The sequence below is a fragment of the Barbus barbus genome, assembly GCF_936440315.1.
Source record: "Barbus barbus genome assembly, chromosome: 32".
Classification (NCBI taxonomy): Eukaryota; Metazoa; Chordata; class Actinopteri; order Cypriniformes; family Cyprinidae; genus Barbus; species Barbus barbus.
In genome coordinates, this window is record NC_136760.1 from 16,958,299 (window position 1) to 17,030,387 (window position 72,089).

General features: G+C 38.0%; 1 protein-coding gene across 2 annotated transcripts; it reads left to right on the forward strand.

Annotated features, from left to right (window-relative positions):
• Nucleotides 1-7,470: 7,470 nt before the first annotated feature.
• LOC306851938 (protein phosphatase 1B-like) lies at nt 7,471-37,715 on the forward strand. 2 transcript variants are annotated; one of them, XM_079388462.1, is made up of 6 exons: nt 7,471-7,850; nt 25,396-26,241; nt 30,250-30,367; nt 30,872-30,983; nt 31,949-32,006; nt 35,626-37,715. In XM_079388462.1, exons 2-6 carry the CDS (start codon nt 25,411-25,413, stop codon nt 35,653-35,655), a joined length of 1,149 nt encoding a protein of 382 aa, XP_079244588.1. In that variant the 5' UTR covers nt 7,471-7,850; nt 25,396-25,410; the 3' UTR covers nt 35,656-37,715. The 2 variants fall into 2 exon arrangements, with proteins under 2 accessions (XP_079244588.1, XP_079244587.1); XM_079388461.1 differs by lacking the exon at nt 35,626-37,715 and adding an exon at nt 32,653-34,927 and having other exon boundaries at nt 7,481-7,850.
• Nucleotides 37,716-72,089: the final 34,374 nt, after the last annotated feature.

The following is a 72,089-nucleotide window of genomic DNA, read 5'->3' on the forward strand; positions in this document are numbered from 1 at the left end:
AAAAATAAATAAATAAAAACACTTAGTATTTTTGTCTTATTTACCAGTACAAATGCTGAAACACTTTTAAATCATGATACAGTTACTTGAGAATCAAAATGACAAAAGATCACAAGTTGTGTTTCTGATGAATATATCAAAATGAAGTGACCTTACGCTTACAGTTTTTAAAAATTGCTTAGACTCTAAAAGTGATACTTGAGGCCCACTTAGTGGAACCATTCACTCATATACCTAATCTTTAGACCAAGTCTGCAAAACTGTAAGCACATTACATGCTCAGTTTGATATTGTAAAACAAACTTTTGCAAAGCTCTAAACACAGTTCTCTACATTACACACATCATTCGACACTAACAGCTCTTTTGTTTAATTTAGGAAACACTGCCATTTTAATGCCGCACTCATTTACTAATGACCCACACAGTGATTATGTGTGAAAACTCTTGCATTTCTTCACTTAGTAATCAATTTTTTTTTTAGAAATAAATTATTTTTACCCATTAAAGTACTGTTTACATTGTATCTATATTGTACAAAGTGCTTTATAGATAAATCTGACTTGGCTTATATGCACGCAAGCACGCACGCACGCACGCACACATCTATCTATCTATCTATCTATCTATCTATCTATCTATCTATCTATCTATCTATCTATCTATCTATCTATCTATCTATCTATCTATCTATCTATCTATCTATCTATCTATCTATCTATCTATCTATCTATCTATCTATCTATCTATCTATCCTGAACATGCATACAAGCCAAATCAGAAAGTCAACTTCATTTCTAATGTGCTTTATACAATATAGATTTTTTCACAGCAGCTTCACAATAGTATCAAATTCATATTCTGCTGTAAAGCAGCTCTAACAAGTCAATAATGTCATTCTACAGCTCAGGTCAGTTCAGTATTGATTCAGTTCAGTTGTGTAACTGTAAAATGTATCAGTCATACATATACAATGTACATGTGTATGTTCAGTATGTGACAAACTCCTGTTCTTCTCTGCACTCTGAACAAGCAAAGGACGCACGAGAGTAGTGCTTTACATTTTTCACATCTGTGTGTAGTTTGGCATGTATGTGGCTAATTATTTTATGTTTGTGTGTAGAGTTACTATACAAAAATAAATTTTTTAGAAAAGTTCAAACAGTTTTCAAAGAAGTGTTTGCTTTTGCAAGATGTGTGTGACATTTTGTATGTTGTGTGTGTGTTTTGTTGTTTTGTGTGTAGAGTTTTGAGAAATGGAGCCATTGTTTAAAAAAGTTATAAGCATTTTGAAAAAACTGTAAAACAAGACAAAATGTCTGCCATTGGGGTAAGTAAAAATAAACTTGATTTTGGCAGATATGTTTTTGTTTTCACTTTTCACCATAAGTCATTCAATTAAGATTTTTTCAGAAAACTATGGAGCCTTTAAGGCATATGTGTCAAAAATCTGCTCCTGGAGGGCCACTATTCACAGTGATTTGTGACTGCGTGTTTTAAATTTGAGCTCCATGAAGTTGATTCTTTATCGTTTATTTTCTATCTTAAAAACTATTTTATACACTATAATTTTTTGTTTCTATAACGTGTGAACCCAAAGCAGTTATTGTAAATGAAATGATCACAGATAATAATTTTGATGTACTCTGCCTGACTGAAACCTGGATTAAACCAAATTAATATTTTGGTCTAAATGAGTCTACTCCAGCAAGCTACTGTTATAAACATGAGCCCCGTCAGACTGGTCGTAGCGGCGGTGTGGCAACAATATATAGTGATATTCTCAATGTTACTCAGAAAACAGGATACAGGAGGTTTAACTCATTCGAAATACTTCTGCTTAAAGTTACACTGCTAGATATGCAAAATAAATCTCTCCTATCTCTTGCTCTGGCTACTGTGTATAGACCGCCAGGGCCATATACAGATTTCCTAAAAGAATTTGCAGATTTCCTCTCAGATCTATTAGTTAATGTTGATAAAGTGCTAATTGTCGGAGATTTTAACATTCACGTTGATAATACAAATGATGCGTTAGGACTTGCATTTACTGACCTAATAAACTCTTTTGGAGTCAAGCAAAACGTCACCGGGCCCACTCATCGTTTTAATCATACGCTAGATTTAATTATATCGCATGGACTTGATCTTACTGATATAGATATCGTACCTCAAAGTGACAATGTTACTGATCATTTCCTTGTATCGTGCATGCTGCGTATTACTGATATTAATTATATGGCTCCACGTTATCGTCCGGGCAGAACTATTGTTCCAGCCACCAAAGACAGATTCACAAATAACCTGCCTGATTTATCTCAACTGCTCTGTGTACCCATAAATACGCATGAACTAGACGAAATGACTAGCAACATGGGCACTATCTTCTCTAATACATTAGAAGCTGTTGCCCCCCTAAAATTGAAAAAGGTTAGAGAAAAACGTACTGCGCCATGGTACAACAGTTATACCCATTCTCTCAAGAAATAAACTCGTAATCTTGAGCGCAAATGGAAAAACAGTATGTCCAGATATAGACAGGCTCTAAAAGCTGCCAGGGCAGAGCATATCCGCAAACTCATAGATAATAACCAAAACAATCCAAGGTTCTTATTTAGCACAGTGGCTAGATTAACAAATAAACAGACGCCACCCGATCTAAATATTCCCTCACAGTTTAATAGTAATGACTTTATGAATTTCTTTACTGATAAAATAGATAACATCAGAAATACAATATCAAATTTAGATTCTACTGCGTCTAGTATTTCAGCTTCATTCATCGCACCCAAAAAAAAAAGTTGCAGTGCTTTACAACTATAGGTCAGGAAGAGCTAAATAAACTTATCAGCGCATCTAAACCAACAACATGTTTATCAGATCCTGTACCCACTAAACTACTGAAAGAGTTGTTACCTGTAGCAGAAGAACCGCTTCTCAATATTATTAACTCATCGTTATCTTTAGATCACGTCCCAAAATCACTCCAGCTGGCAGTTATTAAGCCTCTTATTAAGAAACCACAACTAGATTCAAATGAACTGGCAAATTACAGACCCATTTCAAATCTTCCGTTTATGTCTAAAATTTTCAAAAAAAGTTGTGTCTGCTCAATTGTGCTCCTTCTTGCAAAAAAGTGATCTCTATGAAGAATTTCAGTCAGGTTTCAGGCCTCACCATAGTACAGAAACTGCACTTGTTAAAATTACAAATGACTTGCTTCTTGCTTCAGACCAAGGCTGCATCTCATTGCTAGTATTACTTGATCTTAGTGCTGCGTTCGACACTATAGACCATGACATACTCATAGATCGATTACAAAACTATACTGTTATTCAAGGGCAGGCTTTAAGATGGTTTAGATCCTACCTGTCCGATCGTTACCACTTTGTTCATTTAAATGGGGAGTCATCTAAATTATCACCAGTAAAGTATGGAGTACCACAAGGATCTGTCCTAGGTCCTCTGCTATTTTCAATATACATGTTGCCTCTTGGTAATATTATTAGAAAATACAGGATTAGTTTTCATTGTTATGCTGATGATACTCAACTATATATCTCAACAAGACCAGATGAAACTTCTAAACTAAGCTAATAGATTGTGTAAAAAATTTAAAAGATCGGATGACCAATACTTTCCTCCTATTAAATTCAGATAAAACAGAGATATTACTTATTGGACCAAAAAACATTACACAGAATCTCTTGGATTACAATTTACAACTAGACGGATGCACTGTTACGTCCTCTAAAGTCAAAAATCTGGGTGTTATATTAGACAGCAACTTGTCCTTTGAAAATCATATTTCCCATGTTACAAAAACAGCATTCTTCCATCTTAGAAACATTGCCAAGCTTCGAAACATGCTACCTGTTTCTGATGCAGAAAAGCTAGTTCATGCATTCATGACCTCTAGACTGGACTATTGTAATGCACTGCTAGCTGGTTGTCCTGCATCTTCAATAAACAAGCTACAGATAGTCCAAAATGCAGCGGCTAGAGTTCTTACCAGGTCAAGAAAATATGATCATATTACCCTAATTTTACAGTCTCTGCACTGGCTACCTATTAAGTTCTGTATCATTTACAAAATATTATTACTTGCCTATAAGGCCCTAAATGGTTCAGCTCCTGCGTACCTAACTTGTCTTCTACCACGATACAATCCAACCCGCTCCCTAAGGTCGCAAAACTCTTTTGGTAGTACCTAGGATAGCAAAGTCCACTAAAGGAGGTGGAGCTTTTTCACATTTGGATCCCAAACTCTGGAATAGCCTTCCTGATAACGTTCAGGGTTCAGACACACTCTCTGTTTAAATCTAGATTAAAGACACATCTCTTTAGCCAAGCATTCACATAATGCATCTTATAATCTTGTACTGCAGTTATATCTGATCAAATGTACATTATTATTATTCTTTAGCTTGGGTTGAACAAATAATTTTTGCTTAGATGGAACAGCAGCTACGCTAATTATGTCTCTATTTGTTTCTCTGTTTCTGCCACGGGATTAACATCCCATAACTAGTGGTAACTAGGAATTACAGAAGCTTCAGTCTGGATCCAACCCTTAAATGATCTGAGATGACCGAACACCTGAGAAAAGATAATGCCAACCCCTCAGAGGACCTCAGAGGATGCCAATGCTCAGACAACATACAGAATTACCAAATTTTGCCATAAGTTAAATATATTAAGGTTCTGCAATATATAAATATATTGTGGAAACTTAATTTCCTGTAGAGCTGCTTTGCAATGATTTGTATCGTAAAAAGCGCTATACAAATAAACTTGAACTTGAACAGAGTTTAGCTCCAACCAGCTCCAAAACACCAGCCTGGAAGTTCCTAGTAATCCTAAAGACCTTCTGGTTCAGGTCTATTTAATTAGCATTGGAGCTAAACTCCAGTAAAAACCAACAACTAAGCTTGATACTACTGCCATAAGGGAACAGGTTGATAGAAAAAAATACGAGATGGGAAGAAAAATGCTTTTGCTTTATCTCACCAGCTCACAAAAACACTGAAATAGTTATTCCCTTCGCAAAGCAATTTTATTTTCATCACAAAGGTTTTGTGAGCAAATGCAAAGTTTCTCAGGAAAATGCAAAAGCACTGAAATATATTTTTTTCCTTCCATCTGATTGTACTGTATTATTTACCATCGCTATGTCCCTACAGGGCAGTGGTCTCAGACTCAATTTCTGGAGGGCCACAGCTCTGCAGAGTTTAGCTCCAACCAGCTCCAAATCACACTTGCTATATCTAAGTAACTTTTCTTATCACGTTAGTGTATCGTGTTTTAAAATATTTAGACATTTGTACTGGAAAACAACAAGATCACTGAGGAAGAAAATATTTTTTTTTGCAGCAACAAGAACGGCTGCCGGTGACCACTTGATGGTGCTGTCAAGCAGCCAATGGTGGTCTGTCCTTACAAAACTCTATAAAAGATTCATAATAGAGCATATGACACCTACTACTGTTAAAGTGCCCCTATTATGCCTTTTCGCATATTATCTTTCATGCAGTGTGTCATGTAGCAGTATGTGAACATAAACTTTCTGCAAAGTTGTGAAGCCGAAAGTGCACGATATATAAAGTTGTTGTCTATCAAAAAAAAAAAAAAAAAAAGAGTCGAGTTGCAATCGACTAAACGAGTCGTCAGGAATTCGAATCTTATTCTGTTACGGCTGTACGTTACGAAGTTACACATTTGCATAATATCCACCCATGGGCTGTCATTCGCGCTGTACGCGGTAGACCAATCACAAAGGACTGCCCCATCTGACCAATCACAGCAGCGAGTGCTCACGGAAAGGAGGGGCTTAGAGAGACTGATTCTTTGAACTGTTTTGCACGAGTCGTTTAGGAATCATTTAGAAATGAGGTAAAATGAAAGCAATTTTTTTTTAGAAAACTAAACAGTTTTTTTTTTTTTTTTTTTTTACCTTGGATGCATGTAAACCTGGGGGGTAATGAATAATGAATAATAAAGATAATGAATTTCAAACGAAAGTGACTGAACCAATCATGTTTTTATTAATATAAGTAGCCTACATATACATATAATTTTATATAATATAGAAGTAATGTTAGGCTATTTTTATACTTCAAACTGAAGTTAATGAACCAAAAAAAAAAAAAAAAACAAGATGCTGCAGCCAATGACCAGCCGGCGGGGGCTGGTTGCCAGGCTGCAGGATGACTCAACCTCGCTCCACGGACAGTTTTTTATGTTTTATCAGACAATAACTATTTAAGATTTTGCTTCAGTATAATTTTCGGGACAATTAGAGCGGGATTCGGGATTCGGGACAGCAGCTTAGATTTCGGGACTGTCCCGAATTTTTCGGGACGTCTGGTCACCCTAGTTATACCTTGGAATCATGGCTCTTTAGGATTGACATAGCAATCTGACACTTACCCCATATGGCATTAATTTAGCTCAAAAGTTGCTATTTATTGGCCAAAAATACATTTTACTTAGTTGGACCAAGAATAAACCCTCTTTGATTTGTTTGAGAAGATCTTCAAAATGCTTCCATTTCAGAGAATCTGTGTTCCACTAAAAGGGAACGTACATATATTTAGACATATTTGGTTAACTTTAGATCTCTATACACCTAGATGGTGTTACAAATCTGTGCAATGAAAAACAAATGTGCTATGTGAGGAAGATTGTTTAGTTTGATTTTATATTTCATTTAAGTCAGAGAACTTTACTTTTTACTGTTGAAAATCAACACATATTAATTAAAAATATTTATTCAAATATTCATTAAAAACACAAACACACCTGAATTTATTTGATCCAAAATACAGGAAAATCGGTATAAGAAAATATTGTGAAATATTTTTACTATTTCAAATAACTGCTTTCTATCTGAATATATTTTATGTTATGTTATTAATATGATTAAAGTTACTTGTAATGTTACTAGAGATTTCTATTTCAGATAAATGCTGTTCTTCTGATCTTTCTATTCTTTGGATCAAATAAATGCAGGCTTGGTGAGCAGAAGAGACGTCTTTAAAAAAACATTAAAAATCTTACTGTTCAAAAAAATATATATATATATACACATACATAAATATATAAATAAATTATATAATATATAATATAAAAATATATTTATATAAGCTACTAATTTAAACAAATACCATACCTCACTGTTCTTAATTAATAAATATATACACTAATGGATTACATATTACTAACCAACCGTTAAATTACTAAATAATGTTCCGTTTCCGTTTTAATGTTGGTTTATTACTGTAATTAAACTGTGATCGCCGAGATTGATGGAAACACTCAGCATGCCAAACTACTGTTCAAGCCTTATGACGGTAAAATGACAAGACGAAAGCCAATAAAATCGTGGGATTGGCCATCTGTAGTTTTAGCTGTCAGCAAAATAATCCAATTAGCAAACACGCCTCGTAGAGTTTTGGCCAATCATCGAGCCACTTGAAGAAAGTATCCCTCCCCTTCATCAAGACCCACAAGACTCTGAACCGAAGGATATCTTGGCCTCCCTACAGAAGCTGATTATTCGGATCTATGTAATGATTTATCCCACACCATGATCCCATACTGATACGAAACTTAGACAGATTTAGTCAATAAGTCGACAGATTTGTTCAGGGGCATCTGCGTTGGCGTCAAACATGCGCAAAAATTCACGCGATCAAAGCAGAGACGCACCGAAAACGGAATGATCGCTTCTCACGTGAAGTCACCCTGATTGTTTTTAAAGGAAGCGACAAGCTTACCGACTCTGAAAATACCCGCAACCGAGAGACCGAAGTGGGAACGAGCGCTGACATCCGCAGTACATCTGGAAATGTAAGTATGGGGACGTGTGGGCCTCGGGTTTGCTCGACGAGAGCTCATGCTAAGCTAACCAGCGCGTGATTTCATTGCTAAGTATGAGGCTTGTTGTGTAACGAGCGAGCTGACACACAAGCGCGGCTATAACGATATTAGACTGACATTACCGCCCACTTTCCGTTTGGATACAACAAAGAAACAATGTTGTTGTTATTGTGTGTGGGTTCCGAGTTTTATTACGTTTGTTTGTCCGGTAGCGACGACAGACAAACAAGCGCGCGTCAGAAATAACGCTAATCCCATCGGCTAGTCTTCACTGTTAGTAAGAATTCAGTGCATTGTGTAATCACCTCGGCTCCTGTCAGCTCTCCTTCTGTTTCTCTGACATGTTTGAAACTCGTCTCACTCACATTTAACGCTTCATTTGTCCTTTTAACCTACAGTGTGCTGGCTTACATTTAGCCTTGGTTTCATGCTTGCCATAGTTGGTTAATTTTGCTTTGCTGGGTGTTTGCAGGGACGGCCTGAGATGCATGCTGAAATTGTGTCGATCAGTTGAGCTCTTGTAAGGCCTCCTAATTTAAATTATTTATTTATATTATTTGCACAGCTGATTTTTGCTTTAATGCAACATAATGTGATTCATACTTCAGATAGTGTTGTAAGATGTCTGCAAAGTGATATTGGGAGTAGCAAAAACTTAAGTTTGTGAATATAAATTTGGAGTCCTTCACAATAGTTGACAGTTTGACATTATATGTCTGGCTTCAAAAGTTGAATGGTGGCCAAAAAGTTAGCCAGTAAACTACTTATGTTCTTCCATTACCTAATTTTTGATGCATATTCATGTTTAGTTCTTTATCTCTAATACATTTTGTAAAAGTAAGAGTTAAAAAGTATGATGCAGCAAATCTTCTCATGTTAAAGTATTATGGATATATACTTTAAAATGTATAGTTTAGTGGCGTCTTGCTCTCTTTTGCAAGTCATGTTTCATATCTTCTCTAGGACAGCTTTTATTTTGACTGAATTTGACTAGGGGTTAGTCATAACTTCGTTTGAGAATTTCAGATTGTATTCTCAGATGCACTTGGATTCAAAAGTTTGTGATCAGATTTATTTTTAATTAAAAAAAAATGATTTCAATAAGGAGCATGCATTAAATTGTTCAAAAGAGACAGTGAAGAACATTTTTGTTGGAGTAACTCAAACTTTGACACGGAGTTCATCTGAAGAGAGATTAGAGGTCTGATTATAACTGTAGATAAAGGTCTGATTATAACTGTAGATAAAGGGCATTGGTCATTATTTGTTAACCCGATCGGTACGACTGTAGACATGACCAAATGACGACAGCAGTGAACGCTCTTTTCTTTATCATGATTGAACACTGTGTGAAACTTTGACCCAGCCTGCTGTTCAGAGTGCGTGCTGAGTTTGCAGTTGTTCATCTGATGGTGATTGCTAAAGGATGGATTTGCATGAGTGGGTAGGTTGGAGGATTGACAGTGTAATAAAAGCAGATGAGGGGACCCCTTTGTTTCCTCAGTGGCTTCCTTAAAGTCCGTCCAGATCTGTGACAGGCACAGAAGTATTGGCGGAAACCGAAGCACAAGACTGCCATGCAGATCTCTTGTAATGGCTAGCACTGTGGGAAAATATTTGGACACTGAGGCTGCACACTTGTGGAAGTTAGTGAAAGTGAAAATTATTTAATTTACTTGCCTTTTATATCATTACAAACCTCTGTATGACTTCAAGAACTGTCCAAGTGATACAATTCAAAGGAGTCTGGTGTCATTTTGCACCCCATTGAATTTTTATTGCGTGGGCAAAAACAGTTCTTTAAAATATTGTCTTTTGTTTTCTGCAAACACAAACTAAGTCATATGAGTTTGAAATGCCATGAGGGTGAGTAAATGGTGACATAATTAATTTTTGTAGGAATCACTTTAAGTGGCTGCTGAGTGTTTGAATTAATTTTGGTTGGTGTCATCATTACATGACAGAAGACAGAAGTGTTGGAAAGATGTTTAACAGCTAAGAATTGTTGTATACACCTTTTAGGTGTTGTTCTCATGGTGGTTGGATTGAGCGTATTATGTAGATTATTGTATAAAATGGTGTTTAAATATGCATCATCATTATGACAGTCACAGGTAGCACTCTTAATTTTCTTGGCATGCTCTTAATATGTGTGTGGATCACAATCAGGTCCTGTGGATCACCCTCTTCTTGCTGTCATCACGGTGTCACCGCTGAACCAGCTCTCCAGCTCACAGGCTAATGTCAAGGGATTAATGTCAAGAGGCCTAAATAGGTGGTGCATGAGGACCACAACAGTATGAATACATGGAAGATGTTTCCTATATCTGAGAGTATTTGTATGTTTTATGGGTTTGGCAGGGTGGTGTTCAGAATGACTCAGGATTAACTCTTTCCTGACCACTTCCCTGCGTGTGAGAGGGCGTGCACGCTTGTTTGTGCTGAATGTCTGACGTGAAGCTTTAGTTAGGCCTGGCTTAAAAAATGCATGCAACGTGCACTACCATTCAGTAATAAGGCGCATGTTTTTTGATGCGATCGACCTGAGTTCGAGCCGCCTTTTATCAAACTTTTTTTTTCTGCCTTTTCAAATCTCATATCGCATCAGAAAGGCATTTATTTTCAATAAAAATGGAAATAATCAAAAAGTTGAAAATAAGTATTGGGTAGGTGTAGGGAGGGCTTTATTGTCCCAATAAGGTGGCATCCGTTTAATAATTTGAATTAAAATTATAATTAACACTCAATATGTTATTGCGTACTATTTTATAATGTACTACAATACTGAGGTGCAGATAATTGCCACTATTTGCAATAAATAGTGTAAATAGCAGAAAATCTTGCTATTTTAACAGTGTAAATGGAATATCGTTAAAAATACTGCTATTTTCACTTGGTGTAAATGGAATCCATTGCTATTTGCACTTAGTGTAGATAGTATCTATTGCTAAGAAAATGATATTTGCACTATTTGCACTTTGGGGCCATATGATGCGATTTCAAGTTTCCCTTTGTCTTTGGAGTGTTACAAGCTGTTCGTGCACATAAGATCCGTAAAGCTCCAAGGACTAAAGTCTCAAACCCAAAGAGATTTTATAAAAGTTAAGACTTGGCCACACCTTCCCAAAACGCCTCATTAAAACACACCCCCACAAATCTGTCACTGTGTTGACTTTTATTTTCGCTGTAGTATTGTTGCCACCGCCACCATGCCGTGGTGACGCTGTGTGTTTCCAAATATGGTAAAGACCCGTTCACACCTAGGATGTTAACTATAAAGATAACGATAAAGATATAATTCTAAAAATCGTTCTCAATATTAAAGAATAATATTTACCACACCACAGCTACAACGATAAAGGCACAGCGAAATTATATAATTGGAATCCCTTTCAGAACTATTTTTTACAGCTGATCAATGATACAAACATTGACACCCAATCAGAATCCATCCTGCTATAAAGAGTTTGAGAATTTAAAGCAGCAGACAAGCATGCATTTAGAATAAACGGAAGATATCATCCGCTTGTGTGAATGCTAATGTCTTTTTATAGTTATCATTCTTGGTGTGAACGGGGTTTAAGAGCTGTAACATTTGTCACACGCTTGAGGTATTCGGCCAATCACAATGCACTGGACAGCTGGCCAATCAGAGCACACCTCACTTTTCAGAACGATGAGCTTTGTAAAAATTGACTTGTTTCAGAAAGGCAGGGCAGCGAGAAGCAACAATAATGTATGGTCATGTGTTTTTGAACCTTAAACTGCGTAAACTCATTGCATTACACCAAATACACAAAATAATGTTATTTTTAGTATCGTCATATGACCCCTTTAAGCAGCACAACTGTTTTCAACATTGAGCATAAGAAATATTTATTTAGCTCCAAATCGCCACATTAGAATGGTTTGTGAATGATCATGTGACACTGAAAACTGGTGAAATTAATGCTAAAAATTCAGCTTTGCCATCACAGGAATAAATTACATTTTAAAATAGAAAAGAGTCTGGATTTTTAATCAAATAAATGTTTAGCATGAAAAAGTCTTTCAATAACATTATAAAAAAACTTAACATCCCTGAATTTTTTTTTTAATGATGTAGATTTATAATCTTTAGCTGTAGCCTGAATTTGGCTATTCATTGGTCTTAACTTCGCTTTAAATAAGACACAAGTATTTTGTCACTGTATCTTTGTTATAAGGTAAAAACTTCATCTTTGCTGGTTATATTTTACATGGCTAGTAGGTCTATTGCTTTGCATCTTAATGGAATCTGCCAGCTGTGTTTTGATAGCCAGAGATTGTGGAATATTTCGGAGTTGGCTTTATGGGTGGATCAGTAAAAGCAATAGCTCAGCATTCAGGCACCTTGTCTTTGATATGCAATGATTGTAAATTCACTAATGGATGTTAAGTATCCTAACCATATTTGAAATCAATAATCATTTCTTATGCAGTTGTTTGGTTTCATAACAATGCTACTACAGTGGATATCCCAGTTGATAGTACATTTATTGAAAGTAGCAGTTCTGCTTTGTCTTGAGTGGGTTGTATATAATGGATATTTTTGTTTAGTGCTGTAACAGCAGGCTTGCGTGTTTGACTGACTGATGCCAGCTGTATGGACAGTTTTCATTAGAGCTTGATTCAGAAGTTATGTGGGTTACTAAAGTACTGTCTCTTCACATTCACTTGGCCTCTCTTTGCATATGTATACATATTAAAGGAATTGTTCACCCAAAAATGAAAACTAATCCTTAAACATTTGCCCACCCTCATGTCATTCCAAACCTGAATAACTTTACTTTCTTTTTTGCTGTGGAACATAAAAAGGTGCATGCAAAGGTCACCTGTTTGATTGCCAACATTCTTCAAAATATCTTGCCTAAATGCCGCCCCATATGAATGCACATGATGGAGATTTGCTAATCACAGAACCGGCTTTATTGACGAGATGTGCATGATAATGGCATGTGCCTCCTACTCCTAATATAAAATTATTCAACATTATGAAAATGTAGAAAAAATGCTAGAGGTAGTAGGCTTGATTTTTCTTTCAATTAGTTTAAGCTGTCTGTCTTATCGCCAGAAAATGTACACCAAGTCTCTGTATAGCATATTTTGTGTACAAAAATGTTGTAAAATGTCAATGTTCCTTGACTAGTAATATTCATAATGTGAATATTATGATGAAGTAGTGTCTTTACACTTATGTTGATGCCGCAACATTATATGAGAGGTAGGCCTTTACACTTATGTACATGGAGCAAGTGGCAGGTCATCTGTGCTCTATAACAGAAGGGATGCACCACTAGGGCTGGGTATCGTTCAGAAATGTTCGATACCGATACCTTGAGTTCAATACCGGTTCCTGAACAGTACTTTTTCGATACCAATTTTATGAAAACCGTTTTAACAAGATTACATTATCTCAAAAAACTTTGGTTTTATTTTTTTCAGCTTGTTGACATGTATACAGACTCAAAGACTCATCTCCTGAGCCACTGCACAAAGGAACAAAATATAGCCAACACAATAAATCAGTACAAATAATTTTAATAAAGCTCAAATAGTTTTCAGTTTACACTAGTGCGTGTTCGTTTTAAAACGCATAGCTCAGACAGAATCATAATTTCTATTCATTTATTCTAGGTTGTTAAATACTTCAAGAAATTTAAAATCTTTATCCACTTTCATAAGTGGATGTTTTATTTTCTTTCACAATATGTTTTATTGTTATTAAATTATATGTTGTAGTATGTCTAATTATTTGAATGCATACAAACTACTTAGTTTATTCAAATTTATTCTTAAAACAGCCTTATGAAATGTTTTCTTTTTCCTCAGAAATTATGTGTTCTGTATCTGGTTTTCAAATGAAGGCATAAAACAATTTCATTTTTCTTTTAAATTATTAAAAATAAAACTTTATTTATTTTGGCAAACAAAATTTTACTATTAAAATTAAAACATGGAAGAAATGTTGTGTGATCATTAATTAAAAAATAAGAGTTTTAATAATTTTAATAGTAGCCTAGTAGTAGCAGTATGTACACTCTGCTGAACAATATAAATTTATTTCTGCCGCAGTCTTCCAAGTTAAACCGAACTTTTATTTTGACGGGTTTCCGGGAATACCTTTACAGTTCTGTGTGTATATGATATGACGCAAGTTTTACTCAAATCAAACGGTAAAATGCTCATGAAGTGACTCAGCGGTTCTGGAGCTGTTGTTCATGTGTTTATGTCCTCATTTAGTGAGACGGCAGACGCGTGCTTCAGTCTGTGTCAAGTAAGCGAAACTGCGCGATATAGAGAGCAGACTGCTCCGTACGCTTTCGAATTGCTCTCGCGGATGTCAAATACTGATCTATCAGCACCGCGTCACTTCTAGTCAAACACACCTAGTGCTGCAGGCTTATTGGCTCACTGACGTTAATGAGATTAACCCCTTAGGTATCGAAATTTGGTACCGAACGACAAGACATTTTTCGATACTCTGTGGTATCGAGGCAATTCGGTCGGTGCCTAAAAAGTATCGAACTCGATACCCAGCCCTATGCACCACTGGTTTTGGATGACTTTGCGATGGCATCTTACTGACTCCTTTATGAGGATCTTAAATAGTCTCATCTATCATGCAACAAAGTTTCTCTTCTTTCTGACTGCACAAAGTTGTCTGCATTTTCTGTTCACGTTGTCTTTTTTTCCCCCAGCAAACCATTTGGTTCACATAAGAACTTCTCCTTTGCGTGCCTGAGAACCATCATTGTTGCAAGAGGCAAACAAGCATATACTACTACAAGGGTGTTTGAAACATTCACAAGGTGCAGAGTTTTGAGGGAGTTAGGGGATTTAGAGGACTTATCGGCAGTATTTGTTTACGTCACAAAATCAGTTTGTATCCCAAAAGGCACTTCACTTTGCGCTGCCACTGCACCAAATTGCTTTGGCTCCCTTAGCAGTTTGTGGTCAGTATCAAAACCATTTTAGTGAAGGAAAGCTGTTTTAAAGAGGCATTGTATTGTTTAATCTATTGGACTGCTTCTAAGTTTCTGTTTCTGATCTTACTGTAGTCTAACCCTCAGGAGTCACGCCTACAGATCGTCTGATGCATATTGCAAGCAAAAATTGCAAGAACTCACTGCTACAAATCTGACTGGCTTCTGCGCAATTTCCAGGAGTGAATGTGAGCTCAGTTTATGCCAATAGTCAGGAATCTTTCTATGTGAGACTAACAGTACTGAGGTCAGTAAAAACAATAAAAATGAAAAGCACATGTAGCGAATGTGCAATTGCAAAAGAAAAAATGAACTTCTGCTTTAAGTATTGTCATTTTGGGACAAAAAATATCATGACTTCAATGGTTTTTTTTGAGTCACAGGTGCACAGTTTGCATTGAACTTTAGCTCAAATGTCTCCAACCCCTACTGGAATACATGTTGCCTTGTTGTAACATCAGCAGGTCGCAGTATTGCATATTTGCTGTACCTCTGGATACTTTTCCGTTCACATGCTGTGATCACAACTGCTGCTCCTGCGGAGATCAACGATTCCCAGATGATGATGCTCTGCTCTTGAGTCTTAGAGAAGATCTCATAAAGTCAGACTTTGCTTAGTCTCTACTTGTGCAGTACTTTGTACAAAAGAGTTTCAGTTAGCGAAATGTCATTAATTTTGAACTTTCCCTTCTTTTTTGCCCTCAGTTGTCTCTTATTCTCCTCTCGCAGACCTTTTAGACCTTTTAGCGAGCAGACTGTCAGCTCACACCCTCAGTGGTTGTGTAAGCCTGCCAGAATCCACTTCCCTCTTACACTGATACAGTGTATTATGGCTCCGTTTTTTGCAGTACAGGCCTGTGCTTCAGGTTTCGCTGTGTGAGTTTGTGGTTCCAACTGTGATAGGGTGGTGTGGGAGTTACAGTCTGTGAGGGGGTGGATAATTCATACAGTAGATGTGAGAGCTCTTCTGCACTTTACATGTGTGCATGGGGAGAGGAACCCGCCGTCGCATCTTTCATCCTGCCTCCAGAAGATCAGAGGCCACATATGGTGTGAATGATAGAAGAGGGGTTGGTTGTCATTCTCCAAACTCTGTGTTTACTCAGCTGAGGCTAGCTGGACAGATATAGCTCTCTCTCCATACAGGGCCTCGTTGCTCTTCTTTTGTTTTGGTGCCTTGGTGATGCAACACATCTTCCTTTAGCTAAGGGAGTGCCCTGAAGCGGTATGATCTGGGTGTTCTGTAGCACTTTAACCACAGGAGCACCTCTTTGTAACGGTTCTCGTGCGCTATCTGTGAACCTCTGTCAGATCCGGTCAGTGTTTTCGCTGACTTGACAAGGACGCCAGACTAACTTTGTTACTACTTAATCTGCCCAAAATACATAGTACATCACAGTCAAAATGAATTAAAATTTGAAATGTTGAACATAAAGTAGCTAGAACCTCTGTACAACACGGTACACAGAAGACTGCATTAGATGTTTTCAATCATTAATTTTAAGGGCTAAGGGTTTGCCATATCATACTGTCCACAATAACATTTTTACATGATAAAAAAGTGTCATTGCGATTACCAATTGTATAGTGACGCAATGACGGATTTACTAGGAGTGAACCGAATGCTTGGCAGCTGAAATTATTTGGCCGAAAATAGCAAAAAAAGCTCTTCGAATAAGTTCGAATAAGTCAGAATAAGCAAAAAGACCAAATAAATTGTACCGAACAATGATGTGACGTGATCAAATAGAGATAAACTAATGCAGCAAACATGATGGCAGTGGGGAAGCATTTAAAACTGTCTGAGAAAAACACACAAATCATTAAAAGCACCGATAGGGAGAGTCGTTTTAGTACTGCATCTCATGTCTCCAATGAGAAGAGGAAGGGGTGGTCGTTAAACGATTAAATACACTGTTATGTTTTCTAATACACGCATGAATCGCATGTGTTCAAACAGTGCTGCACAAGCTCACGGCGCTGTCTCCTTAGCCAGGGTCCAAACCGCGAGGGAAATCTGCGCTGAAACTGTTACTCGTCAGTTGCTTTGTAACATTAGTCAACACTGGTTACTACTACACTTCGAATTAGGTAGTCTGTCCAAATGCCCTTCACTCAACATTGTTCCATTTTTATATATATATATACACACACACACACACACACTGGGTACGGAAAGTATTCAGACCCCCTTAAATTTTTCACTCCGTTATATTGCAGCCATTTGCTAAAATCATTTAAGTTCTTTTCTTTTTTTTTTTTCCTCATTAATGTACACGGAGCACACCATATTGACAGAACAAAAAAAACACAGAATTGTTGACATTTTTGCAGATTTATTAAAAAAGAAAAACTGAAATATCACATGGTCCTAAGTATTCAGACCCTTTGCTCAGTATTTAGTAGAAGCACCCTTTTGATCTAATACAGCCATGAGTCTTTTAGGGAAAGATGCAACAAGTTTTTCACACCTGGATTTGGGGATCCTCTGCCATTCCTCCTTGCAGTTCCTTTGACCTCATGATTCTCATTTGCTCTGACATGCACTGTGAGCTGTAAGGTCTTATATAGACAGGTGTGTGGCTTTCCTAATTAAGTCCAGTCAGTATAATCAAACAAAACTGGACTCAAATGAAGGTGTAGAACCATCTCAAGGATGATCCAAAGAAATGGACAGCACCTGAGTTAAATATATGAGTGTCACAGCAAAGGGTCTGAATACATAGGACCATGTGATATTTCAGTTTTTCTTTTTTAATCAATCTTCAAAAAATGTCAACAATTCTGTGTTTTTCTGTCAATATGGGGTGCTGTGTGTACATTGAGGAAAAAAAAGAACTTAAATGATTTTAGCAAATGGCTGCAATATTACATTTACGTTACATTTATGCATTTAGCAGACGCTTTTATCCAAAGCGACTTACATTGCATTCAAGTTACAGTTTCTACATTTTTATCAGCTCTTGCTTTCCCTGGGAATCGAACCCATGATCTTGGCGTTGCTAGCGCCATGCTCTACTATTTGAGCTACAGGAAAGCCAATATAACAAAGAGTGAAAAATTCAAGGGGGTCTGAATACTTTCCGTGCCCGCTGTACACCTGAAGCAGTGGGCAGCCAATGCTGCGGCGCCCAGGGAGTAGTTGGGGATTCGGTGCCTTGCTCAAGGGTCTCACCTCAGTCATGGTATTGAGGGTGGAGAGAGTGTTGGTTATTCACTCCCCCATCTACAATCCCTGCCAGACCTGAGACTCGAACCCACGACCTTCAGGTTACAAGTCCAACTCTCTATCCATTAGGCCACGACTTTAGGCTGTTACCAAGCAGTATGAATAGTATGATTATTTACATGCAAGTGTAAAGTGAGTCTTTTTGATAACTACTTTAGCATGTGCAAGTATAATTTTGCTAACTAGCACATAATTATAAAGATCAGAATGAATGAGCTGTTTATGGAAGCAAGTTGTTTGTAAATATCATTGTGAAGAGTGGGGTGGGGTCATGGAAGAGAGGCTTGGCTCCTAACCCCCGCCCCTCTAAGCTGTACTAACTTAAAAAAAATTGAGTTTACTCAAATGTTTTGAGGCAATAAGTTTCCTCAAATGGTTTGAGTATTCTTAACTTATCAGGTTTTACAGTGTGCGACTGATTTACTCTCATTGTAGAGGGATGTATAATAAAATCTGCTAAGAGTTCTTAGAGGCCCAATCAAACCAATTATAGCAAATACAACAACTATAACTTTTTATAATCTTTCTAATTCTGTGAGAATAGAGAACAATATTTTTAATCTCTTTTAGAATAGTTTTTTTCCACAGCTGATGAATGATAAAAACAATGGACCAACCAGATCACAAGTGTAGCACGCACTTAAAAACTGAATGTTGTTGTGCATTGCTGTGGGTGCTGATATAAACATCATTGTTTTTATCTTTATAGTTATTGTAGGTGTATAGTGTTGGAAGTTATCAATCTGGCTTAAATTTCCATTGCCAGCAGTACCCTTACTTGATAGGCGTGGTGTATGCCGGAAAGTAGCAATGAGTTTGAGCGCTGCTAAACGGATTCTTAAACACTTTTGATTGGCCACAGTGTTCATGCGCTCAACAGATATGTCTGTGATTGGCTACGCTGATCATGGCTTCACGCTCTTCACTGAACGCACACACAGGAGCGTATGAGAGCCGCAACATTATATGAGGTAGGCCTATACCACTGCATGATTTAGTTAGCATTAGGGGCCATTCACACAAAATGCTTTTTTGCTTTGATGAATGAGAGTCGCAGGCAGTGTAATAAGAAGGGGGGAAAAAACGCAAGGCCTCAAGATACGTCTTTTTAAAAATTTAACTTCAGCACAGCATTTTTATAAAATGCTCGAGACACTGCAAAGGATACAAGATACGACTGCAATGGTCAAAGATGTTTGTCTGCTGCATTTGCATAAAAAAAAAAAAACAATAGAAAAGTAGTGCAGTGGAATGGAAAAATGTGTTCTGTTTATATGGCCCCTTGGTGTGACTAGTGCATTGGCACATACTATTGTCAACTTCATTTTGGTGAGAAGTTTTTTTTTTTTTTTTTTATTTAGTTATTTAATAGATGTTGTGGTCAGTTAATTCATGATGTTACCAAAAAGGTGATTAAAGCTGCTTTAAAACTGTGCTTGCAAATAATATATTTTGAGTAACATTTAAGAACATGTCTATGAAATGGTTTTCAAAACTGTCCTGCAGCATCCCAGTCTCCCTCATCTAACACACCCGATTCAACTCATCAGCTCATTAATAGAGACGTTATGAGCTGAAGTGTGTCAGAAATGGTAAAAAGAGTTGAGAGAAAATATGATGCGTGTCAGATCCGCGTAACGTTCAGCAGCGGCAGCTCTTAAAGAAATAACAGGCAAAATAACCTAATAACCAGCTGTTGTGATGTCTGTTCATCAAATGACGAAGATGATTTTTTTTTTTTTTTTTTTTTTTTTTTAACAGAGAAATCAGTATTGGTATCAGTGATACTGGCCTTCAGTCATAAAGATGCCATTAAACAAATATGTAAACATATACTGTCTTTATGTTGTTTGTACTTTTTAAATTGAATATTGAATGTGAAATTATTGCAATATAAGTATATTTAAAAACGTTAATGTTAAGTGGGATTAATCGTGATTCATTTCAGAAAAATGTGCCATTTTAGTAATTTTTTTTTAATCGATTGACAGCATATATACACACACACATACACTAACTAATCTGTGTAATGTTGAGACACCATAAGTCAGAAGTCTACTGTTCAACAAAGCATTGTTTATCATATCGAAACAGAAAGCTGAGTGGTTTACACAGAATCCTATCAGTAGCTGACTTTATACCAGAGGCTAAGCTCAAAGCCTGTTTTCTTCATGCTGAGCTAAAACGGAAGTGTGTGGAGGTCATCTCTTGTCCTGAGAAGATGCAGAGCTTGCAGCTAGGTCACTGAATGAAGCTAAGCCCCCTGTTTAAAGCACAGCGCTGGAGTTGCTTGGTGATGTCACAGTGTTTACTTTATTTTTAGAATTTTCTTTTAAAGAAAACTGGAGTAGAAGTCATAATTGTGCCTCAACAAGCTTGGGGGTTATGACATCAATTTGGACCTTTTTAAGATGTCCATGTAGTTGTTAATACACTAGGTCTAATTAGGCTAAGAGAAAAATACCATCCCTCCCAGCATCAGAATACATCACTACAACATTTTCAACATCCTAATCCTCCACAAAGTGTTGCTACAGCAGTAAATTATGTGTCTCCTGTTTGAACATGCTTCTCTTTTGAGTTCTTGGTTTACACAGTTATTATAGCAGTAGTTATCCCTATGGATCCGTATTGTGTACCACAACGTTTCCGACATAATTCTGTTTGCCTTTAATTATTTAATTCATAATTCACATATGCATTTATTTATTTAATATGCATAAGTGTGCCCTTAATTCCATGTAGTATACACAACCAGTATTTTAGTTTTTATGAATCTTTAGAAGACCGAGTAAAAGCTTATTTGAGTTGTTGGAATCAAATTTAAACCACAGATTACCCAACTCTAAAAGTACACACAACTTTATTTTAAAGTAGACATCACTAAAAGTGATATTTTGACTAAAATAAGTAAAAGTAAAGATTCCGTAACCACTCTGAATGATTTGTTGTTAATTTTGTGAAGGATACACCAGACTGGTTCAAACCATTTACTTTTGAAACATTAATTTTAAAAAAATCAGTTCAACCTCCGCAGAAGATGATCAACGCCTGCTTCTACATCAATGCCTGTTTAGCCCCGCCCTCCGATTTGAATGTAAATGACAAGAGAGACAAGCGCAGGTCTATGCAGAAACTTTATTTCTAATAAAGTGCCAGACCGCATCAGTAAAAACTTGGTCCTTTGTTCACTTCGTTTTACTGTGGATTTGTTTACAAAAAAAGGCAAAATTTTCAGAAAGATTTAAAATAAAAGATGATACTGTGTTGACTATTGGATATGATGTCGCACCACATAAGTGCAAGTAATTGTTATTACAGTGCCTGTTATTACAGATTGTTTGATCTGTATGGAGTATGCGTTTTTAACCTAAATCACAGCAGCATCCATCTATGAAGGATGTAGGCTGTCAAACACACAACTGTTAGCCAATCATAGCAGTGGGCGTTTACTTCCGAGTCAATAATCTGCCACGCCTATACATACAGAGCGTTCTGATGAGGGGGGGTTAAAAACGTAACACAGCCTATTACTTCTAAATTGTTTTTTGATGTAAAAAATCTTGATAACATTATAAGTGGACTTCAGATAACGGTAGAAAATAAAAAAAAACAAAGGCAGTTCCTGACCCCTTTGTTGCAGTGGTGTAGATTGAACTCCAATGTGAAATGTACATGTGCTGTTTTATTCCGCTTTATTTAGCCTTGGGGCTTCTATAATCTGGAGATGTTTGCATCATTGATTTTGCGTAAAGTTTTAAAGTCAGAATTTGCTCAAGCCACATGTGTACAGGTTAACGATTCAGAAACTTTTTTTTTTTTTAAGGCATTTTTGCTACACCAGTAAAAAGTTGTGTATTCATTGTGTTCCTATGAAGGGTCACCCTCAATGAATATACGTACAACCTCTTTCAAAGTGGCCTATATTGGGAAATGGATATAAATAAATCCTAAATATAAAGTGGGATTAATCCATAGCTCTTCCAGCCAGGATTAATGCATTAGTCTCTATACATAATATTTCACAGTGAACTACATTTCAGTTGAATATTATTTCTTTAAGACGTACCAGATATACATGTTTAATCTTGCCTCTTTGTGGTGAGGGGATAAAGCTAAACTCTGCTGTCCGGTTTCAATCCTCCCTTCAGGTCTACATCAAGCAACCATTCCAAACCCCCGTCATTTCCTGCTGTTGTGCCGGTTTATTAGCGTTTGATCTGATACGTTCATGCGTTTACTGCACCTGGTCTTGTGCGCTTGTTTTGAAGCTCAAGCATTAACAAAGCTTCCTCTCGAGCGTATCTGCCATGCTAATGGCAGGGTTTGATCAAAGCGAGCCCTGCATGATGGATCAGCCTATTTACTCCTGACAGAGATCATCCCTGCCTCAAGGCCTCGGAAAGAAGAGGATCTGACAAGGACGTCTGAACGTGAATGTTGGGAAGATGCCCCGCATGAATGACAGCCATAAGGATGCAGCACTTCGCCCTTGCCAACATTCAGAAGCAAGTAACCCAATCTGAGCTTGAAGGGATATAAATAGAGCCATGCTCAGAGGGGGAGGACTGGCCAAGCCGACAGCCTGGCTAGCCGAGCCATGACACTGCACAACAACCTGTGCCCTTATCCAACCACACACACTCTCCAGCTCCCGACCGCCTTTTTTGGTCACATGCCTTCCATGCCTGTCGTGTGTGGAGTAGTGAGCGAAAAAGCTGGCTGTGAGCACCACCCTTCTGGGTAACTCTAGTTTAGTCCCTGATGGGCCACAAGCTCTGGTTTGGACGAGCCCATTATCCTTTGAATGCTGGAACTTTCACTGGATCTCGGCCCTGCTGTCCACTGCCAGTTCTCATACTCGCAATGCATAAACAGACCTGTGAAGAGGGATGTGTTAAGAGAATGAGAGAAACTGTAATTTGACCTATCCCATGACCCTGCTTGTAATATTGGTTGGCAAACCTTGACTTACTGTTAGTTAGTAGCCTACTGGCTTTTTTTGGGCTTTGCTAGGTCAAGGTCCCAGGTGGTGATCGCATAGCTTACAAAGCGGCTCCCATTCCATTTGTCTAATGGCTTATTTGGGCTTGTAATACATTTCAGTGGCTATTCCTGGAGTCATGTAATGGTCTTACAGTTGAGGTTTGCCCAAAGCAGCTTAAAGCTGCTACACACTTTCTAATCCTGCATTCAGATGGGGAATCAGACTCATGAAAAATAGATTTTGCCTTCTTAGTAGTGATCAATAATACATTTTTCCTCTGGCCTTGTAAGTTCTTCTAAGCTCCTTTTTAAAGAGCATTTTGCGTGCATTCGGTGATTGTGAGGTACACTCTTGTGGTTGATGTCTGTGTGTGCTTGTCCTGAGGATGAGGTAAAGAGAGCCAAAACCAGTTTGTGTTTTTCTTTTCAAGCGTGGTTCATGGAGGAGATGATACTCGAGATGAAAGATGATGCAGGAGCTTGAGTTACCGTCCAGACACACCCCATCAGTCTGCGTAGCCTATTTGTCCAGAAGCCTTTTTTTAACATCCTTACACTTTCTTTTAGGTATTGCTCCTCCTGTAATGTTGTGAGGAGATAGATTGATAGGAAACTTTCATTTCCGCTGTATTTCTGAGCCACCCCTTCACACCCCTGAAATTCTAGTGATGCTCACAACTCATTGCTTGAGAATAAAGGTTGACCAATATTATTACAGCATTTGTTACAGAAATTATGCTGTTCTTTTGAACTTTCTGTTCATCTAGGAAACCTGAAGTTTCTCTCTGTTCACAATGATTTTTGAAAGATCATGTAACACTTAAGACTGGAGTAATGGCTTCTGAAAATTCAGCTTTGCTAAGGAATAAATTCAGTAAAATATTAAATAGAAAAGATTGTATTTTAATTAATTTCATTTTTGGTGAACATGAGACTTTCCAAAAAAATTAATGGGTTGTTTTGTGTATACTGTATTGGTATACTTGTACAACAAAATAGTAATAAGACTAAAACAGTCAATTTATATGCTTTTTTTTTTATTTTATTAATAACCACATATCATGTAATAAGTGTCATCACTTAAATTAAACGCAGTGGTCTGTGGTAAACAGTTGTCGTAAAGTTTAGACTGATGTAGAAAGGCATGAGCGTTGATCAGAAATATCTGTAAAATTGTTTACTAGTTAATTTCAAATTGGAGTTTACCCCAGCAGGTTCAAAGCACCTTTACTATTCTGCCTTTGAGGGCCCCCTGCTGCACATCCACAAATTATGCATTTTATGACAAATACTACTACTTTAGTGCCTTGCATTGTGGGTTATGATGTTATAGGTCAAGTTAAACAGTGAAGTAAATCAGTACATTCCACTTCTACAAAGAATTTCTCAATTTCCCCTGAATGTTTTCCAATGTACCCTGTTTTTTTTTTTTATTCGTTGCCTACTCCGTAATTTATAACTGATGTAGTCTTCTAATGCTCTTGTTCACTGCATTTAATCAGTCTTGATGAACATAATTGCTGAGGCTTGTCTGAAATATTGAGTTGCTTTTTGATGAGCTTTTGACAGTTTCTGTTATTATCTTCGTATCTGCTGTTACAGTAGCCTTTAGATCACGTCAAGATCTGTCAGTAACTCAGTGGACGTATGTGGCTTCCACAGCCTTCATTCTCATCTTGTACATTTGTGTACACACTGGTTTGATGAACAAAAGAGGATTGATGACTTTGTGTAATGCCAAAGAACATTGTTGTCAGTGCTACAGCTTTGCTGGTGGGCTGAAGTGTTTGTTTGCATAATGTCCTGAAATGTTGATTTTAAATGGTCAGTTACACATTCAGTTATAACAACACGCTTTTTGTTAAAGGATTAGTTCACCTAAAAATAAAAATTGTAATTTACTTCTCTGTGTTGTTCCTAACCAGGTAGCCAAAACTTAAAAGATCTTAAAAGCTTATAAGGATGTCATAAGAGATATGATCTTGGATTAAACCGCTCTATTCTTATGGTTTCATTTTATGCTGTCCCTATGACTGTTTTGGATCTTTTTAATTTTGGTCACCTGGACTTTCAATGAAGGGACCGAAACCTCAAAGGTTTCATTTTAGATTAACCAAAGCCTTACACTTTTGGAATGACATGAGGGTGAGTATATGATGAGAGAACTTTTCATTTTGGGGTGAACCTTCCCTTTAACTTCTCAAACTGCACCTTGTTATTGTTGTAAAATGTACATAAGTGTGTTATTTTGCTTTTTCTCATGTAAAGTAACTTTGCATCCCTCTTTCTTTTGCAGACGGTGTCCTAAGCCATGGGGGCCTTCTTGGACAAACCGAAGACAGAGAAACACAATGTTCACGGAGCGGGCAACGGTCTGCGCTTCGGCCTGAGCAGCATGCAGGGCTGGCGTGTAGAGATGGAGGATGCGCACACGGCTGTTGTGGGTCTACCGCATGGCCTGGATGACTGGTCCTTCTTCGCAGTGTACGATGGTCACGCTGGCTCCCGTGTAGCCAACTATTGCTCCAAACACCTGCTGGAGCACATCATAACCAGCAGCGAGGACTTCCGTTCAGGGCCCGACTCTGTGGAGGGCGTTAAAAGCGGCATTCGTTCTGGCTTCCTGAAGATCGACGAGTACATGCGCAACTTCTCAGACCTACGTAACGGTATGGACCGTAGCGGCTCCACGGCAGTCGGTGTGCTGGTGTCCCCTGAGCACCTCTATTTCATCAACTGCGGAGACTCCCGTGCCGTACTTAGCCGCGTCGGACAGGTACGGTTCTCCACACAAGACCACAAGCCTTGTAACCCGCGTGAAAAAGAGCGCATTCAAAATGCAGGAGGTTCTGTGATGATCCAAAGGGTGAATGGTTCACTTGCTGTGTCACGCGCCCTGGGGGACTATGACTACAAGTGTGTGGATGGGAAGGGCCCCACTGAGCAGCTGGTATCTCCGGAACCGGAGGTGTTTGAAATCCCACGTGTTTCAGAAGAGGATGAGTTTGTGGTGCTCGCCTGCGATGGCATCTGGGATGTGATGAGCAACGAGGAGCTGTGTGATTTTGTGCGCTCTCGGCTAGAGGTGTGGGATGACTTGGAAAAGGTCTGCAACTCTGTGGTGGACACCTGTTTACATAAGGTGAGGACATCACAGTAGAAGTCTCAAAAGCATGGTTCATCCAAAAAAAATTATATAATGTCGTCATTTACTCACCCTCATTAACATTTAGGTACCTTAAACATTTAGGAGCCAAATTACTTAAAAATCGCTTGAAGAAGCACTTATGTCACTAGTGATCTTGATTGTATTTGTGCCATAAAATATGACTCTGTTCTAGGAGAATATTTCTAGAACAACAAAATTATGACATCTTTATACATTGATTCAACCTACAGTATAGGGCTGAATAAAAAAAATATTGATTTCTCGGTTTTAATATAGCCTGTATTCATTTAATGAACTGAACATTGAAGCGCATAGCCTGAATAGCCTGAATCGCAATAAGCTTTGTGCTGTTACTTTTTTGACATGAAACAGTGTCTCATTTCAAATTGTCCCATTTTATTCGAACAATAAATGCTGTTTTGGTGCGGTTTAATTTGGAGTGACAGATTGCTGTGGTGCCTCAGTTTAAGAGAAATGTGAAGTGTGAGCTCTAGAGAGGAGCGTTTTGCTAAATACACGCAGCATATAACATTAATGATAATTTTTATTACTGTTCTTCAGTGTTTACTTTCTTTAATTTCATCAAGTTTTTATGACAGGCACCATTTAAATTTTTACATTTAAAAAAAAATGAATTGAAGTAGAAATATAATTATGTACTTGTAACTTTTATTATTATAAAAACTTAATGGTGTAATTTAAGCATTTGTATGCAAATCAGTTCATTTTAACCTTCAGTATTATAGTAATGTAGTATTAACTGACGTTCATGCATATTTTACAGCATTAGTTGAGTTTGTTTTTTTCCTTGAGAAAATGTGGCATGTACTGTACTTAATATATATACAAAATAAATCAACATTCAGGGCTCCAGACAAAAAATGGAGTAAGGAGCCATTGGCTCCTATAAAAGAAAAACTTAGGCGCCAAATTATTTTTTTAGGTGCCACAGAATAAAAGTGGTTTATTTTATTATTATCGTTTTATTTTTCCCCCCTATTTTAACATTTCAATCATTTTGTCATGTGTTTATGTCTTATCTTTTCTAGGCTTTATCAGCATTTTAATCCATCTTGTAGATGATCAGGTCGACCGGGGGACTAAGGTTCACTTAAAGTGTGAATTAAATGTCTTTTACAACTTGAAATATACAGTCACAAAGAATTGTTCGTTACACAGAATCTGTACCAATATCATAAGCATCACTTGGCAACTGAGTGCAGTGCATCCTATAAATGTCGTCACGTCTTTCACACATTCAATCTGTTTTTCTTCATTAGTAAAATGCAATTTTATAGGAGGAGTTGAATCATGTACAACAGAATAAGTAAAAAATATTAATATGCAACCGCGCATAAATATAGCAAAACGCTCCTCTTTATAGTTATTTTTCTAGCTGACTGATGAGTTTATGGACACTGAGTGGTTATTCTGAGGTAAATGTATTAATGTTTACAAGCTTTATACATTTCCTCAGTTTGAAACACTGAAACACAGCTTTTACATAAAACATTTCAGTAAGTTGTACTATAGGCTTTCTTATTGCCTACCTTTTGATCATGTTCATTTCATACTATAGTAGTAAATCGAAATATATAATGGGTTCACTTGCTGCTTTAACTGAGGTGCTAAAGAGATCGCGCCTGAGCATTAAGTGCGATACTCTCCGCTCACGCGATCCGGACGCATACACTGACCGTGTGGACGTGGGGTACTGGTGTTTATATTACCGAAAGTGTGTGCTTGTGGTCCGCATTAAAGAGCACCCAAACCGCATCATTTGAATTTCGTAGCATTTTAAAGCTGATATTTTGTTTATTAAAAAGTAAGACAGCACAAAGCTTTTTGCGATTACTGGATGGCAAGTGCGCTTCAAATAACAGGAAGTCCATGCGTTAACAGAACACAGCATATAGACTAAGATCTCGATAAGAAGAAGCCATATTAGTAATGATTATAAATGAGAATTGTTGACGATATTGCCAGTATCCACAGAGCTGACAGCTTTACCTGTTGAAGTTTGTTCAAGTTGTGCACGAAATAGACACGGCTTTTCTGCACTTGCACTTTGGGGCTGTTTACACCTGGTCACTTCAAGCATTTTTTCCTGATCGGATAGCTATCTGATCCTGAAAAGACCAGGTGTAAATGCCGTCCGAAACGCATTCGAGACGGATATAAATCCAATCGCTCGAACCACTTCAGGAGGTGGTTTGGGCGAAACCGGACAAGTGTAAATGCATCTGGTTGTTGAAACCACAAATGGTAATTTTACTCCTCCCATAATATTAAAATAATAGACGTGTGAGAGCGTTTTATAGGCTATATGGCATGTTATAGTCAGATATGACAGCGCAATGCAACAAGCATCACCGCGGATGAATAGCGGAGTATTTCTTCAGCAAGCGACGCGCAAACTGAATGAACCTGAAAGTAAGTCGCAGACGCTCAACACAATCTTCTTCATTAAAAGTAGCGAGACTAGCCTATCTTTCCAGTGCTGATGCCGCGCGCTCTCTTGTTGTGGTCTCTGATATTGAAACTAGCTGATAATTGATAAAATTATCCATTGCTTTCATTGACGTGAACTCCGTTATATTTGCATATGAAGCGGGAATTGAAGAACGGATTTATATCCGTTTTGCGAAGACACATTTATGTGGCCAAGTGTAAATGGGGAAACAAATCATATAGATATCCGATCAGAGAAAATGCATGAAGTGACCAGGTGTAAACAGGCCCTTTCAGGTCTCTCTCACTGCGTTCAGCAGACTGTGTGCGGCAGAGACGAGGACTGTTTGAAACTCTTTTCCAGTAAAACTTTGATGCGCATCGTCTTATGTAAGTTTAATACGTGAACATAACAAAAGATGTGAGCGCAAAACAATCGGGAAAAAAGTCCTTTCATGCAAATTAGCCTATATATAGTCGCCAGTGGCGACCTCAGCAAAAACTTCACTCGCAAATTAATATTTTTGGTCGCAAATGCGACCATTTTAGTCGCAGTTTGGAGCCCTGACATTGAATCGAATCGGATGCTTATGAATCAGAATCAAATAGAATCGTGAAATTTGTGTCAAAACCCAACCCTTCTGCAGTAACACAACTTCAGCTAAATAATATTTTTTAAATATAGTTAATTTTAGAACCACTGACTCATTAAAATGAAAACATTTGCCAGGGTCATATGTTTTTAAATTAGACTTGACCGCTTGTGCTGTGTTTGCTGTGTGCATTAAAACTCAAACTGAGTAAATAATTACTTATTTGGGTCAACTTTTCTTTTAAATCTTGGTTTTTGTCCCAATGGGTACCTTCCAAGTCTATTTATTCTGTTTTACATTAGTTGCATGGCTTTAAGAAGCTGAACCATTTAGTCTTTACGTAATCTTTACAGTCCTGCTAGTCTCATTAGACAGACCTGCTGTGTGTGACTCTTGATTCTATAAAAACAATTCCCACTCCTCTTTCCACGCTGCATTTAAGTGTTTCATTGATGGTCTCATGGCATTCAACAATCCAAACCCTCCAATACCCTCCAAAAAACACACAAGCCTTTTGCCTGTGTAGACACCAGCTCTCCAGATGCTCAGACAGAGCCTGGGACTTTGTGAGTGATGTCACAGCTCTTGTATCTGGCATGGATTTGCTCAAGTTGATGTCAGAGCTTTCCATTATTAGTCTGTAACCTTCTTCATGCTTTTTCATGATGTATGGCTAATATATACATTGGAAACTAAGCTTTTTTTCCCCCCTTCCACTTGAAAGATTTTTCTCTGTGAAGGCCTGCTTAGTGTCTAACTATGAATAGATGTCACACATTTCCATCCCAGGTAAATATTGGTGAAAATGGAGGCGATCTAGATTAATAGGGGTTTACAATAGAAGCATGTGGCGTTATAAACACTTGCTTGACAGGTTGGATTTTTGTCTAGTGAACTGCCTTGTTTAAACGTACCATCTTTTTTTTTTATTAACCAGGGAAGCCGTGACAACATGAGTGTTGTTCTAGTATGTTTCCCCAATGCACCGAAGGTATCAGAGGAGGCTGTTAAGAGAGAGGCAGAGTTGGACAAGTTTCTGGAGGCTCGTGTGGAAGGTAAGAGGCATCACTTGTTCATTTGTCAGCCAGTTTTCTGCATTGTACATCCAGTGTGGTGGAAATGGTCATCTTGTAATTCAAAAAGTCCTAATACCAGACCTCAGTTTCAGTCATGGGGTTTAAAATTGCTCTGTGTGAGCACTGTTTGGATTGCAGTTCTCTTCTTCTGCCTCTGGTTCTTCTCTTTCAACATTCTGGCATGTTCTAAACTGTCTGGAGGCTCGTAGGCTCTTTCCTGGATGGGGAATATATTCATTCTGAGAACAATTCTAGTATTTTTCCATTTGACATGTAGTTAGGACAGCTGTGATGAAACCTGTTTGGCGTTCTTTCTCTGGCTGGATATTATTTTTCTCACATGGTCTCGATAAGTGGGGTGGTTGATCCTGTGCCTACATCGTTCTAAGGTTTCACAGCAGCAGTCACAGTGGAGAAAATGCTCCAGGCTTCCATTAGCAGTTTGTTGCCCTACATGTGTAATATAATTGTCTCTCTCTGCAGAAATCATGGAGAAGTCAGGGGAGGAAGGCATCCCAGATCTAAGCCATATCATGCACAACCTTCGCCCTGAGAGCATCCCCAACCTGCCACCGGGTGGTGGTCTTGCTAGCAAGTAGGGGTCCAAAATTAAGTTACTTTTGTTCTTGTGGAGAGATGCATCTATGCTGATCGAAGCAAATTTCGTAATTGCCCTACTATTGTGTTAGGGCTGGTAAACCGCAGACACACAGCGGTGCAATATTATATTGATATCTGGTTCATGATAAAAAAATAAGTGATTCTTTTAGTGTTGAAGTATTTAAAACTGTAATATGTTGCTAAATTTTTATTTGAATAGAAAAATCATGCATTGGTCTTCAGAGGTGTGTAATACATTTTTCTTTATCAATATCTGATAGTATTGTTCATAGACTGATTAATTAGTTATTTAGTAGTGCATGCTAATTTTCATAATTTTTTTTCATTTTAGCACTTCAGTCTTTAATGTGGTCTTGACCAAATTTCAAAATGAATCTGCTTGTATACTGTTTTTCTTATTTGTACACTGTTAGGGATGTTGTGTTGTACACGCATTGTAATGTTGTGATCCCTAAATTCATAGCACACCATTTTATTTCTAATTTATTTAGACACAATTGTATAGAGTCAGTGTTGCCAATTTAGCAGTTTTGTAGCTAGATTTAGCGACTTCCCCACCCCTTTTGAGACTTTTCTTCAAAAGTTTAGGGACAAAAATAGCAACTTCTTTGACAAACCTTATCTAAGTTCTTGCCCACTGATCTATATTCATCTTTATATAGATCAGTGAACTGTAAAATATAGTACTAGATTATATAAATATTGTGAAAATTAACTAAAATATTGACTCTTGGTGCAAAAATATCTGTACAGCTGTATTGGAATCTAGAGCTAATAATGTTGCAATGCTTAATGTTTTTTTTTTTTTTACTATCCCCGTATGTAATGTGCAAAAACATTTTCTCAATTTTGAACATCTGTGGTTTTGCTGTAAAAACTTTTCTCACTATTCAATAGTTTTTAGACTTCTGTCTAATCTGTCTCTCTTCTCTCATCCAGACGTAGTGTAATTGAGGCCGTTTACAACAGGCTAAACCCACACAGAGAAGAAGATGGGGTGAGTGTTTCCTTGCTGTTTTGATCTCATAAGAACAGAACAAAAGGTCACTTGAGTCTTCTTGCTTAGACTTAAGTCCATCCATTTGCTCATCATTTTACAGTGCTTTTAATGTATAACACCTGGAAATATTTTTACTTAATATAGGTCTAGGTGACGCATTCATGCATACATTTACTCCCTCGATCATTTGAGAGTGATGCATTTAGCAAGTGATTAGCAAATGTCCTACTTAGGGAAGCATATCTGGTACTCTGAGATGGATTTATATATAGGGCAGATTAAACATCCAAACACCACTATCTTTAAAAGCAGTGCAAGGCTTTTTGTGCAGGCCTTGGCTTTGTTTGTCCGTCTGTGCTTGTGCCACTCTGTGATGGTTTGTATTTGTATGTCCGCATCTTGGTAATGCTTACTTCAGCGAGTTTATTGCTCTAAGACTTGTGAAAAGAGACGTGTTGACAAGCACCTGCTTCTTTAGACCCTTGCGCGCACACACAGACGAACACACATTCGCCACATTTTATCGCTCCTCAAGCCTGCTGCTTTCTAAATGAAAAGGCAGTGTAAGGTCATGGGCAGGTGGCCCGCTCTTAGCGGGGTCTCTTAACCTGCTCTGTCCACTGACACTGGCGTCTTGCACCAGGACAGCCAGGGAGGAGCAGCCGGCGGTGAGGAGGAAGGCAGCAGCTCCGCCACCGCCCATCTGCTGGAGGCGCTACGACAGTTCCGGCTCAGTCACCGAGGCGAATACCGCCAAGTGCTGGAGCAGGCGCTCTCCAATTACCGACTGTCTTGTGGAACAGGCGCCACAACACGGACCGACCCCAAGGAGGAACCTCCGTCTCCCCCTCCGTCCCCGGCCACTGAACCCCTCAGCTCTGAGGAGGGGCAGGACGAAGCCGCTACGCCACAGTCTCTGGACGAGCTCTCTGGCGCCCCCACTGCATGACCCTATTTAGTACCCACTAAATCCAGCCCTGCTATCAAACCCCTTTCCCCAGACCTGCTCTCTGGCCCAAATTGCTTGCCTTTGGCAATCTTCCTCCTTAGAGCACTTCCAGTGCAGGTTTTTGGTTGTCTTTATGGATTTGTAATAGCACTTTGGGTGGATGTTTTGTTTGTGAGCCCTGTAAACAGTAGAAGTCCTATACAGCGGAAGTTTTACAGAGAATTCTTATCACTAAAAACCTGCTCTGCAACTGCAAGTGAGGTTAACCTTGGCATATCCCAGCTCTGTCTCTTTCTCATATCTCTGCACCTAGCCTAGTGTTTTTAAAATGAGACCTGGAGGTGTAATCTAATGAAGTGTTAGAGAGTTCACCTAGACGTGAAAATTGTCATCTACTCACCCCCATGTCATTCCAGTCTTAAATGACTTTATTCTATGGAACACAAAGATATTTTGGAAGATTTTTTTTTTTTTTTAGGTTTTGTTATTTGTCTTTTGTGTTCTTAGGTTTTGTTTAGTTTGGTTTAGTTTAGCTTTTTCTTTTGTTTTGTGTGTTTGTCTTTTGTTTTGGGTTTTTAGTTTTTTATTTGTTTGTTTTTAGGTTTAGTTTTTTGTTTTTTCGTACTTCTCAGAAGACTTTGTACTTTCAAAGACTTTAATTGCGTAACACTTCATGTGTGAAAAACATTGTTCAAAATATCTTTTTTTTGTGTTCTGCAAAAGTCAGACAAAAAAGTTTAATCACATGAAAGTAAATAATTCATTTTTGGTGATCTGTCCCTTTAAGGATATTTGAATAGTGTTACACCTAAATGATTTGATCAACACCATTTCACACCCAAAGAGTTTACCCATGTAAGTAGTTAAACATTTGAAATCACAATGGTCTAAGTGAACAATCTGGGCCGTGCCAAGAATACACACAACTGTTTGCTCTCGTGCCATGCGATGCATGTGTACTCCGTATCCTGGGTTGTCTCGTGGCTGATAATAGTTATAGGATATTAACGTACTGTAGTAAACATCAGGTACAGCTTCTATTATGCTCTATATGTAGTGTGCTTGTGTATGTGAATCAAATGTTTGAAATGCGAGATTAACTGATCAAAAGCAATTCTTTCACCATTTAAAAGGGAACTAATGCTGTGTGTGTGTGTGTGTGTGTGTGTATCTTCCTCTCTTTCCATATCTCTTTCATAACGGTTTATAATTTGAGCTGACCTCTCGAATATGATTGTCCTGTGTCTGCTCTTTGAGTGTTCACAGTTAACTCTACTATCCAGGTGTCCTTGAGGAAGAAGCACAAAATGGAAATGCACTGGCTTTATAAGCATGGACCTTATGAGATTACAGAAGCTTACACAATTATTTGTTCTTGCAAAATTCTCCTTTCTCCTGTTGTGCTGATACAATCGGTCAATGACTTTACATTTGCAATCTAAAAGTCATTAATTGAAAGGGGACAATACAGACTGCTTTAACTTTAGAAGGACTTAATGCAATCTACACATTAGGCAACGCTGCTACATGATCATTCATGAATGTCTGTACACTGCAGTATTTGCACAGGGCTTCTTATCTTATTCTTATGACCCAAGTTTTTGGAAAGCAAGCTGAATTCTGTCCATGTGGATTGTCATATCGCAAAATATCTCATGTTCCAAATTACTTTTGTTTTGTGTTTTCTTTGGCTGATTTATCAAGCCATTTGAAGCTGATTACTTTGTTGATTTGGAAGTTAATGCATAACACAAACTGTATAATCCTCTTAACAGTTAGCATAAGTGCATGCATTATGCTGCCATTGTTATATTAAACTAATATACAGGCTCAGCAGAATCAGAGAGCTTAATTGTCCATAGAGCAGTATTTGCTGCTTTGGTTTTTTTTTTTTTATTCTTTCCTGGGCAAAGGTTTGTATTCATTTTGTGTCACGCTGAAGTTCAAAATAAATCAAATTCAACTATTGATATGTCTTTGCTCCCATTCATTATTAAATTTGAGATGACACCACACAGAATACTCATGGTCTCATGAGCGCTTTTATAGCTCTTGTAAGAACTTGTTCACTCTTAACTATCCTTCATAATCAGATATGGTTATGTTCTTACTCATGAGCCTTGTTAGTGGAAGTTTGAGGCTCAAGGTAAGTACACACAGATTACTGTAACCTCTGCTATTTTGGTCTTATGCTGTTTTAATGTTATTGGATAGTTTTTGGCCCACTGTCTACATTTGAGTCACCTGTAGGTTTGGTTTAGAAGTTTGGGGTCTGTGTTTGGTTTTTGTAAAACATTGTTGAGAATGAGAAGTCTCTCATGTTCACCAAGACTGCATTTATTTGATCAAAAATACAATAATATTGTGAAATATTGCATCCTTGTTTAATATAAGTATTCTATTTTTAAAATAAGTCATAATGCTAATCTTACTGACCACAAATTTTTCCCCCTATCAGAACTATGTAAAACCACGTCCATGCTTCATTTTCTGTTACATGGAATTGGAAAATTAGGAAATCTTCCTTTTTGTCTCCTTTTCTTGTCTTTTACACCCTCACAAGTTTCATTGTTTCTTTTATGTCCCCAGTTTTCTCTAGTGAGTGTTTTACCCATTTAAATTTTTCTGTTTGCTCATTTCTTTCCCTTTGTTTTCTCCCTGTCGCAGAGCGGAGGTGACCTGGACGACCACTGGTAGCCCGAGCAGCCAACGGCTTCTGAACCACACGAGAATGTCCTCAGTTCACACAAGAAAACCCTTGCGCTCACACTTTTTTTGGTTTCAATTCGGAGAGCGTCATAGGAAATGTTAAACGACAAGTCTGGGAATACATACGCTTGTTTTTTAAAGATGAGAAAACTACAGAAATGTTATTATTGTTTTTGTTTTTTTTTAGAACTGCATTGTATGGTAGAGAGATTTATTTTTACTCCCCCACCCCCCCTTCCTCCTGAAATCTGTGTCCATTACACAGAAGTTGCTGGATGCTAATTTGGAGGCATGAACTCTGAACTCAGCTGGAGGAGGGCAGGGCCAGCGAGCTCTGAGAGGGACAGGGACCCTCGTTCAGACGCGGCTCTTTTTGAACCCCTTCACACCACGCATGTGCAGCTTTTTGGAGGCATGATCTCAGTTCTTGTTCACCGTTTCTGCCACCCTCTTCTTTAACCCTGTGACTCTTTAACAGGCTCTATCCCACCAGCTGGACAGCAGCCACACAAATGTAATGTCTCTGTTGTGGATTTTTCTTTTTCTCTTTTGGGCATAGGCAACTTTCTTCTATTGTCATTCATTTTGGTGCTTGCTGTTAAACATGAAAATTAAAAAAGAAAAAAAATCCTAGAACACTCTTGAGACTCAAATCTTGACAGCAGGAGATTATTGCAAACCCGCTATGAATTTGGAGGAGCTTGTCACGGTGACTTCCTCACAGTCGCCTCAGAGACAGTACATAAAAACTGAACTCCTCCTCTTTTTCGCAGCACTCTTCGTTTCCTGCTCTCCCCATCAGCTTGCCTTCTGGTTTGTGGTTTTCTCTAACAAAATAGTCAAATTTCAATTAGTTTCCCCCTCTATCATTTTGACTTGGCGTTTTTAACTATTTTTTTTATTACTACAGATTATATGGCGTAATTGGTATTGTTTGATTGCACTCACATTTGATTACGAAAACAACAAAAATACTAAAAAACTATATGAAAGAAACTATGAGAAGGTAGAGTATTTCTAAAGTGAAACTGCAGAAATATGTATGTGTATATAGCTATATTTTCTTTTTCTCCTTTAACAGCGGAGTGAAAGAGTGGGAGGGGACGCTCTCTCCTCAGACTGGCTGATAGGTACTTGAATATTCATTATGAGTGGTTCTGATTTTTATTTTATTTTTTGGTAATCCTTAATGTAGGATTATTTTTGAACCGTGCCTGTAAAAGGTGAACCATGCTATAAGGGTGTACTTGCAGGACAGTTAGTTATGAATGAATGTACCCCTTATTCACACTGATACACAATACATATACCTTCACGCACCCATTTGTACATGCTCATGCGTAACACTTAATGTGTGCATTTATTGTTTGATTAGCTTCATCGTATACATTCACCTTCTTACTCCATGTACTTCACATGTGAGTTTTTTTCTGCGCTGTGCGATCGTCGGACACAGATGTGCTCTGGAGGCCTTCTTTTCTTCCTCCTTTTTTTGTTTTTGGTTTATTCATCTACTTCACCTGCTCTGGTGTGTAGCTTTAAAATGAGTGTTTAATTGAATTTTATGAGATGATTGTTTATGTATGTATATATATTTTTGCAGTTTTCCCCTCTTCTGGTACACATAACTTGTAGCCATATGCTGGAAAGCTTCATTTTAGGATGAATAGATTGAGTCCGTTTCCAGTCGAGATGGTAAAGAGATATATTTTGTGCGGTGAGTGCTCAAGGACATTCATTTGCGTTGTGTATATCAACAATTACTGATGAATAGAATAATCGAGGCAAAGTATTTTATTTATTCCAAGCGTGTTGGCTTAAGAAGAGAGGGTTTCGCCGGAGGGGGAAACTACTGACCCGTGTGTTTTGGAGAGTGTGATCGAATTCTCTTGCTCTCATGTCCTTCCTCTCTTTCTCTGATTCTCTCTAACCACCCGACGAGCCCATGTAATGAACGTCCCCAGTATGATGTTGTGATGTTTCAGTAGCAAACAGTGAATATGATCTGTTCTCCTCAATAAAGGATTGCTAAAGTTTGATGTTAACACAATGACTTGCTTGTGTTTGAAATGTTATCTCACAATGCTCCAGGGGGGGAATGAAGGGCTCACATCTTGAATCATTCTGAAATTTGTTTTTGTTTTGAGGAGACTTCTGTCCACCTTATGTTTTAACACAAGCTCTTTTCTGTGAAAGTGTGAGACTTCCAATTCATCTGCAGCTGTAGAATACAACAGTGCCCTCCTGGTTCCAGAAGTACTTTTCCTATCTATTTATTTATTTGTGGCATACTTGTAACCATTCTCTGATTGGAGGTGATTTCTTTGCAGAATCATGGGTAATGTAGTTCTTTCACCAGGATTTCCACTGCCAAACATCAAGTTAAAATAAAGCCAGCTGATGGCTTCACCATAGCATATGCCATCAATTAACCTCTATACAGTGTCTTTCCACTTTCTCAGAAGCTTTCAGAGTATTTTTTCCCTGGGGTTTTTTTTTTTTTTTTTTTTTTTAAAGAAGTCTTTAAGAGTTAAAAGCCATGAAATCAGTCAAACCAACCAGCTGAGATGAATCACAACATTACAAACTTTGATTTAAAGCAAAAGTATTTGACAAAAAGATAAAGGGATTTAATGATGGAAAGAACACTGAAAATGACGATCAAAATAAAAAGATAGATACATATAAAACTGTTTTAATTGAAGATATTGATTGTAGTATATAGAAACAATACATTTGAAATTTATTTTATACACAAACATTTAAGTAGTTCAAGAACAGGATCATAGGTAACTTGTTTTTTTTGGTAACACTTTATTTTGATAATCCACTTTAGACATTCTACTAAGAGTAAGTAGCTAACTTTGAAACTGCATGTCAACTAGCAGATATAGTTTTAGTAGACTGTCTGCTTAATATCTTCTGACACTTTATTTTGATGGGTCCACAACATACTTGCTCTGAGAAACTTTGCAAGTATATGTCAACTTATTCTGCTAACCCTAAACCTATACCCTGAGAGTTAGTAGACATGTAGTTGCAAAGTAATGAGAATTATTTGACCTGTAGTTGCAAAGTTACTTATAGATAGGCCACTTTAGACATTCTACTATCAAAATTAAGTGTAACCTTTTTTTTTTTTTTTTTTTTACCTTGAATTCTGCTGGTGAACAGTAATTAAAAAATGTTAAAGTAATGCAGGTTGGTGGCATTAACAAAAGCAGATCCCATTGATTAACCTCGTAACTCACAGTAAGCCTGTCTTCAAAGGTTTGTAAGTTAATAAATATAAATCAGTTCCCCTGTGGGGAAAATGAATGGTATTTTTACTTCCGGAACCCAACTGCTGACCTCTAAAGTTACTCTCTAAAAACTCTTTGCACTACCATTTCGCTTTGCAGTATCAAGCAGACTGTTTTTGTACTGCTAAAATAACTGGAAGCGGATGAGACTGGAACAATCAAGTTAAAAATAAGGTGGATTGAACAACAGCTAAGGTGTTCAATGCTGTTTTAGAGGTGTGAGTGGTTATGTCAGTGGATTGGCACAAGAGGGCGTGATAACGGAGTTAAACGAGTCAAACTTTCATTAGAGTAGATGTGAGTGCTGAATAAGAAAGCATGCTGTGATCCACTGAGGGCACTTTTTTAAGCAGTATTTTGTTTTCTTGGAAGTCTTGAGTCTTTGCATTCCCCAAAGTCATTAAAATGGTGTTGATTTTATTATAGAACAAGAAACTGTGGTTTAGCTTTAGAGGCAGCAGTGTATTTCCTCTTAGTGAAAAACGGTTGCCTTTTGAAACTAAAAAGATCCTGTTTCATTATGAGGATGTATGTCACTTTACTCTGCTAGTCTGTGTGAATGAAGTGAGAAAAGATGAGTAACCGTGTGCATTACACCTCAGCTGACTGCACATGCTCACCTGACTGCTGGGTGTCGAGGGGTCATCACCTCTCACCCCTTCCGCTAATCATCAGCAGAGACATCTTGAACTAGCTTTTTTTTTTTTTTTTTACATCTGTACCTCATTACAATGTCTCCCACTGCAAAGTCTAAATCCCCTTAATGATCCAGTGTAGACCCACCCCCATCTAAAAAGTGTCCCTGCATGGTTACACAGTATGTTTCCCTGGATCAGGATACCAAACGTGTGGATTAAGGTAATCCACACTCTTCAGGCTGAAGCAGTGGGGAACTTGACTGGATTGCGCACAACCTCTCAGGTTTGTGGATTGAGAGATTAGAGAAGGTGGTTAAATGGTCTGAAAAGGGTCATGGGGAAGCTAGTTTAGTCGAAACACCTGTTGACTGAGGCTGTATGTAAAAATAACAGTGTTGTAAAATGCCTGGTGTGGAGCAAAGCAGGAAGTATCAGAGACATAGATTTAAAGCGGTAGTTCATCCCAAATTGAAAATGTTGTCATTTGTGTACCCTTAAAGTCTTTTCAAACCTTTTTGACTCTGCGAGGGGGAAAAGAGGTATTTTGTCTGTTTTGTTTCTTCATTTAAGTTGACTGAATGTGGGCGTTGGAGTTCTTTTTTTTTTTTTTCTCTCCCCAGTAGCCCCTCACTGCAGAACAAAGATCCAGGGGGCGGGGTTGGAGCCACATCTAGGGGGTGGAGATTGGTAGATTTAGGGGTGGGGATGGGTAGGTTTAGGCATCAGGAGGTGGAGACGGGTAGGTTTAGGTATATGTAAGGTGGGAGGAGTTGGATCTAGATCCAACCACACCCCCTGGATCTTGTGTTCTGCAGTGAGGACCATCTCTTTTTTTCCCCCCTATCACATGATGCTCTGACAAGATTTGACAACCTAACAGGCCAATCACACAGAACACATTTTTATATTTAAATACACAAGACATAGGGTAATAGAATAGGGAAAAATACGGTCTTAAAGATGATTTTTTTTTTTTAAGTTGAGCTACTTTTAATTTGCATGCTGCATTTTTAAAATGCCATTTTTAGACACTGCAAAAGATGCAAGCGCAACATTTAGCATGTTTCCATATAAAGCAAAGGAAAAGCAATGGAGTGGAATGCAAAATGTGTTCTGGGTGAACACTTAACTAAAAAGTTTTTGCAGTTAAAAACACAAGATGGGAGGAAATGGAACTGAAAAAAAAACATGTTCCAAAAAGCTTTTAAAGAAAACAACTGAAAAGTGTGTGACCTACCCTTAATGCGACAGAAAATGCTTCTTAACTGCAAATCAAACTCCTAGTAGTTCAATTCCAAACACAAATCTCATTTGAGAAGCGAAAAACAAACGGATCATCAGTGTAGCTAAAAAGTCCCTTCATTGTTTAGCTCACTTCTGCATTGGTTACTTGTGCTCTTTCAAACACCCAGTATATAAAGCTAGCATTATGGTTTGTGACGGCCTGCTAAAATCCCATAGCTCATGGGTGTATAGAGTCAGCAGTGGGGGTCTGAGCGGTTGATCGGGAGGGTGGGCGTGGGGGGTGTTAGGGATTACCCCCTTTTCCAAAGCCTAGTTACATTGCAGAAGTAAATGAGCTGTTGAAAGAATGCACCCAGGGCAGGAACAGCCGTACGTCCTGGGGGCCGAAGCTTAACCGCCACCCAATTGGTGGGATTACAGAGGAAATGAGAGGACAGTGCAGGGGACCGAGAGCCAGGTAATTCAGCTCTAATTAACCACATTCACCAACCCGCATGTATTCTTCCCCACCTTTTCTTCATTCCTGCAGGATTTGTTCCTACCTGTTGAGACACAGTTGCTCTGTGAATTCTCAGACACATTGTTTGGGAGCAGAATGCTGCACGTTTGGAATCGAGGCGAGTGTTGCACTGAGTTTATTTTGCAGGTCGCTGTAAAAAATCACAGCTCTTGCGAGCAGCAGGTGTTACATGGCTAATGTACTTGTGTGATAAACTTTCTCTCAGTCTCATCTGACTCCATATTTGTCAAGTGACGTTAATTACGCCGCTCCCCTGCTATGTCTTTCTCTGTTTCTCCCTCTCTGAGCTGTCACCTCTGTGTCAGTGGATATCCCTGAGTCTCAGCATGCGACGTCCATTGGAGCTGAATGCACCCTCCCTCTCAGCCACCGGCCCACCAGCCGGCGCTGTCCTGACATGACAGGCCATTGTGTTTGTCCAGCCAGGCCGAAACCCCTGGCCGCAGGAAGGAATTAAGAGAGGATAGGAGGGGAGAAGTAATTATGTTTAGTCACTGAATTCTGTAGATCCCTGTGTTAATTATGCGATTCACCACAAAACACTGTCAAGTCAAGTGAAAAGAGCAGGAATGCCGGTGAGAGCGGATCAGAACATGACACCTCGGAGCCCCTGTGAGGTCAGGGCAGGACCGTGTGTTTGTAAGGGTAGGATAAGCCGCTCACGTACACCAGGCTCCAATTACAGGCCTGCCCATTCACATGCATCTCTGCTCGGCTCGTCTGGTTTGTCAGCAATTTTTTTTTTGCAATTAATAGAGCGCGAGAAATCTATGTATGCTGTAATATGCGTCTGCTGAGGAAAAGACACACTGTACGTGGTGTAACTGACATCCCAGTGCTCTCTGCAACATCATGCAAAATTCCAGGGGTTTTCAAATTGGGGCCCGGGACCCACTAGGGGGTCTGCAAGAAATTTAAAGAAGAAAAAAGATCAGTATATATGAAGCTTTTTTTTATTTTTGACATTCTTTACTTTATTACGATAGGACAGTGTAGAGGAGAGAGGAAGCGAAGCGGGAGAGAGAGGGGAGTGGGATCAGGAAAGGTCCTCGAACTCGGGTCGCCTGAAGCGCAACAACGCTACAGTATGTATGTATTTTTAATGTATATATATTAATATATGTAAATAATAGAATATATTAAAAACTTCTAACTATAATACATTGAATTATGTGTGTGTGTATGTATGTGTATATATATATATATATATATATATATATATATATATATATATATATATATATATATATATATATATATATATATAAAACATTTCCTTTATTATATATTAAATACAGGTATAATAATTTATGTACTATTATAATAAAATATATGTACGGTGTTATAAAATGTTTCTTGGATATTTTATAACATATAATTTGGTACATTTTTCATAAATATTGTCATACTAATGACATAACTGATGTATTCATTATATTAAATTAATCTTGTAGATTACATATTTTAAAAGGTAATTGATTTAATAAAGGAAAATGAAAATGTACACACTTAATATAACATATTATAATTCTGATCATTTTATAATTATAAGTTATGTTTAGTGTGTGTATATTTTCCTGTATTCTCCTTTATTTTATAGAAAAACATAAATTACATATTTTCCATAAGTAATCTAGATTTTTACATTAATATATTACTTATTTTAAAAAATAGCTTATATATATATATATATATATATATATATATATATAAAATTAGTTAATCAAGCTTTTCAGTTAATTTAATAATTAACAGTTAAAAATAACTTTTTTTTTTTTTTTATAATTAGTATTTTGAGTTTTTGAACATCACTGATACATTGTAGTCAACATTGTAGTCAACTTTACAATTTAAATCTTAACATGTATCCCATAGTAATGTCTAATAAAATAAAGTAGTCAACCAATCAAAAGCAACAACAAAAAATTAAAAAAAATAAAATAATCAAATGTACATTTTTCAACAAGCACCATGCTCTCATCTAATAGCAATATATTGCACATATTTTCCCCATTTAGCCACATATTTTTCCACCCTGTCATTAATGTTGAAAGAGATTTTTTCATATGATGCCACTTTTGCCAATTCCATACTCCACTCTTGAAAAGAGGGCTCACCTGGGTTCTTCCAATTTCTCATTATTATTTGTTTTCCAACTATTATACTGGTCTGGATAAAGTCAGCTGCTCCACAGTTCGATGTAATTTGTGGATCATTTAAAACATACAGCCTCGGACAGAACAGAACTTTTTTTTTTTTTTTTTAAACTCCAAACTAGACCGGGTAATATTTTCAATGCAGTCATGAATCTTTAACCAATATTTCTGAATCATGGGACATTGTTAAAAATAAAAGTTAAAAATAACTTTTACAAGCAACAGTTTTTTTTTAATCATCACAGAGTATAAATATGTATAGGCCTACTTTAAAATTCATAGTTGTCTTTATTTTAGGGTTATTTGAGGATTCTTGGTCTCAAGAAGTTTGAAAAGCTGTGCCATAGTCACTCTATAGTATCAGTGAACATGCTATTGTGTAAAATGTATTTATATTCTCCCTCACAGATGTGCTCTAGCCTGGGGAACCAGACCAATGTGCTCCTAATATCTATCTCCATATTATGGCTTCTCTTTTGTAAGTGAGGAGAGAGAGGCAGATACGATCAGGTGCAGGAACCTCAGTCCGCAGGCTAGACCGGCTCTGAAGGAGACAGGAGAGAAGAGGAGGAAGTCATTTATGGGCTGAGCATGTTTCATGCCTCAGAAACCATGTTGAATTAAATAGAGTAATCACTGCTTGAGGCCACCCTCTCTCCGGTTCACTCTCTCTTTCGCTCTTTGTACCTCATTTGCTGCTGAGAGGAGTGGATTATAACTAGATCACTGCAGAGGCCGGCCCAACAAATCCACACACACTTTACTTCACCACAATTGTGTGTTTGGAGATGCTAAGGCCTGGTGTATTTCACTTGTTTGGCATCTTGTAGTCAAATACTTTTGTTTAGCCAATTGAAAGCTGGCGATCAAAAGTTTCATTGCGTCTGATTTGCCCACCAACCTGTTAGTCATTTGACCCCGTGTCCTGGGCCAGCTGAAGGAGAAGAACCACAAGGTCAGAGAAATAAAAATAGTTTTGATTCAGATCAACCGAAGCATTTAATTCTGGAGGTGCCCTCGGGCCACTTCCGTGAATGCTCTTAATCCACTTCTATAATGCACATTGCCCAATTGTGTATGTGTATTATCTGGACGCAATGTGCGCTCCTTTGGGCAGTCATTGTGAAACACAATGCTGAGTGTCTCCTGTGAGCCGTATGAATTTGATGACAGCTGAGCGTGGAGACAAGGCTGTATATCTTATTTATGGGGTGGAGGGAAAGGTAGCAGCAGGACATGGGTGTCATATTGAGAGACTGTGATGTGGAGGCAGAGGAAATGACTGTGAGCTGCTTCTGCCGGCGTAAGCTACAGATGCCACAGAGTGGATGAGCAGGGATGGTTGTTGTAGCAATTTTTTTTATTGTTGTAACTCAGTGTTTTTGTGCTGTTTACTTTGCATCTTCAAATTTAGTTTCCACTGCTCAACCTTCATTTTAATTAATTAATTTTTTTTTAAATAACTTTGAAGAAAAAGGTTTATATTTGAAATAAATGCAGTTCTGTTTAAATTTCTATTCATCAAAGAGTCCTGAAAAAAAGTGTCACAGGTTACAAAAATAATAATAATAGAGCAGCACAACATTTCCAACATTGATAACAAATCAGCATTTTAGAAGGAATTCTGAAGGATCATGTGACACTGAAGAATGGAGCAATGATGCTGAAAATTAAACTTTCATCACAGAAATAATTTATAATTTAAATATATTAAAATGGAAAACAGCTATTTTAAATTGCAATAGTATTTCACAAAATTGCTTTTTTCTGTATTTTTTAATACAGAAAAATATTAAATCAAGTTTTATGATTTCGGGTCAGTAAGATTTTTTTTAAATTATTTTATTCAGCGAGGATGCATTAAATTGATCAAAAGTGACAGTAAAGACTTACAAATGTTTATTTCAAGCAAATGCTGTTCTTCTGAAGTTTCTATTCACTGAAGAATTCTGGAAAAAAAGTATCACAAAAATATTAAGGGGCACAACTGTTTCAACACTGATGATGATAATAATAATAAATTCAGATTGATTTATGAAGGATCATGTGTCACTGAAGGCTGGAGTAATGGTTGCTGAAAATTCAACTTTGCCATCAGAATAATTTATTAAAAAATAAATTCTAATAATATTTCACAATAGTACTGTTTTTCTGCATTTTTGATCAAATAAATGCAGCCTTGGTGAGCGTAAGAGCCTTTCAAGTCTCACTAAAGCAACCTTGGTAGTGGTATATCAAACTAAATTAAACTGGTCAAATTTAACGAGAATTGTTTGATACAGATGTTACTGCCAATTAACATTTAATAACATGATTAGAAATGAAACTATGGTGCTGTCAAAAGTCTTTCTACCTCACGTTTTTTTTTTTTTTTTTTTGGCCTTTATATTTGTACACAGAAACTTCAAGAGAATGGTGGCCATGTATAACAGGAATCCCTTTACCTCATATATTATTATTGTTATTTATTTTTTCTTTTATTTTGAGTGGTTGAAGTGATCTCCGTTCTCCCCTACTTTTAGACCACCGAGACAGGTATTCAGTATATACTGTAGCAGCGTGGACAACCAATGAGGCCCTCTTTAGTTTCAGTTTTGAATTGTAACAACTGTAATCTAGTCCTATGAGAACAGTAGTACTGCAACATCACTTTTGGTCTCTGTCTGGCCATTTCTCAATTTACACAATTGGATTGGCCACAGCAAGCAGTGTTAATTGCGCTTACCAATAGCCTGTGGGCATCACAGGGATTATCGACCAGAATCATATTAGTGAAGCTTCCCAATGATCGGAACATTTACTGATCTGTGGCTCTGAGTGCTTTATCCTGCTTTACTGTTTTGAGTGGAATGCTTTAATCCAATAACAGACACAGAAGTGCAGGCCGCAGTGCTGCCTCACCGTGAGCCACCAGCGGGTGGCAGCAGTCTCCACTGTTTGCATGGGGGTTCTCTGGTGGTCTTTGAGAACCTGGCAGCTCCTGTCTGTAAGGGTCTTGTAAACATGCAACATTCACAGCTTCTAATTCAGGCTTTTAGCTGCGAGCTCATTTGCAGGTGCCTCAAAGCAAAAGCAATCTGGTCAGAGGAAAGTTTACTTTAAGACAAAACATACTTACTGAATTACCAAGGGATTGCGCATTTGTTTTAAGGGACAGTTTATGCAGAAATAAACATGTCATCATTTACTCCTTCCAAACCTGTATGGCATACTTTCTTTTGCAGAACACTTTATTCTTGAAGATATTTTGAAGAATGTTTCAACTTATACAGCAAGCCAATGGGGTCCAAAACGACATTGCTCTTCATTGACTTCTATTATATGGAAAGAAAAAAAAAAAGCTTTTTATTTGAAAAATTATTTTTTTTTTTTTTAGATTTATCACAAATGTTTGCTTATAAATCTAAAATGTACCCTTTTGAGATACTCAGTTTGTAACGATATTAGTTTGAGTAAATGTTTTTTTTTGGGGGGGGGGGGGGGGGGGGGGGGTTAAGTTTCTGTTTTATTTATATATATATATATATATACCTTTACCTTATTTATGTATATGACCCTGGACCACAAAACCAGTTATAGGGTAATTTTTATGAAATTAAGGTTTATACTCTACCTGAAAGCTGAATAAATAAGCTTTCCATTGATGTATGGATGGTTAGGATAATACCATATATGGCCGAGACACAACTATTTGAAAATCTGGAATCGGAGGGTGCAAAAAAAATCTAAATATTGTGAAAATCACCTTTAAAGTTTTACATTTATTCATTTAGCTGACGCTTTTATCCAAAGCGACTTACAATTGCTATATATGTCAGAGGTCACACGCCTCTGGAGCAACTAGGGGTTAAGTGTCTTGCTCAGGAACACATTGGTGTCTCACAGTGGATTCGAACCCGGGTCTCTCACACCACAGGCATGTGTCTTATCCACTGCGCCATCACCACCCCCATAAAGTTGTCCAAATGAATCCCTTTTTTTTGCATATTACTAATCAAAAATTAAGTTTTGATATATTTACAGTAGAAAATTTACAAAATATCTTCATGGAACATGATATTTACTTAATATCCTATTGATTTTTGGCATAAAATATTGCTAATTTTGACCCATACAATGTATAATATATATTAGTATATATATTAGTATATATATGAGTATGCTTTTCTAGTAAATACTATTTCAATCTTTCTAAAATTTCACAGTTTTTAATGTTACCTGATGTATTTGTGAAATTGACTGGCAATTTCTGAGACCCTTTTTTTTCCCCAGTGTACTGAGGTGAACTAGTGAATAACCAGATGACTGATGGGTAATCATTAATGCATATGAAAGTAACACCTAAAGCCCTTTACTCTCAAACCTGTTCACACAGCACTCAAGAGGGGATTTATAACTGCTCACATCCTCTCGCAGTCCCCCATCACCAATCCACCTGTTACCTTTCTCTCTCTTCCATGGACAGAAATGCTTCTCTCTCTCTCTCTCTCTCTCTCGCTCTCTCTCTCGCTTTAATCCCTGAACTTTGTCACCTTCCAAAATCTCCATCTCCCCTTCTTTTTCTCTCTCCTCTTCCCTCAGATACACCTGTGGCGGTCTTATCTGCACCTGTGCTGTGCGAGTGTGGTATTATGAGATTAAGGATGGAGCTCTTATGATCGGATGCAGGTCTTAATTGGAGTGGAAGGTGTGCTTGGCTCCAGCCAGTGATTTTGACAGTATGAGTAGGGCTCAGAGCACTGATACCGGAACCTGGTTGGTGGAAGGATGTCAATATAATTCTCTAATCGTTTCTGATTGGTCCAGGGAGCTCGGTTGGGATAGACGGATAAGGAAAATGGCTCCCCGCTTTCTTGTATTTCGATGTCTTCGCACTCTCTCTGCAAGCTTAATGATGGCCGGCTGTCCATCATAATGCAATCATAACTGAAAGGTGTTCCCAATCAGGATTGCGGATTAAGAGATTACGTTTGCATTGTCGCTGCCCATTGTGAGGGGTCAAGCCCGTGTTATTTTGGTGATGGAGGACTTGTGCGTTTCCGTGCGCCATTACCCAGGTCACCCTGACGACTTGTGGCAGGTGTGGCCTCTAATGACAAAAGACCATATTGATATAATTGCTCTTTTTGTGATTAATTTCATATTGTAATGGGACGGATTTAGCAAAGCTCTCCAAAACTCTCAGCTTCTCATTACAGGAAGAGCCCGTCATAGTGTCTCATTGCTATGTTAAATTAGGTCATCGTAGTAAACGAGCACCCATTAGGTTATTGTATTATTGCTTGCCTTTTAGAGGTGCACCAAAACAGCCCAAATTAGGGTAAGAGGCTCATGGGAAGATTAAAAACCAGAGTTGGTTCCTCTCATCACTTTTGCATGCACAACAAGTCCCTGGTTGATGTGTTTGAAGACTCTGGGCCCGTTCGAGCAGGTGTTCTTGCTGCACAGATTGCGCTTGCTTCGGGGCATCCTGCAAGCATCCGGGGCGGCCTCTTAAAAGCCTGAATTAGAGCCTCTGAATATTACATGCATGTAATGGGGTTTTAATTTGGAGATCGCCAATTCAACGTGGGCTGTTTTACACTAGCGATCGCGACCGAGTTACACCTGACGATAAAGAGCACTGCAGGTAAAAATTGGATCATAATTACAGCATGACCTCCTATCAGCTGGTCAATCCCATTCACTTGGCCGTGTGGGTTGTGAAAGCATGAGGCATTGTGAGTTTGGGAGGCCGTTGAAATGGCCTTTGACAAGACCCCCTTGTAACCACGCACCACTTATTGGGCCTCTTTCGCCCTATGCGTCACGCTTTCCTCCATTGCTCGCCATTCATTCCTCCCTCCTCAACAGGCCGTCATAAAGAAACAGGCCCAACCGTTGACCCCGCCATTCAGACCGGGGCAATCTGTTGTGCCCAGCATGCTGTCTAACAAGCATCCTCGGTGCCCCATTTCTGATGGTTAGAATTGCACGGGACCCTCGGGGTGAAATGCGGGCCTTGCATATGCCCCAAATTCGCGCCAGTGTGGAGCAGACACACCTGAACCCTCGCCCTCTTAAATCAGTTTTCAAAGTTACTTTTAAGAGCACTTTTCAATTAACGAATATGGGCTGAACCAAAACAGAATGCATTAAAAACAATGACCGTCACTTTAAAAAAAAAAGTTATGCGTTCTGTCAAAGCCACAACGTGCCTGTTGCATCCCTTCAAAAAGACGGTGTGTGAAGACATTACTCAATTATTGCTCCTAAGTGCCTCTTAAAATTTAAGTGCTGCGCTGTCTGTCAAGCTGCCATTATGTTTAAAGGCTGTTCCCCTTGTGTTTGTTCATCTTATCACTTTTATGGCAATTTCATAACGGAGCAATTTAATCCACTGTGTAGTTTCAATCCATCGAGTTCTCCAGCGGTATTACTGGAGTATACACACATATGCACACAGCCAGCCTAGCAGAAGAACACTGTGTTTTCCACAGTATGTTGATGGCCGGTGAGGTCTCTCTCTCTCTCTCTCTCTCATAGTGAAGAGTGGAAGATGAGCAGGTCTCTGTGGAGTGAATAAATGTGTAAATGCAGGTCGTTCTTCTCTAATCCACAGAGGTGGAAAAGCACTGAGCCGTTAAATAAGCAGAGAGCTGAGCCGCTTTGCTCTTCGCCTGCATATTGACCAGAGACTTAAGATGATTAATGCAGCACTTTAGCACTGCAGAGTGTGTGTGTGTGTGTGAGAGTGAGTGTGTGAAAAAGACAGAGAGATGGATAGTGAGAAAGAATAGAGATGTTGAGAATCTTAATTGTTTTGTTTAAACGATAATGACTGCTTGAAGTCTGAGATGATGGATTCGACATGCAAAAATGGTTTTAATCAGTATTTTTGTCTTGGTCCAGCAAAAATGTCTGCAAATCATTCAAAAAGATACATTTATTTGAAGCTAAAATGTGTGAAATAATAATAATATGCTTGTTCTAAGCATAAATCTTACAATATGTTTTTACAAGAAATTGGTGGTAAGAAAGCTAATTAAGAAAGATATATTCTTTGAATATTCACTTGACTTTGGCACTATGTAGTGCAAAAAACTTTATTTCTTATTTTATATCATTACACTTATATCATTATATCTTGTCTTAGTAAAAATATATAAAAATCTTTAAAGCATGATCAGTTTACTTGAAGCAAAATTGCATACAATTTTCTGAGAATATATCTTGAATTAAGTTTTTTTTTTCTCATATCACTGGTAACTTATTTTACTAGTTTTAAGCATGTTATAAGCAGGGGCATTTACACCTTAAAAGATGGAAAAAAAGACAAGAGATTCAAGAGCTTTTCTTTAAAAAATAGACTTTGTCACTATGCATTGCAAGAAAATTCTTTATTATTTTTTATTATATGTCTTCTATTACACGCATCATACTTTATATATTTTTGCAGTAAAAAAAAATCTAAAAACCTTTAAATTCCTATCAATTTACTTGAAGCTAAATTTCATATGATTTTCAGTCTTGAATTGTTTCTTTTTTTCATATTATGGAGAAATTATATTTCTTTGTTTTAAGCATTGGGATTTGTTTTCACTTAAAAGGGGAAGAAAAAACTATGCAAATGATGTTATAACTTAATTCAAGACATATTATCTTAATGCAAATCTTAATATTGTACACAATTTTATTATACTTTAATTTTGTGAATATATTTTTTAATGACTTTTTTAAAAATGTCAAATTAAGAATTTTATTTATTGATTTATTTTTTACACTGTGTAGTGCTCAGATTCGGTGAATACGTGAGCATGAAATACTTACTGCCATAGAATTAACTGGTTGGCAGCACTACACACCCAAATAGTGAAGAATTCCCAGGCTGTGAGATGAGAGAAATGACAAGTACACCGTACAAACAGAGCTCAGAGATTTTACATAGCTCTATTTGAATTCAAGAAGTTGCGTTTGACATCCCAATCCCAGGGTTGCACCTCGTTCGCAGAGAGCAGTTGTAATTGGCTACTGACATCAGGGTGAAAGGTCAGATGCAATCGGGACTCAGGTAATTTACTGCTGGAAGTGATTTACGTGTGTGTTTGTTTTTCATATTCACCACTCCATGCGAAATTGCATTTTTAACAGGGCGGGAGGGAATGCAGAACAGTTGGATGCTGATTGCAGATATTCCACATGTGCTCTGTGTGTGTGAGTGTGTGTTTTCTATGTGCATATTTATGCAGTCACTTAGTCGCTCTCCCCTCTAACACAACCTTACTGAATGCCTCAAAGCGTGTGGACTTTTGCACTGTATAAATCGGAATAAAGTACTAAATGTAGCAGTATGATGCTTTTTGTTAAGTTGGTGAAATCAGAAATACTCAGCAAAGAGGGTAAAAAAATTGCCATGTAAAGCATTTGATAACAGGCTTTTCATGGCAATGGGCTTTGCTGAACAGTGAACTTCGAAAGACACTGTCCTTTCATGCAGCTGCATGTCACAATAGGCCAAAAGGTGAATGCCAGCAGCTATAGACTGTACCAAATAGGCAACGTCAGATCCCGCAAAGCAATAAACCTTTCATAATACAAGAGGTCATCTTTCTCTCTGTAGATTACCTGTACGGCTGCAGATCCATTAACCTTGAGTGCAACACATGACCGTTCTCTGAGCGTTTTGGTTAGGAAGCCAAATCAAAGATGTAAGGGAGAAAATGGGAGCTGTAAAATCATTAAAAAGGGTTGCAAATAAAATTCAGATCTAAAAATGGTGTTCTCATGTTTGTTTGATTCTTTGATAACACATAGATTGTGAAAGCCTGTGGTTGAGATGTGCAAACGTTTCATAAGAGAGTATTTTAGAGGTTGCGTCCTGTCATTATGATTAGTTCATCAACTTGAAAAGGAAAAGAGCAGAATGAACACACAAATCAGTTGATGGTATTTTTGCGCGTTAGCTCACAGGACCTTGTTTTGAATGCCGTTGCAAAATTCTGACCATTTGTAGTTGTAAATGGTATCAAGAATCCTTTTCTGTTCCCTTTGCTCATCTTGCCAAAGTTAAACTACAGTTTTGACATACTGATACCAAAAAAGAAAGAATCCTGGCAAACCAAATTCATACAAACATTAAGCATTCATTTTTATTTTTTCTAAGACTGTATTTGCCTACTGAGCTCTAACGTTAGAAAAAAATGTAAAGATAAATTAGGTTTTGTGTGATTTTACATTAGCACATTTGGAATCTTTATCTAACAATAAATAAGCATTTATTAATCTATTAATGTTAATATGTGCATGTATTTCAAATGACATAACACTATGAATTATATGAAAATATTTGTATTAAACATTAAATGCTTGTTAGGCTACTTACATTGAACCTTATTGTAAAGCGTTTCCCAATATGCCACCAAATTTTATGATTGCTTAAAGACATCTTTCTTATATCAGTGACAACTTTTACCCTGCAAGTTAGCTGCACTTACAGTCATGCAAGTTTTTGTGCCAATTGTGTCTCTTGTAATTAGAGGTGTAGAGAGGTGGAAAATTGTGAATGTTGGATCTGCCAGGCAGTGACGAAGAAGCGTCTGTGGGGAATAGCTGGAAAGAAAAGGCAGGAAAATGCAAAGTGCTCGAGGGTCCCTAGGAGCCATTTCAGCACTCTCACAAAATAATTTCTGCAGATAAAATATTAAAAAAAGCAGTTATGTTTTCATTTAAAACATCATGTCCTCTGTAAGTTCTATTTAATGTCAAACCAAGCACTTGTTCATCTCAGAATTCCGTTGTGATTTTGTAGCCGCTTGTTCGCTATCCATTTTAACCATTGAAAAAATGAATCGTTGACTCCTCAGCTCTTGTTTGGTTTTCTGCACTTATACTGTGCAACAACATTATATGGAGCAAGGCTAAGTAAGTGTGCATGCCTGCTCAGTTTGTGCAGTAGTGTGCTCGAACAAATGCTCTCGTTTGGAGAGTTACAGTATCCAGTTTCAAATACTGTTGACATACATTGGCCATTATTGACAATCACTGTGAAAAGGAAAAAACATACAGAATACATACTGTACATGAAGTCTGTGCTGCTATTCACTTTTAAATGCAAAGATGCCAGAAAGAACCATTTTTCGTTCCACAAATAACATTTTAGTTAAAGGTTCTTAAAAAAACAAATCCCTTTTCTTCATCTAAGAACCACTTTTTACAATTTAAAAAAGGGTTCTTTGTTGTCATCATGGTTGCATAAACATCCAAGTAACCTTTACATAGCATAGACTATTAACATTTTCTTCACACTAAGAAAAACTGGTTCTCTTAAGAAGTCCCAAAAATGGCTGCCGTGTGTGTGTGTGTGTGTGTCTGTGTGTGCATGCGTGTGCATGTTTGTTCACTACTCACTGCTGTGTGGGTGCACTTGGATGGGTTACATGCAGAGCACAAATTCTGAGTATAGGTTACCATACTTGGCCTCACTTCACTTAATTGTTTACTGAAAGGTTCTTTGGAAAAACTAAATTAGTTATTCTGTGCACTATAATAAATAAAGGATTCTTTATTGGCATGTGTAGTTTCATGAATATCCTTTAAGATCCATGGAATTTTTCCATTGCATAAAAGGATCTTTACAGAATAAAAAGTTTAGATTATTAAAACAGAGGACAAAATGGTTCTTTTAAGAACTGTTCACAGACAGGTTCTTTGGGGGAACCAAAATGGTTTGTTATATGTGTGTAGCATTGCTACAAAAACCCCCTTTTGAATTTAGATTTTTTTTTTTTAAGAATGTGGCAAAGCCATAAAGGTTTTTGGAACCTTTATAGTGTACAAAGAACCTTTTGTGCAATGATAAAAGTGGAAATTAGAGGTTTTTCATGGAACCTTGACAAAGAACCATTTAAGCCATAAATGCTGTTATTTCCTTAACTTTGGATTTTAATGAGATACGTACATTATTGTATAGTGATGTTTTTTTTTTTTCAATTTGGAACATAGTTGTAACTTTGGTGTGAAAATTCTGCTAAGTATAATTGTTCTAAGTATTTCTGTACAAACTAGAGATATTAGACAAAAGTAGTCAAAAATAAGGGTGAAAAAAATTATATTCTCTCCCAGTCGCCCTGCACTTCTGTCAGATGGTAATTGGAGCCAGTAATTACTGTAAGTGGAGGGTTAACAGGCAATTAACCTGAAAGAAACAGTAGAGAATGCAATAGATCAAGAGAATGGGAGAGACAATTCATGATGAGTCCAACTAGAGTAACACATTTCCTTTCAATATTCTGATCTTTGCCTCCCCTGCCAGCCAAAGGCCGGCTTTGTCATACAAAAAGAGAGATTTAGATCATAAAGGCAGTCATCATCGCTCAGAAAAATCTGGACAGGGTCAAGTCAGACAGGACTGAAAATGTGTTTACTGTGATGTTTGAAGAGGTGAGTACAGCTGCACTGCCGGCTGATTTGCTTTAGAGCGTTTCTTCCGGCAGTCAGTGAATGTGCACTATGCCATCTCAAAACACTTTGAGAAACGATTCTTTGTCTGACCTTTTAAGAAGATTAGCTCTGCTAAATGAGTGCTCGGAGACGTTCCGATTCAAACCTTGCAGGTCTGGTAGGTCAACTAGTAAAATTAAGTTAAGTGAAGTCCACTTTGACTCTAGAGGAAGCGGAGATGGTCCTGTCTGTCCGTCTCTGAGAGATCTGTGGGATATGTTTGTCGATTGAGCCCCTGAGGTCTCTGACACTCAGCACAGCTTTAAAAACCTTAACCTAAGCTGATGTGAATGATCTCCCCTCGGCTCCACTGAGAGGGTGTGTGTGCGACAGGGAAGGGAGGCGGTTAGTTTATTGAAGCTGAAATGATTTTAGCCTACCTCTATGTAAGGATGCGCTTTGCCAAGCAGACTGGCTGAGTGAAGCTCAGCTTACTTTTTTCCTCAATGCATTTACATTCCCAACACCTGCATCATTTATTTATTTCTTAACCGCTTCCCACCCACTTTTTTTGCTCCATTAAACCCCTCATTTGAATATGGCGTGCTGGAGATACTGTATATTGCTCTGCCGAAAGCTCCTCCATAATCAGGGACGCTACAGACCTCTCTGAGCTTTGTGTGCGGCTGTGCGGGTTCATGAGGTTCTGTAATCGCACACATTCAGTGCGGAGCTCCTCACCTGTTCCCTCTCTCTGCTATCAGAAACTCATCCGTCAGTAACCTGGACAGTGTTAGAGGGCCTTTAATGTATCTGCTGTGGCTTATTGTCCTTCCGGCTTTGCCCCTCAAGTCCAGTGAAGTGTGGAGTAATCATGGGCCTCTGTGGAGAACGGATAGAGCAATTTTTTTTTTTTCGGAAAGGAGGGAGGGGGGATGGTTACAGTAGTTTGTGCATGCACATTTCCAGAGTAGCAATCTTCCCTTCCTTTTTCCGCTCTGAATAAAGGTGATGAAATCCCTCTCGCTGCCACTAATCTTGAGCTGACAGAGAGGGCTGCTATACAAGACTCTCTCTATCTGTTGTGAGAGGCAGTGGACGCCTGCTTGTAAGCTGCTTATGATATTGACTGCCTGCTTCCTTTCCTTTTCAGTGTGGCCCTGCCACTTATGGGTATACACACACTCACACAGTCTGCCAAGTGTCGTCATGAGGAAATTCTTATTTTGTCCCTCATGACTCAAACTGTATGAAAGTTGAGAAAGCTATGAGAATGTTTCTTTCTCCGTCGAGTGGACTGCATTGGGTATTGATTAAGATAGGGAATCGAGAATTGGTTCTTATTCAGAATCGATTCCATTTTTTAAAAAGTAATAATTATAATAAAAATAAACACACCAGAACTGAATGGCTCATTACGCATTCCAACAGCCACACAATACCACAATTGCTATAAATCCATAACACACAACAGCATAACCATTGAAGTCTGACTGCCAAATAAATGACTTATGAAACAGGTCTTTTACTGAATCAAACTCATACAATAGTCTGATTTCCGAAAGGTTCCTATATGTTAGTTATATTTTTAGTGAATTCAAAACAAACAACGCAATTAGCCTTTTTCACACAATTGTTTTAATACACTTTTATTGATTTAGTATTGTTGTTTAGTTTACCATTTGATTGCATTCATCTTGCCTCTAAAAAGACAGAAAAGGAAGGTAATTAAGACACCTTTTGCAATAATTGTTTTTGAATTTATTGAGGAAATCATTTGGTCAACTGGCCATGCAATATCATTTCTTTTTCACAAATATTTGTTACTTTAAAAGTGCTAAAAGAAACCTTGATGAAGCCGTTGAGAAACCTGAATCATTCAATTCTTTACTATTCCCATTTCTATACTACCAGCTGAAGGTCAATCCAGCATTGTTGCTCTGACAATTCAGTATGTTCAGATGAACCTTGGTGAAAAGCTCTCCATGGAGTGGTGTTGTGCTTTTGTAACATGGCTATTCCTTCAGAGAGGGTGAAGACAAATAGATAGCTGTCACTCAGGCTTTGTCCCGTATGTCCTGTACAAAAGCAAAGTCCTGCGCTAGAGCAATCTCGCAATGTCTGTCTTACAGTGGCTGCTTTGGCACTGAATTGTTCAAATCGTGGTCGAAGAACAGAAAAGGACAAAGATGAAATCTTTGACAGCTAGAAAGGGCGAGGTTAATTGTCAGCGAAGGAGAGATGAGAAGGGAAGGAAGGGGGGACTAGAGACTGAGAGGAAGAGAACAGGTTCATAAAACATAATCAATCCACTTTGGCCTGGGCACAATTATCCCAATCAAGGTTAATTCTTTTGAACCTGGACACCGTTAAAGGGAACAAATACAAAAGAGAGAGTGGAATGTAGAGAGGATTTACTAGTGGATGAGGGACACAGTGATGGAAGACCATAAATCAATGATTTCTATTCAGAGGCACTCAGATCAAGGTTTTGCCGAGGAGGGCCGTCTAGAATTGTGACACAGATTGCGCCAGAGCTATTGATTGGCACATTCACTTTTTGATCTTCCAGTCTTCACAATGGTCATTCAGTCCATTCCAGATGAGAAAGAGTGAGTGAGAACTCTAGACTTCTGTTATCAATTTTCTTTATAAAGGCAACTTAGAAAGTTGTACTGTGCTGTGGGGTCCAACACTCAGATAGCACATTGAAAATTCACTTAAAGGGATAGTTCAGGGATAGTTGTGTCATCATTTACTCACCCTCATGTTTTTTCCAAACATGTTGACCACAAAAGAAGATATATTGAAGAATGTGGGTAATCAAACAGTTTCTGGTCCCTATTGACTTCCATAGTATTTTTACCCACATTCAAGATCATCAAAAGAAATAAACTCATGCAGGTTTGGAACAACTTGAGGGTGAGTATATGACAGAATTGTCATTTTTGGGTGAACTATTCATTTGAACAGGAAGTGTGAGGATTTTGAAACATTTAAAATCTTATTGTAAAAAATGAATGAGAAATATTTAAGCTTCTGCATTATTCCTAGGTTAACATTATGATTTTCTGCTGTTGAAGCATGAGATGCTCTTTGGATTATTCGCAAATCATGCTGAAGAACGTGATCATGGAGTTCATGCGCATATTAAATACTAAGAAAGTTGCATAAATTTGCTATTCAAGTTTTCATTGAAATTGATGTGCTGATTATATCATTTATAATAAAAACAAAAAAAATTGTATTCAACTGGAAATGCATCTCTGTTCTCAGACTTTTAAACCCTGCTATGTTTGCAATGTGATACATTTGATCAGTGACTTAATATTCATTATATTTCAGGTCTGTGCATAGTTAATTAACATTTTTGCCCATTTTTTGTGACATGGACAAATCGGTATTTGCAATGTAGAGTAAAAAAAAGAAGCACCTGCAAAAATCTCAGAAATTGTGTTGATATTAATCCAGGATCCTCCTTGAATTCCATCCCCTGCCCAAACACACACCTCTATAAACACCAGGATAAAGAGGCCAAAATGAAAAAAATTGCTGTCGTGCAAAGTTACGTGAAGGACATCAGACAGGCCGAGCGAGCCGATGGCAGAGTGACAGCTCCGTGCGATGGCTCTGACTGATAAACACTAACCTGCAAATGAAAGGCTCTTCAGTCCCCATCATCTCCTGTCACAATGCAATTACTCTACAGGGCGATAGCAAGATAGAGGCTCGCAGGCAAGCAGATAATAAAGCTATTGACTGATGTGACTTAATGATTAGAATGTAAGAAAAAAAGAACATAAGGACAGAAAAGCGCCAGCAGGATTGTCAGGATTTGTGAGCATTTTTCCTCACCGACACAGATACAGTTCAAGCCGGATGAACAATCCTATCGGAGCATCTGAATATGTCCTGCTGCACTGAGCTGAATATGAGTGAGCCAGATAGAAGGGGCGAAAAAATACGTTGGACTTGAGGATCTGTGTTTAAGTGTTTCATTGTGTCCTTCAGAGAGCTTTTGACTTTGAACTGTTGAGCGCTGCTCCTCCTCTTCCTCCACTCCCTCCTTGTCATGTATTTACACTCAGAGCAGAGATTGAAGACGTAAACGTGTAATTAGTCTCCATTGTTGTCTTTGCAGATTAGGAGCACCGTCGGAGCATGTCGTTTGAGGGGGCCGTAAGTTTGCAGCATGATTGGCTGAAGGGGGGCTGGTCGGGGCACCCTGCCGTGGGCAGAAATAGTGTTTCCCCCAGGCGTAATTTTAGTGTAGTGAGTGTGAATAACGAGTGATTATTAATCAGAGCCCGTCAGTGTGATCACAGCTTCCTCTCTGAGAGCTCAGGGGTGATGTTCAAATTCCCTTTACTCAGTGAGGAACCGTGATGGTTTAGAGTAAGCGAGGTTGAGATTGAAATAAGAAACGGAATGATTGACAGGCGGCCTGGGAATGTTTGTTGTGGGGAAAAGGCCTTGCTGTCGGTTTTGATGCTGTGATTATGTGACACATGTGGTGACGTTGGCCAAAGGCCACTAGGGAAGTGCATTTCTGCCACCCCGTCAGTGCCCGGTGGGCATCTTTGCCCCCCTTGTAGCAGAATGACACTTATCAGATGGTCCCTGTAACAAAGGATATTGCATCACGTCAATTCCCCTCTGGTCTGATGTGACAGCATTATTTAATTGTTTTAAACAACTTCATGCATCAGTAGTCAGGGAAGAACCGGCGATAGTAGCAAAATATGACGATTACGCAGAGCCAAAAGGAAAAAGGAGAGAGTAGGAGGAAATGAATAGTTTTCCTTTCACACACACACTTATGTTTTGTATACCTTCCATCTGTTCAAGGGTTAGATGAGGCATATGAGTCATTTTTGTTTCTTTAATGCGAAGGACACTCCGCTCAGAAACTACACAGCCTTGGCTTTCCTGTGAAACCTGCTATTGTGGTGGTGCTCCAAGTACATGTGAAAATGGAAAACTACTAAAGCTTTTTAGACACATGAGCTGCCTCAGAAAATGCAAGCCGTTTTTTTGTTTGTTTGTTGTTTTGTTGAGGAAATTCCTTAAAGAAATATTCCGGGTTCAGCAGATGTTAAGGTCAATCAACAGCACTAGAAAAGAAAAAGAAAAAAAACTTCTAGGTTACATTCTTAAAAATAAATGTTCTTTACTGGCATGGTTCCATGAATAACGCAATTGGGTCTTTATAGTGTAAAAAGGTTCTTTGTATTAGTGTTGGGGAGTTGCATGTAACAGAATTACGTAATTTAATTACAAAATAAATGCAATTGAAATCTGTTACAGTTACTGAGTAAAATGTGTATATAAATTACAGTTATGATTGCAAAAGTGGGTTACCTCTGAATATTTTCACACACATACAGACTTGATTGATTTCTTTCCAAAATGACATTTATTTCCTATTTGGGTTTATGCATATGCTCTATTTTTCCCCCTAGTTCTTTAGATGCCTGTGTTTCTTGTCATATAACTATGCAAAGATTTGATAAACTATAACTATATAGCTTGTAAACTATATCTTATGATTTTAAATCTGTATTTAACCTCAGAATGACCTCAAAGTAAAACAGAGGGGCTAAAGTCTGATTTTTCTTGGTTGCTGTGCTTTAAATTACATTTATATAATCTTAATTCAAGTGATGAAGGATTTTGAAAGTCAGCAGTAATCAGTATTGAGTACTACTGTAAGGTTATCCCCGCCTGCTTTAAATGTTTGAAAATGATTAAGAGTTTAGAAAAATTTTGTAAAAACATAGAAATTTGAATGTTGAAAAGTCATCAAATGTAATCAGTTACATTACTTTAATAAAGTAATTGAAATGGTTACATTACTTATTACATTTTAAACAGGGTAACTTGTAATCTGTAATCAATTGCATTTTCAAAGTAACCTTCCCAACACAGATTAAAACAATGTTCTTTACACTAAGAAAAATAACAATTCTTTTAAGAACTGTTCACTGAAAGTTCTTCATGGTTCTTATGGCATTACTGCAAAACATCCCTTTTGGAAGCTCTATTTTTAGGAGTGCACTGTACAGTGAGGGACTTGCAATAGAAGTGAATGGAGCCAATCCATAAACAATAGAAAAACTAAATAGTAAATCCATGAAACAAACAATACTGTATGTTAACATGACTTTAGTGTAACAATATCCTATTTTATTATGCAACATTGGATATATTTTGTTATATCCAATGTTGCCATTATAATGCCTTACTCTCAAATGACCTTACTAAATTGTAAAATTTAATTGAATGCCTTTAAAAATTGTTAAAAAAGAAGACAAAATATTTTTAACAACATTATGCTACAAGTGCTGTTGATTTGAGCCAAACACGGAAAATTCCCTTAATGATGTTGTAATGGAAATGAAATATTACAGTCGTATCATTCATGTTAATCGATATGCTTGAGAAAGGATTGAAACACAATACACAAGTCATGGTTGAGATGTAAGCAAAGCAGAGCTCATGGTGCACCAGAAATGCAGATCACACGATTATAATCTATTCAGTGAAAGTGAATGAAAAAAAACCTGTCAACCCCATTAGTTCCAGAAGTGCACACATACCCATAAACACCTAATCGGTTAGAACATCAACTGGTAACATAACTGACTGGAATAAGTGTCTGAATAAGCATCACCATATGATTTTAGCTGAGTAATTTAGCAAATGCTCTTCTCTCCCATTGTTCCGGCCGATCACTCAGGTTTCATTGCTCTGATTAGGTGAGCGGGCGAGAGATTAGGGCAGATTATGGGGAGATGTGCGGCCAGCGTGGCAGACATCAGAGATGACCTGACAGTTCCTCCACTACCCTGCTGAGAATCCCCCCTTTAGACGAGGGGCCGATCACTTGGTATGAGGCCATGGAGGTCAGGAGGGGGAACGGATGGGCAAATGCATTTAATGATGTGTTCTTCAACTTGTCATCCCTTACATGTAACATACAGTAGTTTAATATGTATGGAAACACTCGGAACGTGGCTGGAAATGAAAGCGGGTGCTAATACTGCCGGCGGTCTTTGATACGGGTGGTGTAATTCCTCTCAAACCCATCACACGATGAGGTGTCCTCTCTCATTGTGCAGAGCAGCTCACACACTGCCACTCAACGATTAAAATAATGCAATGACTAGATTAATACATCATAATGCTTTAATATTTTTCATATGCAATTTGGATTTATAGTCCTTATCTGTCTGATGCCTTTGGCTAATCTACGCCGAGACCCTTAGCACCCTGGCTGTGAGATAAGAGAGTTGGGTGCAGTGCAAGGGGAAAACATTAAGCGCTGAATGAGATTATTGTTTATCTTTCCTGGGTTGGACTATTCACTTTGATAAAGAGACACATTTGTCTGAGAAAATAAGGAGCAAATTGAATACTCTCTAGGGGCTGGCTCTCATTTGTAACCCTTTTTAGAGTTACACGCGCACACACGCACGTAGCCGGAGAAAGAGGAAGGGGGAGAAGCCGTGTTCATATTTACCTCACTCATTTCTCATTTTTGCACTTGAAAATCAAGATCGCAAATTGAATCTGTATGTGCATGTTTTTTTCTGCCGATGATTGCATCCGTTATGTTTTTGACTGTACATTCACATGGAAATTTGCACCGGGCGTGTGTGTTGGAGGAGCAATCTGTTATCATGTCGTATGAATTTGACTGGTATAAAAGAATTGTCTTTTGATTGCTGGGGTTTATGGTACAGTCTGCGAGGTATCGAATGTTTATGCGAGTGTCTGGTGAAGACTCTAATCTCTTTGGTCAGGAAACAGATGTGCATGGCACACCAGACAGCTGTTTTTGTTTTTGGATATTTGTTTGCTAACCTTAAGCCTCCCTCTAATTAAAAACAGCCACAATAACATCAGTCAAATTTCATGGCAAATTTACAGTCATTTTTAACTAAATAATTTCATAACCTATATTAAACACTTGCCCAATCCTCTTAAAGACAGAAAATAAGCATGTATTAGTTCAGAATTGGTTTAGATTTTTTTGAATGGTTTTGTTTTTAATCTAATAGAGCATGCAAGAAGAAAAACATATTAATCTGATTGATCTCATTAGACGAATATGGAAAATGCTAGTGAATGTTTATTCCACATATAAAAAAACAGGCCCTAATCTCTGGAAAAAAATTTTTTACGTGAATTTTAATATACAATATATTTTTAAAATATATTAATGCATTCTATTATATTCAGTAGCTTTTGCTTTTTTTTTTTTTAATTATCAGCCATTGATATTTTTTAAATGTATATTTTCAGAAAAAGGTCATATGTTTGTGCATTTATATTTAATAAGTGGTGGTGGTGGTGATGATTAATGTTAATAATAATAATAATATTTTATTATTATTATTATATTTGTTGTAACAGGGATCGACTGGCTTGGGGGAATTCTTTGCTCTGTCATCATGTCATGTTTTTTTATTTTAAATTGTCAGTCTCTATCTGTCTGTATCTCTGCTAAGAGACAACAGCACTCTCTCCAGCACTTGAATATCACACTTACATCTATGAACCCAAATCACTCCTGCCGCGCACATACTATAGATAAAAAAAGCAGAATAGTTTACGTTGTCTTTTGTTAAAGTGATTTATAGACGGACACTTTTTGCCTATTCTTTTTTGCCTTTTATCTAACGTGAATAAAAATAAACTATCTAGAAGGTGACTTTTATTTACCTTATATATTCTAAGACCACATAATAAAACACATTTACAAACCTACATATCTACTCCCACACTAAACCCTCAGTGTTGTTCATTTAAAATCAGTGGCATTTAAAATCACAGGATGAAGAGAGTTTGTAGTACAGGTATGACCTTGTAAAGGTGTGAGAGAGTGTGAGGAAAATTAACACCTTTGAAGTGACACAGAATACCGTCAGTCAGTGCTCTGATAGATATTTTTGAGACACATGGCACAATGTGTGGCACTTAGAAATTCACATTAGTTCACCAGCTAAGGTTACCAGCCAATTAGAATGCAGGATTAATAAGTCAGGTGGAGTTACTCTCCAATTTGAGCCCAGGATCAGGGAAACAGGTAGAGTTTCACTCCAATTAGAGCCTGGGATTAAACCCTGGTAAGGTTACCTTCACGTCTTTCCAGATTTGAATAGCTATGGCGAGGTTATACCACGGTCAGCTAGTCATACTGTCACACCTTTGTTTTGTTTTTATATTCATTTTTGTTTGTTTCATTTTGTTTATTTTATTTTTGTTGAATAAAACATTTTGTTTTGTTTCTGTTTTTGTTGCTTTCCATTTTTATGCTTGTTTGTTTGTCTGTTGGTTGGTTTCTTTTTCTTTTTTTGTTTTTTTTTCTGTTTGTTCCTTTTGTTTTTTTATTTATTTATTATGTTCTTATATTCTTATCCTTCTTATTCACTCTTCTCACATATACATTAATTTATTCATTCATTCTACCCATTCACGTACAAACAGTGGAAACTTGACTCTCACGGACAGGATGCTGAGGTGAAGTATGCAGATGAACCCATGCGGTCTGGAACAGGCAGGTGAGGATTAGCCCCCTGATTGAATCGTTCCTCTTATCTGCTGTCAGACAGAGCAGGCGGCAATACTGAGCCTGTTAAGATGGGAGCTGATTCTGTTTGCCTTGGGAATACATGCACACATAATGGAGCAGCACCTCTCACCAGTCTCTGGAGAATTGCCTAACAGCTCCATTTTGCAGAGGTCGCTAATACCAGACCTTAAGACCGCTCACTCCACATCAACTATTTTTTATTCTCACATATTAACACTACTTCACACCCCCAATTATTTACTGTGGGAAAAGCATCATTCTACAACAACATTGACTGACCTTTGACTTTGCATTGTTTTAGCCAACAACAAATTAATGTATTTTTAACCATTTTTAATTCCTCTGTATTAGAAAAAGAAGTGTTTGAATGTTGTTGTGTTTTTGTTTTAGTTCAGTTTTTGTTTGGTTTGGTGTTTATTTATTGTTTTTGTTTTATTTCATATCTGTTCATGTTGAAACAAACACACACACATAAAAACAAAGAACTTTTGCTATTTGTTTTAGATTAGTTTTTATTTTTTTGTATTATTTTATATCTCCATTCATGATGAAACAAACAAATAAAACCACAAAAAATTGTTTTGATTTGTTTTGTTTAAACCATGTGCACAGCCCAGCAGGTCACATCCATAGCACCACATTTTATTGTTGTGGTGGTAGTGTTGTTGCTTGTTGTTTTTTCTGTCTTTTTTTCAGTTTTGAGTGAATGCGTATCCTTGAGTGAATACTCTCTATAGGGAATGAGGTGATGTGTCTGGAGCATGGAGCAGGATATGAGTGCAGAAGCAGCTGCGGTGTCCAGCAGAAGGGCAGTTATCCTCTTAACCCCTGAGTCTCAGCGCAGAGAGAAGGGCTGCTCGGTGCAGGAGAGAAGCTGATAATGCTGCTTCTTTCTCCACCCGGGCCCCTCTTAATCTTTTTCTTATACAAATGCTGGCAGAGAGAGTCATGAATTTTAATATGCCCCCCTGCCAACCCCCCTCTTCCGTTTTTCTCAGCATAGTTATATGGCAGTTCCAAATCACACACATTTTCTTGCCATCACAAACTCCTTTAAACTCTCATTGGGTGTTTTTTTTCTTTTCTTTTCTGATAAATAGATATTTTCTAGTCTCTAATTTCCCGGGTGGCTAATCGTTCTTCCCTTCAGTAAGATACGTTGGTTGTGTTTTCTCCGTCGATAATGCTAGCGTATCGTTTCAGCCCTTGCCTTGATAATTACCAGAAACAGTTGCACAACAAAAGTTGTCTGTTATCATCTGGGGTTTGTGGGACACGCTGGGGGTTCCTGCGGTGACGGCGCTGAAGTGGCAGTGGCCCTGCTCGTGCCCCAGGGGGCCTCTCTCAGAGCCGAGACCTCGCTAATCACTACCTCTAACGAGGCTGCTAATTGAGCGCACTCCCCTCCTTCGCCATCTCTGAAAACATCATTAAACTCTGCAGTTTGAGTCACCAATGAATCAACACAAGGGCCCTCTCCGTTAAACAGCGCATCCATGGTAACCACAAAAAGCGTGACGAGATGACCGTTGCATCCCGGAGGGTGTGGCGGTTGATGAAACACCTACATTGGGAACGCATTGGTGCACACATGAGCGTTTCAAGCTCAATAACGGTATTGCGACCCAAAAAAGAGAGTGACATGTCTTTATTGTTACCCTCCATCTTGACACAGCACACTCAGCCTAATCACACATAATTGGATGGGAGGAGTTGAGGGCTGCAGCCTTTGTGTGCAAAGGGCATGTGGTCAAGTTAATGGGGCCCTCATTCTGAGTAGATAGAGATCGCTCTGTGCTTTCCCTCTTTTCCTGCTTTTCTTGTTTTACCTGTTTGTTTTTTTCGCACGTGTTCAGGTATGAAAGATTGGACTTGTTCCCGTCACATTCTCCTACTCGTCTTTCACCTGTCACCTTTACTCGTTCAATTCATCCTCGTATTTTCCCCACAATTCCACTGCAACAGAACAGAGATAAGAGCGTTTCAATAGTGGGATAATGTAGACCTGTAATGCTTTCATTCTGCCAGCACTCAGCGTATATCTAACTAGAGGATTATAAACACGACGATAACGCTGTCATACTGTGTTATTTTCTTTGTCTTATTTTCCTCTGTCTGAGGTTTAATTCAAATGCCAGAATGGAGCTTGTCACACAGCAGCATCCTCTTGTTCCGCTCGCTTTTCCTTTTCTTTCGTCGCTCCATTCATTGGAGGGAGGGAAGAGAAAATGTCAGTCTCTCCGCACTGTCCTCCGGCGCTTGTCATCTTAACAGCATCAGAGTGACATCTGCCCCCGCCAGGAGAGTTCCCCGAGTGACAAGCACCCATCACGACGCTGGCGCCTGATTGGATAATGAACTGTAAAATTCCCCATCAGTCAATCAGTCCAACTTTATTATTGTATGCGTGACACCTTCCACAATTGGATTGTCACTGATTGTGTTATGATTTACACAAAGGCACTTGATTTCACATTCCTTAAACAGTGATGTGAAGGGCCGAACGGAGTGCCAGAGATGTGTTTTAACAGCTTCCTGTGCGAAAGTACTCATTACTGCACAGCCCTCTCCCTTGGACAGTTATGGGTCATATCCTGGGCTCTGTCCTCGGGGTTCAGACCCATGCTGCTCCCAACAATCAGAACCACCTTAAAGGAGATCATGTTATACAATGTCCCTCTCTCCCTCTGTCCCGCACTGCAACAATGGCCTAACTGAGCTTTTCAGTCTGACCAAACACAGCACAAAAGCAAAGCGGAAATTGGGGTAACTTTTTGGGGGCTTAGAGGGCCACTCAATAGAGACTGGGGCCTCTTGGGTCAGAATGGTGGTTCATTTGGAAGCAGGAAGTCATTGTCCAAATGGTAAAAAGAGCTGGGTTGGAGACTAGGCTAAAGGGTGGAGTAGGCATTTCTTAATATCTTAAGGAGATGGCTTCTTTTTGTCTTTGTTTGCATTCTGGGTGTATCAGAGTGCTGTTGTCTTTCTTGTGAGCTGTGGTTTGCTTTGTTTTAGTTTCTTCCTCTGACCACACATGAACCTGTTGTCTTCTAGTCTGCTTCTTTTTCCTTAAACACATTCACACATTGCTCATTTTACTTCAGACTTCGTTTTTACTTGACGCATTGTTAAGACTTTCAAGCACGCGGCTGTGCCGTTTGTGTATTACTCATGCCTACTTCATACCTCCTTTGTGCCTCTTGTATTTGTCACCCTTTTGTTTGAGCGGGCCAAATATTTAGCAGCACCTCGGTGTGGCTAAATTGGGGCAGATGAGTCCATAGTGGGCTTGGTAGTAAACAGTGAGGCTGCAGTGTTTGCCTGGCAGGTGAGAGGTGCTCTTGTGATAAGTGGCCCATTGCAGAGAGGGGCCGACGTACTGCAGGAGAATGCCCTTAAATGCGGCTCTCCACCGACAGGCTTTGTCAAGCCCGTCTTTCTCAGGGTCCCAAAATCAGCTCTCCCCCTTTCTCTCCAGCTCTCTCTTTTTCCCTTTTTTTCCCCCCAGTTCATAAACGCCCATGTGAAGTGGATCATTACCAGTGGCCTTCCCTCTCTACGCTCTGGCCCCTTTGGATTCCCACCACTCCAGATCTGTAACAGGAGGTCTGCTAGAAAAAGAGAGGTGGAGCCGTGAAAGGAAAACATGGCACAGAAAGGTCCTGTCAGCACTTCCTCCAGCAAATTAGCGGTGCTCAGAGGGGAGAAGTACAACTTCATTGACCCTGCGATTGTGCGAAACGTCCCACGCCTCCCCTCCCTCATCCCGGCACAGCTCTGCCGATGACATACCGGAGTTACTTCCCCTAATTAAGGAGAGAACAGACTGGAGCTGTTTAGAAGAGCACTGTCATGTCAACAGAGTCTGGCATGAACGTTTACTCAGTGCTTCTGGTAAATAATAATAATAATAAATAAAAATTCCTGAACCTTCAGAAATCATTCTAATATGCTGATTTGATGCTCAAGAAACAGCAATTTTCTTACTGTTATCAATGCTGAAAACAGTTGTGCTGCTTTTATATTTTTATTGAAACAGTAATTTTTTGGGGGGATTCTTTGATGTATAAAAAGTTTAAAAGGACAACATTTTTAAATAGAAATCTTTTGCAACATTTATAATGTTTAAAGATTAAAAATCTTACAAAATGCTTACAAATATCCAAAAAATAATAATAATATAGCTAATATAAATTTTAAAATATTTAATTATTTTAAAAATATTTTTTTTAAAATGCATTAAGCACAATTAAGTTCATATGACTCATGCACTAAAGTATATTCCAAATTTTCTTAAGTCAGATAAGTCATATACAGATTTTTGTGAGGAACAGAAATAAATTTAAATCATTATTCTGGATCTTTGAGTCTGTGATGTAAGTGAACCCATCTGATTCATGAATGAAGTTTTTGAGCTGGTACCAAATAATTCACTTAAATGGTCCAACAGACCACTTTTTTTTGGTCCTTTTTGAGTATAAAAGTTGCTATAAAATGTCTTAGCAAAGAGCTACATGAAGATTCTTTAAAGAGTTTCTCTTTATGCTCTACAGAAAAGAATAACATCAGACATAAGGTGACTAAGTAAAGAACATTTTCATTTTGGGGTGGACTGCACCTATTAATTGAGTAAGTAGAAGACGTTGAAGTAAATCTGTCTTTCAGACACAGTATCTGGCCTTCGACACATTCACTGAGATTTTCTAGATCATGCTAATTAACCACTAATTGTATATTAATCCATTATTCACAAACTCATTGGGCTCCTTATTGTTTAACGCTCCAACTGCAAATCATTTGACCTTCTCCATCTGTGACATTCCACTGGAAAAATCCATTTAATAATGGAGATATCCTTCAGCCTGTTCAGTTTTGCTCAAAGTGGTTGCTTGATAATGAAGTGATGTTTACATGCCTACCTTTTATCACTGAGGAAGGCAAAAGCATCTTACAGCAGATACTCGGTGGAGGGGTGCAGGGTTTGTCTCCGCAGTGACACCGTAAAGTGCTGAATGAAAGAGCTACATGTAAAACCAGGCTTATCCTGTGGCAGGTTAGGAATTTGCATTCACCAGAAAATGGGATTTCATACCACATTAAGAGACAATGGCTGATGAGTTTCCGATGTGTATATTTGTGCTCCCTCAAGAGGGAAAATCGGAGATTGCGGCTAACTTGAAGCCATGAACCCCCAAATACGATCATCCAAATACGAGAGAACCCCCATACTAAAAAGGCATCTTTTAAAGGTTTTTGCATCAAGAAACAATTTATACTGTCCAAAAGTAATACTATAAATGTCTAAAATGTTATTTGGAAAATGTTGAGTTTCTATTATGTAACATTATTATGTTTTTCCTACTCATTATAGTATTGTTGTAGTACTGTGTTTTTAATAAATTTTATTTACTAAAAGTATTTTTTTATAGCTTTAATCTAATGGTCTTTATTATTTATTTGTTTTAATTAATTTCTCTTTATTTTTATAGTTTAAATATTTATTATATGCTTTTTTGTTTATTTACTTATCTACTTATTTTAATCGAATTATTTAATTTAATCTAATAATTATGTTCATTTATTTATTTATTTATTTATTTAAATCTAATTTATGATTGTTTTAATATTTTTTTTTTATTTAACCATTCGATTATTTATTTATATATTATTTACTCCTTTTAATCTATTTATTTGTTTGTTTATTTGTTTCAATTTACTGTTTATTTTTTTATGTAATTACTGATTACTTATTTAAATCTTATTAATTTTTTATTTAACTTTGTTTTGTAAAACTTTTCATTGGCCCGCTAGAACTCCTTTGTGGCCCCCTGGAGGTCCCCGGACCCCAGTTAAAAAATAAAAATAAAAAAAACACTGGATTAATGTACACTTGCTAATACATTTCACAAATAATTACAAAGAAACTGGAAGTGACACATTGAATTAAATGTGAAATTTTGAAGTGGAAAGACTGAAACAGTACCAATTTGTAAAACATAATTTCAGGGCTGCATTCACACACCGATTGCATCACAAAACCTGATAGTTTCCCATTGGTGTGCTGATCCACACTTCAGGCAAGCTGCTGGAGTATCTTATCTTTTAATGCCTTTGCCTGATCTTCCAATTAGCTATACCTCCTAATAGGCTAGGTTTTGGGGGTCTACGCTTGGGTGGGAAAAACTGGGGGTCGGATTCTGCGCTGGTTTCTGGAAGCTGTGTCGTAAATTAGTCTGGACGGATGTGGGGGATGGTTTTAGGGTGTCAGGGTTTCGTGATAGTTCTGCTTGAGAGGCTGTCTGAGGGGTTTTTTTTGTGCTCAGGGCAGGGGCTGGGCTGTTTCCAGGTCGCCCCGTCTCAGGGCTGGCCGATAACAGAGCCTCAGCCCTTGAGTCCCCATTCTGCCTGTGTATTAACACTGCTTATCTGCACTCCGATAGAGCTGTGTGCCATTTGCCTTTCGGAGGAATTAGCTTGTCTTCCCTGGCTAACCAGGCAGTGGTGATTAACCTTTCCACTGTTCAATATCCTCTCTGCTGTCTCCCTGTTCAGATTAGACTCGACATCATTACTGTAGGTATGACTCCAGAAATTAGCTGCTGCTAGTTTAGAAAAAAAAAAATTCAAGGCTTAGGAGAAGATATTTTTGTGTGTGTGTGTGGAGAGAGTCTGACCAAACGTTTTATTTCTCGAAGGCTCAAGTAAACACACAATTTTCAATGCAGCTGAGACCATAAATATTCAGCATCATTGAGCTGTTTGAATGAGTAATGAAATGGACACGATTTGTCAATTTGACCCAACTGTCAATCACTTTTTCTCCATTAGTCAGTAATCCATTAAGCAGCCCTCCCTCCCTGCGAGTGATTATTTGCTATTATTCGACAAATATCATAATACGTTTTTCACACACACCCGGAGGCACATCCACAAATCAATTATTTCCTCACAAAGACTTGAAAGTAGATGCCTGACGGAAAAGCTGCGGGTTATATCAAATTGAACCTCTCATTTGTTTTTCTCGCGCACACACACAATCTCACAGCACAATTAGCCAGCGCCTGCCACGTTTGTTTGGCCCACTTTAATTCTGCCTGGCATATCTACGTTACTACAGAATAAACCGCCATACAAATACCATTGTTGAGGGTTTTAGGAGAATCAATAGAATGTAGGCAGTGAGTAGACCGAGCCGGTTCACTCAGTCTGCTGTTGGCAGCAGATAAAGACCTAGGTTGAAATGCACCATGAGCAGATGCTCCCATTATTTGTACCGTACAAACAAAGCGACGAAACATGACGCTGACATTTGACGTGTGTGGCTAATTGGTAATATCATTATTGTCTTGTACTTCAGCTCTCACTGGGAGATGCAGGAATTACCTTTGTGTGGCTGGAAGTGACATCTCACTTCACTGTTCATAATAGATATATACTTCTGCATAACAGCTGTGTGAGCAAGGGCATTTAGCACCTCTGCCGGGACTATTCATATACATATAAGAAAATAGTTTTGATTCTTCGCTCAGAAGTTATTTAGAAAAA

Coding starts and splice junctions, on each gene's coding strand:
- LOC306851938 (XM_079388461.1), top strand. CDS start 25,411: ATGGGGGCCTTCTTGGACAAACCGAAGACAGAGAAACACAATGTTCAC. Junction 26,242..30,249: donor TGGACACCTGTTTACATAAG/GTGAGGACATCA, acceptor TTTATTAACCAG/GGAAGCCGTGACAACATGAG. Junction 30,368..30,871: donor TCTGGAGGCTCGTGTGGAAG/GTAAGAGGCATC, acceptor CTCTCTCTGCAG/AAATCATGGAGAAGTCAGGG.